The 72,089-nt window shown below is 38.0% G+C and overlaps 2 protein-coding genes across 2 annotated transcripts; both read right to left on the bottom strand.

The window, feature by feature from the left end:
- Positions 1–7,788: 7,788 nt before the first annotated feature.
- LOC110888686 lies at positions 7,789–8,598 on the bottom strand. Its single transcript, XM_022136202.1, has one exon. It carries the CDS (start codon positions 8,596–8,598, stop codon positions 7,789–7,791), a length of 810 nt encoding a protein of 269 aa, XP_021991894.1.
- A 15,131-nt stretch (positions 8,599–23,729) lies between these two features.
- Positions 23,730–25,042, bottom strand: LOC110888679 (protein FAR1-RELATED SEQUENCE 5-like). The gene is made up of 3 exons (XM_022136194.1): positions 24,868–25,042; positions 24,264–24,492; positions 23,730–24,177 (listed from the first exon to the last, which is right to left on the bottom strand). Exons 1-3 carry the CDS (start codon positions 25,040–25,042, stop codon positions 23,730–23,732), a joined length of 852 nt encoding a protein of 283 aa, XP_021991886.1.
- Between the last annotated feature and the right edge of the window lie 47,047 nt (positions 25,043–72,089).

Here is a 72,089-nt window from a genome sequence, read left to right on the forward strand (position 1 = left end):
ATAAAAACCTACCCCTGATCGAATTCTCCTACAATAATAGCTACCACACCAGCATAAAGGCTGCGCCTTTTGAGGCATTATATGGTAGGAAATGTAGATCGCCTGTTTGTTGGGCGGAAGTAGGAGAGGTCCAATTATCGGGACCAGAGATTGTTTTCCAGACTACGGACAAGATTGTCCAGATCCGGGAACGTCTCAAGGCTGCCCGCGATAGGCAGAAGAGCTACGCTGATCCAAAGCGTAAGGATTTTCACTTCGAAGTGGGTGAAAAGGTATTACTTAAGGTATCACCCTGGAAGGGGGTGATGCGCTTCGGCAAGAAAGCCAAACTGAGTCCGAGATACATAGGACCATTTGAGGTCATTGAACGGGTCGGATCAGTTGCCTATAAACTGAACTTGCCTGAAGAGCTCAATGGAATTCACAATGTGTTCCACGTCTGCAATCTCAAAAAGTGCTTCGCCGACGAATCGTTGGTGATTCCACACACAGATGTGCATATAGATGAGAGCTTAAAGTTCATAGAAAAACCTTTGTCGATTGAAGATCGACAGGTGAAGAAGCTTCGCAGAAAGCACGTACCGATTGTAAAAGTCAAATGGGATGCTCGTAGAGGTCCTGAATATACGTGGGAAGTCGAAGCTACAATGAAAGAAAAGTACCCCTATTTATTTGAGTAAATCTCGGGTCGAGATTTATTTTAAGGGGGTGAGGATGTAACACCTCGAATTTTTGTGTCCAATGATGTGTTAACACGTGTCATTTGTTTACACGTGGCATCTATAATAAATAAAGGACTAATTTTGACAAACCTTGAAAGTATATAAATTCGAGGGTTATAAATGTCAATAAGGGTAATATACTGTATAGTAACCCTAAATAAATGCTTGTACCTTCAAACAAATAAATCATAAATCGTACGGAAGCGAAACGCGAAAGAAAGTGAGAGATTACGAACTACAGGGGTTAACTGTGTCAACATGTTTAATATTACCTCTGAGTGACCCTTTAACGTTCCCAAGGCTTCGTAACAGTATTATACGCTCACTAGAATATACTGTAAAAATTCCGCGGAGTTCCGTCTTAAAACGAAAGAGTTATACTCAAATTCGTATGAGAAGGGTTAAAAGCGTCAACAGTGAAAGTTAAGGCTTTCCAAATAATTTATAAATAAACCGGGGACTTAATAGCGCGGGTAATTAACACGAGGCCCCTAACGGTAAATAACCGAGGGCCAAACCGCAAAGTTACCCCTTCAAACCCGAAAGGTCAGGTAAATCATTACGAAAGATTTCGTTATTAATTACCAGATTCTGTAATCATGACAAAAGATTTAAAATTTCTGAAATCTTAACCCCACGCGGCCCGCATTGTATGTTGGGTTAAGTTGAGGCGGGCCGCGAGCCTCCTCAATTACGCGTCTGATCTTTTAATCCCAGGCGGCCCGCATTGTAAACGCATGGAACCTCCATGCGGGCCGCATTGGACGCCCAGATGCAGAAAATTGGTGTTTTCTTGACTTTTGAGCATTGTGAACGATCAACCTCCAATAAATGAGGCATGAGTGCCCCCTACTCGACCCATACACCTCTGGGACACCTACCCATCATCTCTGGACTATTGTGGTGGTTGTAATGATCATAGAGGCTTGGCATTTGCTATAAATAGCCACACTTTTGCACATAACATTCACACAACTAAAACATACACCTCTGGTCATTCTAAGGAGCTCCCAAGCACTTTTCTCTGCTCCATAAGCAAGAACACAACTTCTGTAAGTGATCTAACCCTTTGTGGTTTCACATTTCCTTAGTAAATGGCTAAGAACCAAACCGTCGTAACTACGGTTTGACTTTACAATAAATCAGTAATGGTTCAGTCTTATGACGAATCAAAAGTGGTTATGAGTTGGTATTTATATGGGTAATAAACCTCTAAAATGGTTCCCCTTGATCACCACTCTAACTATGTCAAATATCGAGTCAAACGTGCGGTTAAAAAGTCAACAGAAAGCTATTTTAGCGATTTATGCATAATCTGTAATGTATATGTTATGGAACCTGTTTTGATAATCATAAAACATGATAATAAGTAAATAAACTTGTTTGCGCTCGTTTGAATCGATCATTTGCTATATGGAACCGGTTCGGAGCCGAATGTCGCAAAAGTTTGACTTTTGCTTTGACTTCAGTTCTGACCCGTTTTAGTGAGGTATAAATATACCTTAGGACTCTCTTAGGACCAGGTCACATGTTGGTATAAACCTCTGTGGTCGGTTCATGAGTTATCCGAGTCTTTTACGTATTTCCGTCATTCGCCTAAAAGTTGACCGTAACGGCCTTTTAAAATTAAAACGAGTATTTCGGACACGTGAACGGACCAAAACCTTGCTTATTAAATTATAAGCATGTCCTTAAAGTTTCGCGTCAATCCGAGGTCTAGAATGAGAGTTATGCTAAAAAGCGCAACTAAAGTAAACTTTAGTAATTAACGGCGCAATTAGCATAACACCTATCTAAACCAAGATTTCGTCACCAAAACTTTTACCCACTGTATTAAAATAATATTTTGGGAATTTTAAAGATTTTTAATAATTTTTACCTTGCTCATAACCTGCGGTTATGGCTACGGTTCGGTAAATACCGAATATGCCCTTTTCGGCCAAAATATGAGTTCTACAAGGTCTTTTGACCCGATTCCAGTTGCTACTCGTTTTAAATAATAAATAAAGTATTTTAAGCTTTATAAGCTGTTCGGGAAACTCAGATTTCCTGTAGAACTCGAAAAGCCCTTTTAAAGTCTTTAAAATGACCGAAAAGCCCCTACGGGGCATAATATAAACTTAAACTCGTTACGGGCATCACGGAAGGTATCCTACTGATACCACAACCCATTTAAGGCATATTGACTTAGGAAATAAGCGTACGACTCTCATAGTTAACCGTTTCGCATATTGCGCGCACGGTTCGGCTTATGAAACTAGTTTTCATAATTTAGCCGATACGGGTCAAATAATATCATTTGAACCCCAAAATCCAGAGTGTGAACCATTAACCCATATAAAACAAGTCTCTGAACTTGTTGGGTCAGAATCACACTCCATTCCCGGTTTTCGCCTCTTCGCGCGATTAAACCATATCTATATATATCGGAACCAACCGGTCTAGGCTACGGCCATTATAACGACCCGTTAGGATTCTAAGAGGTTAATTAAAACCTTCGTTCCAGATTAGGAGCCCCAGTAAAAGCTATCGGTGATTTAATCCAATTAAGGAAATATACTTGCAAAGGTAAATACTTTAACTTATTTCCCCTATATGGGCTTGGGTTACGGTATACTAATACCGCTTGATTGAGCATTATATAATTCCATCGCTTAGGTGGTTAATTGATTAAATATGATCGGCTCATTTAAACAGTTTTGTTGCTTATAAGCCTTTGGGGGGTTTAATGACCGTTGTCCCGGATATCCTTGGCATCATTTTACGAAATGGCCACGACCATCGACATCCCGGTGTAGGCGTACACCCGGTATAAAGTGTCGACATTTAAATTAAAAGACGTAGCCGTTGGTTTTTATACTACGGTTTTACGCAAACGTGGTGTGTCTATAAATCTTTAACCCGGCACGACCCGGGCTACTGAACGCATAAAAGAACATGTAAAACGTTCACAAGATTTTATTATAATTTACCGAAGTTATAAAAGAGTTTGTGCCTTGTGCATTCAAATCAATTTTAATAAACATTTTCAAATGTGTCAGTTGAATGTATTTACCAGTGTAAACTGACGTATTTTCCCCAAAAAGATTAAGTGCAGGTACCTAAACGTAAATTGGCTGGTATTAGCTCCCTAGCGTCGGGATAAGTCTCGCAAGCTTGATTGCAGTATCTGATGGAACAATACTTTATGATTATTTACGATCCACTGTGGATATATTAAACCCCTGTAATACATTTTGATATTACAATCAGAGGTTGAAATTTATATATTTATCTTATGCTTCCGCTGTGCATTATATAATTGTGTGGTTTGACTATATTGTTGCCAACATCGTCACGGTAATCCCCCACCGGGCCCACCGGTGAGACCCGTGGAAATCGGGGTGTGACATGAAGAAAAGATGTTGGAATATTTTTTTTCTAAGGCTTTCGCGTCATTATCGGCTGAATTTTTGTGATAAACTATTGTTGTTAATGATTCGTGTGGAAAGCTCAATTTTTATAGCAAATGATTTGTCGACGATTTGTCAACAAAGGAACGACAAGATTCCCCACAAGCTATTCACGTGTGACTAGTAAACATTATGCACTATAGGTACTCCCATCGCCACTATGTTTTCGCATTCTTCACCATCGAAATAAATTTCACTATGTCGTGGAATGAGTTTGCATGGTTTCACCATGCCATGGAGCTGATGAAATACAAATTCCACTATTCCTCAGTTTTTATGGATGGGTGGACTCAAAATTAAAATCTTTTGATGCGTGTATAGCCTAAAAAATAATACATCAACTTATGATTTCCAAACCCATTATGGAGATTTAATGTACTTATCATCAAGCATTTTAATGTACTTATCATCAAGCATTTTTACTAATGTTAAAATGGCTAGTTATGACCTAATATAACTTTCAGTAACCTAAATACAACTAATAGAATTAACCTAAAGTTTATAAACTTAACTTAATATAGATACTAAAATATAAACATCTATATACTAATCAAACAACTTCTCTTTACTACTAAAACAAGCAAAGACTGAAAACAAAAAACAACTAAACAACTTCATCATCTAACATCAATCTAGTGTATAAATATAAATGCTAGTAAAATATATATACAAATAATTCAACAAAACAATCAAACATTATTTAATAAAATCCAACATACAACTATATATAAGCATTAGTTAGAGACATACAAAATCTAAAAATATCTAACAAGATCCAACATAACAATAAGAAAGGGTTGCACTTGTCCATATTGTAATCATGAATGATTAAACTAGCACAACATACCAACATTATCTAAGAAGAGGCTCTTGCATTATCTTTTCAAATTGTAACCATGATTAACTAAAGTAAAACAACATGCCAACATTATCTAAAAAGAGGCTCTTACATTATCTTTTCAAATTGTAACCATGATTAACTAAAGTAAAACAACATGCCAACATTATCTAAAAAGAGGCTCTTACATTATCCCACAAATAGATCGAATATTATCTAACACGTTGTATTATACATTTATATTTTGAAATTGAACATGTTTATGCATATAAAAAAGTAGATAACATACCATAAACGGTGCTCCATGTGCTCTCTATATTCTTCTTCCTATTACCTCTTTAATTCTCTGGTAAACTTAGGAAATTCTACTTTTTCACATTAGAAGGAAGAAAACTGAGGATAACATACCATAGATATGGACATGAAGCGGTTGCTACGAAAGTTACAAATTAAGGTTTTGAATCGGATAATAGAACTCAGTTGTTAACCAAAAAACCGGCCTCTACACGCCCAATGGGTGACTAAAACTATAACTAATAGACATCATATATACATTGTAGGAGTTAAGGAGCAGGAGGGTTTGTTTCCTAGTGAGATTAGAAGGCCGGTGTTAGGTGTGAAACTACACGGGGACACCGTTAGTCGGGATGCAGGGTTCATTAGTAGTTTGGCCGTGAAAAAGGGCATCTCATGCAGTAGATTTGATGAGCTATCTTCCACATCTACGGGACCCTCAATGCGAACTCCTCTTGCTGCGCTCTTGGATGGGTGTTGCTAAGTTGTTGTTCGGCTTCAGGATGTGCTAGCCTACCCTTGTTGGGGATGCTGTGTCGGTTTTTGACAAAGGCCTTTGGAGAGCGATCAAGGATATTGTAATCTACGGGGGTCCTTTTTTGGGATCTGCAATGGAAGCTGGCATCTCTTTCAACTCGTTTTGGGGGTTTGGGTTTATGTTCGGCTGAGGATGTATCTACATACGTTTTCGTGGCCTCGAGGGCGCAATCTTGGAGTTTGCAGGACCACATTCTCCGGGAGTGTGGTATTGTCGGGTTAGATTCTGATTATGTGTATGCATTAGATTTCATGCACATGTCCATTTCTCATTTTGATCTTGGCGGTTTCTCTAATAATGGCACCGCCCTCTAAAGCCCAGGATATTTAGGGGAGGGGGGAGGCTCTCTAGTAAAACTGTCCAGAGTTTGGCAAAGAAGTTTGGTTTATCCCCTCGTTAGAAATTCGTGTTTGATTGTCTTCGGGTTCCTCATGCTCAAGATTTTCTAACAGTCATACTCATTGAAGGATTGGGCCAAAACATGTCGACTGTGGAGCACCGGGCAATTCTTAAGTACCGGCTAATGGTGCCTCTATTCCCGATTGATGAGCCCTACCTAGTTTGTTGCAAGGTTTGTCTAGATACTTTTGGTGAGCATGCAGTCCATTGGAATAAGTTACCTTGGTTTAAATACAAGCATGATTTGGTTAGGAATATTCTTTGTGATGTTCTAAAGTGGGCGTGATTTTGGCTAAAAAGGAGGCTCCGGTGAACTTTCTGACGAATTCGCTTGATGGAGGGTCTACACTTCGGCCAACTGATATTCTTATGTTTGGGTCGATAGGGAGAAAACACGCTTGTGTGGACCTTACATGGGTGTCCCCTGTTGTTGGGCTTAGGGATAGTTGGTTTGTTGTTTGCCAGGCAGTGTTGTAGGCGGAATCAAGCAAAGTCGCTAAACACGAGAAAGCTTGTTTAGAGAATCAACACGTATCCCATTTGCTTTTGATATATTTGATTCTCTGGCCCTAGAGGTTGTGGAATTCCTCAACAGGGTCTAACGGGTCGTGAACAATAATTGCTCAACCCTTAAGAGGCGTTTCATCTTTAGTACGATCGGTTTTGCAATTCAAAAGGGGGTTTGCGGCGCAGCTTGTTGCCCGTTTACCTACCGATCGTGTGTAATTTGCTGTTTTGGGCTTTAATAAAATTTTAAACTTTAATTAAAAAATTGTAGGAATATCTCTCTTATTGGGTAGCACTGGAATTAGGGCTGGTATATCGTGTTAGACATGACCTGTTAAGACACGAACACAAAATAGGTAAACACGAACACAACATGAAATCTTATCGTGTCAAGTTTTTTTTCAAACACGAACCTGATAATAAACAGGTTACGAGAACACAACCTGTTAAGACACGAAAAAATTTACAAATGTATCATACGACTTGTTAAGACTTAAGCATGAACTGTTAAGACATGAACACGACCTGTTATGAAATGAACTCGCCCTGGAGGGGTGGTGTGTGGAGTCTAGGGCTGGCATATTGTGTCAGACACGATCTGTTATGGTACGAACATATGTTGGCTTTTATGGCACGAACACGATAAGACACGAACATGAAATTGGTAAACACGAACACGACACGAAAACTAACAGGTCTTATGTGTCAACCTGTTTAAGACACGAACTTGTTAAGGTCGTGTTGTTTTGTGTTGTTTTTTAGTGTTCGTGTCTGAAATTGCCAGCCCTAATTGAAATTGGTACATACATAAAACTGAGGGCAATATTGATTGATAAAACTCATATATTACACTCATGAGCTACATTTGTACATAAATATTAAGCTAGCTAATAACAAAACTTAACTACCACAACCAACCTCAACCATCCCAATCAAAACTTTCTATAGATGAAATGCTTTGGTGATTTGTAGCATACTTTATATACATTCTGATGCACTTAATACATATTTAAAGACTAGTATCTTTTGCATGCATACTTATTGATTGAAGGACAATCCTCCAAGAATACCATGCTTGTATGGCAAGTAAGTTTTCTTCCTCATCTCATTCGAATTCGCACGGTTCAAGTTGTAATGAAGCTCATGAGCCGATACCCGTCCCCTTCTTTTCGAAACCGATCCAGACTCACACGTGTTTCGCGTCTCCTGGTCATTTCTCCGGTTAATGGTAAAGTATTTCTTCAAAGGGTATTTGTCCATTGCCCTTCCTTCCGAAGCACTTCTGAACAAAAACAAATCCTTAAAACTCCATCTTTTCGACCCGTTATCAGCCAAACACGAAGGAGTTGCCATCGGTTTTGTCCTCGGAGTCATTGGTTGTTGTTCCCGACGATAATCTGAAGCCCCTAATGGCGACAAAGATCTTGTCCTTCTACTTCTAGATGAAGGTAACCTAGAAGAAGAAAACCCTCTCTCTCTTCCTCTTTCACAGATACGTCTGTCGCTGAAAGCCCTCTCCTGTGACACAGGACCAACGGTCTTGATCACGCCACCTTGGAACAAATCTTCAGCCGGAACCGAATCACTTACAAAACCACAACTCACATCAAAAGAAAAATCATCTTCAGATAAAATGTCAGGTGTTTTCGGGACACCAGGCTTTTCCTCCCATGCGAACGGAACGGTAGCAAGGGAATCGCTTCGGTTAGCTTCCACAGCAATCAAGAGCTCATCAAAGCCACAATACACTTCTCCCAGTCTATTGGGGCTTGATGGAGCACTAGGGTAATGTAAACCGCGGTGGGATGACGAAATAAACCCAAAATCGACAGCCGGAGCGACGTCCATGATGGTTTGTATGTGAAGAAAGGGAGTTGAATGATTGGGATGGTGTGGTCTGTTGGTTATAAGTGTTGCAGGAGTTGAGGTGTGGAAGGAGGGAAGAAGGTGCATGGAGCCAAATAAAGTTGACTGTAAAATTAAATGTACGTCTTTTAAAATAAGAAAAAAATATAAAATTAAATGTAAGTCTTTTAAAATAAGAAAAAAAATATAAAAAAATGAAGAGATAACGGGAAGTCTAGGTTGACGTCTTGTTGGTTAGTTACATGGGCCTTCGACACCGTTTCGTATGTTGTCGTTTGTTCCACGTAGGTAAGTTCAACAAACTAATGAGTGTCGGATTTATGGAGTAATAAAAAATATGGACCAAGGTTTAGATTATCATTTAACACATGACTAAAATTGAGAAAATGTGTATTATGTTTTATTCTGTAATATGTGAATATGTGATATGACGAAAATAACCTTGAGGAAAATAATCATCTTAGAGGTTTACTGTGTACTTCAGGATAACCTCTCTTATATCTTTTTTTTTTTTCTTTGATGTATTTAATAGATTTAAAAGGTAAACTACATAACATATATGTAATAGATTTAAAAGGGATATTTACATCTCATAACAATTTACTTTTTTCAAACCTATAATGTTTAGAAGACTTGACATTACCAATGTTAGACGGATTAGGACATCTGTGTCGATATAGACAACGACCAGATAGATATACGTCTGTGTTGGAGGGCTGGCGTTGCTCTTAACGTCCGAGTGAGCAAAATGAGAGATGGTGGGCCGCCTTAGTGCAACAAATATACATGTGTAAATATTAAACATTTAAATTATAATAATATACGTGGTACAACCACTGTTGCAGAAATCGGCCTAGGCGGCCGATTAATCGGCGCCTAGGCGCTAGGCGGTCACTTACTGCCTAATTTTGAGCTAGGCGGTCAATTAATCGGTCCTGGTCAAAAATCGGTCAAAATCGGTCCTAGGCGGTCAAAATCGGTCCTAGGCAGTCAAAAATCGGTCCTAGGCGGTCAAAAATCGGATTAATCGGACAATATTAGTCGGTCAAAATCGATCCTAGGCGGTCCTAGGCGGTCAAAATTGGTTAAAATCGGTCAAAATCGAACCATACTATCTGAAACTTGAAGTATTTATGTGAATTTTGAAGTATTATTTTTATATTATTGGGTATATATATATATATAATTTTGAAAAAATACATACAAAAATCCCATTCCGATTAATCCCGATTAATCCCGGTTAATCCCAATTAATCCCTAGGCTCTACCTCACCGCCCGACTAGCGCCTAGCGCCTTCTACAACATTGGGTACAACTAGAATTTGATGTCCTTCAAACTCCTTGGGGGAAGCATACGAGGTCCAATAAGAATTTGGGGCATGCAAGTGATAAATGATATAAGGGGGTATGGACGTCAATCACTCACCACACACTTATCACTCACAACATCCAATCAAGTTTCGCCATGTCATCATACATTATTCCATCACTAGTGATGGATTTTAGTGTAAATGCCCATCACTCACCACACCCAACAATTTCTCTCACAACCCAACAATTTCTCTCACATCTTCACACGTGATAGTGGCCACGCGTTGTCGGATTCACGCGTGAAAACAACCACCGGCGGCGGTGTTCCACGGTGATCCACGTGTGGTGGATGGCTGACAACGGGACGGCCCGTCCCCCTAATGTAATAATGTACATGCATACATTTATATGGCATAATATGATTGGACACATGAAGGACATGCAATAACTTAGTGCTCTCATGAGAGTAGAACCACCAAGTTACGATTCGACCTGATCTAATGCATAATATATTGTCTTTTAGTTATATTTATGTTTTATAATAGTTTAATTATAAGTTTATGTAATTTCTAATTTGCAGTTATGTTTATTTTAAATTTAGAATACTAATTTTTAATAGCCTAAAGTCAAACTTTTATAGTGCGATTACCAAAAGCATAAAGTTTAGTAGTTTAACTGATTACTTTAGTAATTTAACTGATTACTCGGTCATTAGGATTACTGAGTCGCGTTTTCATGGTATTTTATGATGTATTCGGTGTTTTTTAAATGAAATTTGAGCTGTGGTCCCCCTTTGATAGATTGACCCTCATTTTGTTTGAATTACACGTTGTAAGTATGGTTGCAAAAATCAAGTCTAGACTCCAATTAGTTGTTGATTAATCGCTCATCAAAAGTTACTTGAGTATATTTCATCTATTCAGCCAATTAATCGCTAGGCGTTTAACAACGATTAAATTCGGTCCTAACCAGCCTAAAATTGATGGCGGTCTTGTAAAAGTTACATATAAAATTCCGGAAATTACTCTTATCAACTTTAAAATATGAATCGAAGAAAGTGTTCAAACAAGTCTACTTATAAAAGTTACATATAAAAATTTGTAGATATACAAATTAAATTGAACATTATAGATAAAATCCCAATTTGATTAATCTCAATTAATCCCTAGTCGGTATCCCACCGGTCTACTAGCGCCTGGCAATTCTTACAACATTGCTTGTAAAAAGTCCGCATTTTTGCTATTATCCAATAATAATATATGGTACCAATTTTGGAAACGCCCTGAAATATGAAACATGACACGTGCATAGTCAGGTTTTATGCTATCATATCTAGCAAGTTAGATAAACTGGTTGGGTTCGAGTTGACATGTTTAACCTACTTATTTAAACAAGTCGCCCTTCCAACTTGTTTAATCCACTAACCCATTTATCACCCTTTTAACCCATCTTTTACAACAAATCAACCTGATTAACTTATCTAAAAAAAACTTGATTACTACCTGACAACCCGTTTGACACATTTACATATACAGGTTTTATTGATCATGTTCGAGTTACATGATATTTAAATAGATACAGGTCATGTTTGATGTTTTTACTGCATTTTTTTATTAACTAGGTTTAAAGAAGTTCGCCGCAACTTATTTAGTTTATGTTTACATGTGTTTTAAAATCACTACGAGCGTGTTGCGAACAGAACTGCTAACAAGAATAAAAAGAAAATATAGAAAAAAACACTAAAAGATAACCGAAAGAAAATCAACCAAAAAAGTTGTATGACAACGATGTTGTTCGTATGAAACCTGTGATCAGAGATGAGAAAATTGTTCTGGGTACTGATACCAAATTTGCCGAACCGAAAGATCTTAAGTACCAATTCGGTACCACTTTTGGCGTTCCTGGTATTGGTTCACTATCGTTTTTTACCTTCATATACCAGTACCGTAACTGGTATTTTCGTTATCAGTACCGATTCTGTATCGGTTGGCACCTAGTTCATCCCTACCCCTGAAACTAAAAAAGAAAAAAATTAAAAGTTGAAGAAATCAACAAAAAAAGTTGTACGATACCGTTGTTCGTACGGTAACCGTGATCAGGGATGAGCAAACGGTACCGGGGAGCCGCACTGAATTTCTCGAACCAAAAGATTTCCAATATCAATTCGGCACCAACTTTTGGCGTTTTCTGTGTTAGTGTCGGTTTTACCTTTATGTACTGATAATAAACAGGACCATAGCGATATTTTCGATACCAATTGTCACTGAAGGGGTAAGGTCCCAAAAAACCTCACAAAAGAGATATGGGACCATACCACCAACCGGTCTCTCAACCCTTTTAACCTTGCGCGGCCGCGCATTGGTCTTACAGAAGGAAGAAAGAAACTAACAAGCGATAGCCACGCGCCCAAAGGGAAGCTTAAACCCTTGCGCCACTAGCCTTTTAACAAAAGGCTAAAAACCCCGAGATCAATATGTCCGCCCAAATATCCAAACTTGGATATTATTTTACCCAGACTTGGGATCTATTCAGCTGTGGGCACACCGTAAGGTGTCACACTAGATTACAGCAGTAACCTTCTAGAAGAAATACGATCGTGCACCACCCAGACGGTTGTAACCGTCTGGACACGTGTCATCATCACAAACATTCCTGAAATCACCACGATAGCATGTAATTGGAGAATGATCTCCACTCAAACCACTTTCCACGTGGCAATTCCCCAACCGTAGATCAAGTCGTGATCCGTGTGCACTCACGTCGGATCAAAGCAACTTAACGAAGAGTAAAAAGACTTAACGGAAGGAAAGATAACCGCTACGGTGTTAGCATCTTCCGTTATCTTTTCAATAACAGATTTTCCCTCCCAAACTCTCGGCTATAAATAGGAGAATTCTTCAGGTAAAAAGGCAGATTCAATTTCACTACTAAACACCTTTATCTTCTCCATACAAATACTTATTCTCACACCGGAGTCGGGTCAAGGAGAGAACCCTCTTCTCCCCTTGACGAGGCTAACGGTGCTTTGTTTTGCAGAATCACCGGAGAAGGAACTCGGCAATCACTGAACCAATAGAGAGAGAACTAACCTTTTATGCGGATTCAAACCCCCTAGATATCTCGGTTCCGACCATTTATCTAGTGTTTCTTCATTGGTGCCCACCGTTTTCTCAGTTTTTCTAGTTCCTATCTCGTTTCGGTTCAGTTCATCTCATTTTTCTGTTTTTCCATATGGCAGAAAATTCATCTTCTCACCGACGATCTGGTCCTCGACCAAATGTCGGAAACAATTTACCAGTCGAAGGGATGGTGGAAGAGGCCTCAGATGATAATGAGGTTCAATCTAATGGAGTAAATAACCCTGTTACTCCAGGAATATTTCCCATAAATCCCGCCCAATCAATCCTACCACCGGGGGAAACTCCGATATCATGGTATGTCCGGTCACAAGGAGCATTAAATGCAGTGTATACACAATTGTGTGCTCAAACCGCTCCCGTAACACAATCACGAAGACCGGGATCTAGAGCTCATGCTTCTCAACGAGAAGAATCGACGAATGATGGAACGAACAGCTATCAGAGACAACACCATGAGTCACAGCCTCGTCAAAGGCAATCAGTCCATGATAGGTTGGGCTCCCCTTGGGATGCTCACACCGATGAATCTGACCAAACGTATCGTTTGAGCGCAAACACCAGCGTATTCAACAGGCTGCACCCAAACTCTAACAAATCCAGGCCTCGAGCGGTGTACAACCCTGAGGCAGAACATAATTACGACTTAGTTTACCGTCCTGCAGAAGCAGCGGAAAACTCGAAGTTTATACTGGAAATAGCTCTGGCTCCGTTAGAAAGGGCAAAATTACCATCTAACGTCGGCAAATTCAATGGGTTAACTGATCCCGACGATCATTTGAGGGTCTTCACCAGCGCAGCATTGGTCGGCGGTTGGACTCTTCCGCTTTGGTGTCATTTGTGTGTTCAAACATTAACGGGGCCAGCGCGAATCTGGTTTGATAATCTACCAACGGGGCAGATCGAGTCATGGAAAGACCTGCGCCAAAAATTCTTAACACACTTCAGCCAGCAAAGGCGCTCCATGCGGGATACATCTGATGTCATGAACATATGGCGTCGAGATGATGAGAATTTGGAAGATTTTATAACCAGGTATAATAAGGAAGTATTGGAGATCGGTGGTGTCCACGAACAGCTAATCCGCGCTCAGTTTAAGTACGCGGTTAGATGCGACGATATGGTCAAAGTGCTGTCTGGAACAGAAGGCCTCCCCAAGAGTTGGGAAAAGATAATGGCGGCGGCCAAGGTTTACGCACAAACAGAGAAAAACCTTACTACAAACAGACCACCACCACCACACAGCAGGCCCACAGATTTAAGTGCAACGGGCGAACGAAGATTCAAGAAATCATGGCGCGAGTCATCTGGAAGCCGCTCCTCTGAAGATGCTCGCACAACAATTAACAAACTCTCTGCTCAGAGAGATAACAAGCATGAAAACAGGGAGAGGCAGTGGACCCCACTGACAAAGACCCCGGCGGAAGTCCTGAGTACCGAGGATTATCAGTTTAAACCGCCAATTCCGATGAAGAGTAAACGTGGTCAGGACCTAGCGCAGTATTGCGAATATCATAAGGATACGGGACACACCACAAACAATTGCATTTCCTTGCGCACCGAGATAGAGAAAGCCCTCAAAAATGGGGAGTTTACGCATCTACTCCAGAATATGCGCAAGGAGATAAAGCAAATCACCCGGGGAGAAGAAACCTCCAACAAACGGGCCAAGACCTAAGAGACTCTGCAGAATTCCCCGCAGGAAAAAACGTCAAAGATGACAAAACTAAGTTAAGTTCCATCTAATTATTAAGACTTTGTAAGGCCTCTGCGCGTTATCCATGAATAAAAATTACAAAGTTTCTATCATTTGTATTTACAAAATACATGCAATTTCTTTTTAGTAAGCTCGAAAACATTATGGTAGTATAAAATAAGCTCCATTCGCGGTCGGTGATTACTTCACAAACGACCATAAACTCCACGCATGAGCTTCATACCAACTTCATTCGCCTTACTTAAGTAAAAACAATTGTACTCATGCAAAAAATTGTAAAGGCATTCAAACAAATAGAAACATATTACTTTCAGCGTACAAATACGCCCTAACAAGATTCAAACACGGCAGTGTTTCGAATTTTTACGCAAACAGCGCAACAAAAACAAGGATATACATCCCACAAAAAGAAAAGGGGGAAAAACACAAGTTGTTCAGAAACAAATTTCACCCTACTCTAAAATCTCTTCCTCATCAGGAAAGATTTTTTTAAGCTGCGATACCGGATCGTCCGAATGTAGCGCTACATCTATCAATTCCATAACTGGGAGTTGTAAGTTATTAAACTCCGCCTTCATAGAAGAAAGCGCGGCCGCAGTATTTACACCAAAAGTAGCAGACTTGCTATCATCCCAAGTAACTTTCAGCGCACTCGTTACATGATGGGAGCATTCTGCATAACCTTGCGCATAACCATCCCGCCGCGCAGCAACCACTAAATCCGCAACAGTCTTGTCCAGCTCTTTAGAGTTTAACACAGATTCAGCAACCTATGAAACCAATCAGTAGCGGTTAACACAAAAGAAAAGAGAGAAAAAAGTCAAAGTGCATATATAAGGTAGGAGCTTACACAGGAAATCCCACGATCCTTCAACCAGGTCATGTCATTCCTTAAGGGCTCAAGCTCGCTCTCTGCCGAAACCCGCGCCGTCTCTGAATTTTCCAGTTTTTCTTCGGTCGCAGTCAAACGGCGGGAGGACTCAGCATGTTCAGAACGCGCAAGCTCCAGGTCCTTTTTCAGTTGTTCCTGGTCAGAAACCAAAGCAGTAAGTTCCTCTAGTTCCTTATCCCCAATGGCAAGAGAGCTTAAAGCTTGCACCTCCCGTTGCTCGCTACGTTCCCTATGAGCACGAGCTTCTACCAACAAAGCTTCCAAGTCAGCTTTCTCTTTCTGCAATCTCTCAACGTCCGCATCTTGGCTCTTCAGCTTTTCAACATCAGCTTTGAGGTTATTTATAATAATGCGGAGATTTGCCTTCTCTGCATTATCCTTTTCACAAATCTTCCTCCAGTTTTTTCGCTCTTTAGAAAGAAGAGCAGCTTCAGCTTCAGCCTTTCTTTTCCAACCAGCAACAGACCACTCCTCAGTCTTCCGCTCAGCCTCAAACTTGGCTTGATCATCTTTTAGTTTCGCCATCAATTGGGCCAGACGTCTCTCATCATTGGAGAATTTCTTCTGAGCCGCCGTGAAAGATTTCTGCTCCTTATGCATATGATACCACTCCCGAACAATACGATGGGTGGTAGAAACATGAGAGGCGGTCTCAGCAACGTAAGACTGATAGGCTTGATCGCAAGATCGGCTTTCTTGAAACTTGACCTCCCCAGGCGGAATTATCCCCTGCAGCCAATCTTGGCACACGTGCCAGTCCGCAAAATTATCTCCTTTCTTCAAATTCCAGACAGGAGCATGAGGATCAGCAGCATCCTTCTCCGAATAGCTCCGATAATAATAATCTCCCAAAGTTTCCTCTGGACGGATAGGAGATTGCTTACTAACACTGGCCGATGAGTCTTGTTCTTCAACTGTTGTCTTCTCAATATGCTCCGGTGTAGTATCCGAAGGAGCAGGAGTAGGAATTTTTTCAGTGGACCCTCTCCCTTGGTCTTGAGTAACCACCTCAGGAGCCGAAGGTTTCTCCGTATCATCCACCGTGCCTAGGCCAGCATCAGCAGGCCTCTCAATTTCAACGGGCTTCTCTGCATCGTCATCAGCATCTTCTGCAGCGTTTGATTGAACAGTTGCAGAAGCATGCGGAGGAGTAGGAGGAAGTTCTTCATGTGTCACAGCTTGAACATCGATGAGGGTTGGAGCAACAGGAGTTACTGTAAGAACAAAAATCCATAAAAATTTAACCCATAAAAAGGAAACAAGAGAAGATGCTGCTTACCAGGAACAGATTCCGTAACAAAAGCATCAAGATTCCCCCTTCGAGTAATCTTCTTTCTTTGAATCTTTTTAGGAGGTTGATCCTCCGCGTTAGTATCAGTTTGTTTTCTCTTGCTTGCTCCTCTCTGCACCAAATGCTCAGGACTAGATTCCAAGTCAATTGGATCATCTGGGTTGGATGGAGGAATATCAGCAGAATCTTTCGGCTCTGGTTTCGGTCGCTGAATAGTAACTGCAGGCGTAAGACCCTCCAAAGTATCAGAAACCACCACATAATCACACTTGTCAGAAGAATGGCGCATACCTTTCTTCTCAACATTTTTAACTTTGAAAGATTGAGTCTTTCCTGCATCACCTTTCTTGGGCGCAACATTACTAACCGTAGCGCGCTTTTTCCTCTCAGGGCCTATGCCCAAGTTTGAAAACTCACCTATAAAGCGCAAAGAACAATTAAGGCGCGAGTAAAAATTAAGACGGACAGTATACACAATCTTACCTGCGCCAGCAGCAGGAGGATCATACAAATCCGCGTCCCGCGGAAGGGAAAAATTCCTTGCAATACGATCATACCAAAATTCTTCATCAGGATTTTTCTTAATGGTACCCATTCTCCCCCCTTCTCTTTTGTAGGCAACAAGATACAGTGAAACAACTGCAAGAGAAAGGAGATAGACTCAAAAAAAAAAAAAAAAAAAAAAGAGGGAGGAAAAGAAAAAACCATACCGTGGCCCCCCTCTGTGTATACAGGCTTGTCGTCTCGATCCATCTTCCAGTTTAAACTCATCCCAGCCCCGACAAGGGCTTTCTCCGGCAAAGCAATATTAGCTATTTCCTTCAGATCCTGATACCAAGTTTCCTCAGAAGGGATCCGGAGTGTTTCAATAGGAACATCTTCTTTCCCCCTCAACACCATCCTCACTGGAATCACTCCGGCCTTGATAAAGAAGAATTTCTGTTTCCAATCATGGAAAGATTTCGGAGGATTGAGCAAAATCTTCTTCGCAGCAGCTCTCTGAACAAAAGAGTAAAACCCCTGGGTACAATGCATTTGATGAAATACCCTAAATCGAGGAACGGTCGGCTCAATATTCATAGTCCGACACACAAACTCAAAGTGTCGAACCCTAACCATACCAATAGGATGCAGTTGAGAAAGATGAATATTATAAAATGTAAGGATGTCAAGAAGAAACGTCGTTACGGGCAAACGGAAGTTGCCGTCACAGAAAAATCCCAAAAAAGGGTAATATACCCAGACGGAGCATCTGCCGCCGTCTGCCCTTCTTCAGGGTACAGAGCACCCCAACTTTCCGGTAACTTAAGATTCCTAATCAAACCGTCAAAAGACCCCCTCGGCCACTTCAATGGTGGAAGTTCAGTAGACATCTCTTCAGCAAGACCCTCTTGATGTTCTCCGATCGACATAAACAGAGGAAGGACAGATTTTTTCAAGAAAAAAGAAAAAGAGAAGAAAGGTAGGGGAAAAGTTTCAACGAAACAATGATGGCAATAGGAGGTTACCCAAACGTTATATACTCATCGCAATAAATAGCATCGGGAACCGTCACAGCAATTTTTCCGGATATCACAGTCCCTCAGAAGAGCAGAAAAAGTACACACGCGTCTGCACACGCGCGTGAAAGACACGGACAACAGCATATACCTGACAATGTCAGCTTAATCTGCAGCCCTAGCTGTACCATCCTATAAAGACAAAGGATTTTCAAAATCCTCAAAATAAAATAGAGCCTTCTCATAGAAGATTACTCACTCAAAAACATCTCTCTCTCCTAAGTCCAGTGCTCCACTTATTTGCATAAGTACAACACTAGACTGAGGGGACTTGAAGGGGTAAGGTCCCAAAAAACCTCACAAAAGAGATATGGGACCATACCACCAACCGGTCTCTCAACCCTTTTAACCTTGCGCGGCCGCGCATTGCTCTTACAGAAGGAAGAAAGAAACTAACAAGCGATAGCCACGCGCCCAAAGGGAAGCTTAAACCCTTGCGCCACTAGCCTTTTAACAAAAGGCTAAAAACCCCGAGATCAATATGTCCGCCCAAATATCCAAACTTGGATATTATTTTACCCAGACTTGGGATCTATTCAGCTGTGGGCACACCGTAAGGTGTCACACTAGATTACAGCAGTAACCTTCTAGAAGAAATACGATCGTGCACCACCCAGACGGTTGTAACCGTCTGGACACGTGTCATCATCACAAACATTCCTGAAATCACCACGATAGCATGTAATTGGAGAATGATCTCCACTCAAACCACTTTCCACGTGGCAATTCCCCAACCGTAGATAAAGTCGTGATCCGTGTGCACTCACGTCGGATCAAAGCAACTTAACGAAGAGTAAAAAGACTTAACGGAAGGAAAGATAACCGCTACGGTGTTAGCATCTTCCGTTATCTTTTCAATAACAGATTTTCCCTCCCAAACTCTCGGCTATAAATAGGAGAATTCTTCAGGTAAAAAGGCAGATTCAATTTCATTACTAAACACCTTTATCTTCTCCATACAAATACTTATTCTCACACCGGAGTCGGGTCAAGGAGAGAACCCTCTTATCCCCTTGACGAGGCTAACGGTGCTTTGTTTTGCAGAATCACCGGAGAAGGAACTCGGCAATCACTGAACCAATAGAGAGAGAACTAACCTTTTATGCGGATTCAAACCCCCTAGATATCTTGGTTCCGACCATTTATCTAGTGTTTCTTCAGTCACCAAACTTATCCCAACCCCTAATATTAAGAAAAGGATTAAAGTTAAAAAGTAAATAAATAATAATTATTATAGTACTAAAATAATACAAGTATTAAGAAAATTATATATTATTATAATATTAAAATCACTATTCATTTCAATCCGTTTATTAATATATAGTAAACTAAAGTAATAATATATAGTAATATATAATAATAATATATGGAGTAGGATCAAATAAAAAGTTTATTTTACCTAAGGCTAGAGGGTATGGTGATGGTCCATCATTGGAGGATGATCCGCCACGTAGGCGCCACGTCATAGTCCTTCCAAGGATGGATCATCCTCCAAAACTAGGGGGCATGGGAGGATGGTCCTAGTCATAGTCCTCCCCACCACTTTTATGTTTTTTTTAATCTTCTACTTTTTTTTAATCTTCTACTTATTTTTTAACATTTAACAAATAAACTAATAAAAAATTATCATTAATATTAAAAGACATTACATAATCATAAAAAAAATAAACTTGAAAAAATAAACTTAAAAACATTATAACTTAAATTTAAATAGAAAATTTGAAAGGCCCAGGAACCATTGTTGTAAAAAAAATAAACTTAAAAAACATTGTTGAATCCACAGGGACCATTGTTGTAAATAAGCAAACCTGGAACACCTTATCACTTTGAAAGGCCGTTGTCCTCTCCGACGAAGCAGGCAAGATTCCGGCGAACCTGGTATTTTTATTTTTTTATTTTTTTTATCTAACGGTTAGATTTAGGAGGGGTCCACAGTTTTGGTTCGTTGCCAACGTCCAGGAAGCGACGTTGAGGACGGGGACGGGGAGGGGCGGGTTGGTGTTGTTGCCGTCGCCGGACCGAGACGGTAGGGGGACGACCCCCATACCGTGTAGCCTAAGTAGGATGAGAATGAATCTTAACCATTCATTTTTCAAATCAATAGTTAAGATGAAAGTATAGGAGAAATGAGGAGTGCAAGGGTATCTTGGGAAAATCCTATTTATGGACTTTCTCTATCCACATGCAAGACACATGCATATTTCACCCCCATATTCTAAACGTTCATAACTTTTTTATACGGCATTATTTTTTCATAAAAATTTCACCGTAAAATCGAGCATCTTTTTATCTTTAATTTGAGTACCATATTGCTATATAAAATATGAAGACTAAAAAACCCACTAAAATGTGTTGTATTTCTATGTTGTATAACATTTTTTATAGTGGATTTTTTTACTATATTTTTGTGCTGAATTTTTTTGTCTTAATTTTTTTTCTCAATTTTTTGTGCTGGATTTTTTTATACTACATTTTTTTGCTGAATTTTTTTCGTGCTATATTTTTTTGTACTAGAATTTCTGTGCTATATTTTTTTGGACTAGATTTTTTGTGCTAGATTTTTTTTACTACATTTTTTTATTTTATTTTTAAAAAACAAAAGGGGTGCCACATGTCATTTTCACTCCTATTTAAAACAACCAAAATGTCATTCATTCTTACTTATTAGAAGTGTCACATGTTATCATCACAATCCTTTTTAACCTACTTTGACAAAATCCACTTTTTAGTGGTACCTTCTCGATAATATATAGTGCCGGCCAAAAAAATAATAACATTATGTTTAGATTGGCCAATTGAACCGTTAATCTGACAGAATTTATCATCTAAATGCACATTGCCCCGTTAAGTGAGCATTTAATTCGTTATGCCTTTGGTCATCCACTACCTCTAGGAAGTAGGTATTCATGGAATCATGGCGTTGACGGGAGTTGACATCATGGCATTTTCAATACAAAAAGTCCACTTTCTGGCCCACTAGAGGAGCCCATATTAGTTGTCAACTTTCGAATCTTTTAAAACATTGATTTCGGGCCATATTTGGTGGTTGATACCAAACCCAAGTGGGCCACTCGGTTCCCATGGACCCATGCATGTGTTATGTCTCTTTGACTCGCTTTTCTTAACCAAACTTTTAAACCAAAAAATGAACTTTTAACCAGAATCACATTTAAATAGTGGCGAACCTTGAGATTTTCCGACAGGAGTTGAAAACATATATATCAATAAATTTCTATAGAACCGGGGTTCAAAAACGTATATACCAAAAAATTTATATACGAAAACTACATACTCTCCACTATTGAGCGAATAACTGGGGGGGGGGGGGGGGCTCCCACTCTACTTAAGTTGCGCCCCTGCATTTAAAATTGGACATTTCAGAAATTATTACTATATGATAATAGAAGAACTGAATGAACAGTTATTGAGGGTATTATGGGGATTTTACATTTTGACCCTTTACATCTACTTGGACTCCGCCGCTCCAACTTCAAATAAATCCAGATTAGAGAGATGGATAGAGAGAGAATGCACCTATAGCACGGTAGAGAGAGAGAGAGGAGCGGCGGAGATGGAGGAACCGACCATCGTCTCTCGTCGGCCACCCTTTTGGCCTTCGGTCAGACTAGTGGTGGGTTGTGGTGGTTAAGACGCGTGAATCGATGGCAGAAGGCGGTGGTAGACGAGGTTGGCAGTGATGCTGTGGTGGTTTTGACGTGGGTAACGATTGTAGAAGGCAGTGAGGGATACGCATTCCATAGTCATAGTTTGCTGGAGATAATGTTATCGGTCGTCGATGAATTTAGCTAAAAAAGTTAAAAAGAAATAACTAAGAATATTTAGGGATTTAGGCACATCTTTAAACCTGAGATATAGATTAATTGATTTTGTATGGTAATAAAGTTTAAGTGTGTTAAAACTAAATTCTAATGAAAACTATAAAATAACGATAAGAAGTGAAAAGAATCTAATAAAAATCAAATGGTCATCTAAAAATGGAATTAATTCATTAAATAACAGCCAAATGAGTACTAGATCAATTGATTTGTGAGAAGGTAATCTCATATGATCTTTCAATGTAGAGGTCATGAGTTAAAGTCGTATTTGATTTAATCTGGGCTAGGGGTTTTACCATAGTGGGCCTTTGGGCGATAAATTTTCTCTGAAATAGTGGGCGGGCCTAGTCATCAGCGTTGTCTGTGTACATATGTCGTGTGAATTAACTATATTAATTTAATAATATTAAGCACACTTAAGTGTGTTAACTTAATAACTTTCAAGCATGATTATCTAGTTTTAAATTTATAAAAATGATTATTATTTAAACTAAATACACATAACGGGCAGAGAACCCATCGCGTATAGTATAGCTTTAAATAAGAACCAAGTATCGTCTAAGGAATACACTTCCCCTACTTAACCGTTTATTACTATTATGACCATCCTTATTTGTAGTTAATTTAGTAGACTAAAACGATAATATAGGACTCTTGGATAAGTCTTTCTTAATTAATATAGTTTATTTTATACAATGAGGAAAATGTTTAAGTCTTCCATTTTATCTTTTATATAGTTTTGCAGTGGCTTCATTGGTCCGGTCGCCAACATACCTCAATCTTGATACAACATATCGATAGACCGATTTGGAAATATGTCCATAATGAACCTTCCCTATCCTTTCGACTAGTAAACGATATACCACAACAAGATTAGTTCAAAGCCATCTTGTTTATGTTATCTTTTTATAACTTAATTAAATAGTGCTTTATTTCAATCTTAACAAATGGAATCACGTTTAGGGATCTTTTAAATTACCAAAGCGATTTAGACATCAAATTAATTAATCTACCGAATAAGCAAATTAGGTCCCATTTCGCTGGTTATCTTCTATTCCACTGGATTGCCTTATTCCCCCATTAATTTATTATCTTAACTTTTACCCCCCTCAATAGGATCTTTAGTACATTATCAGAAGCCTTCCCAAAGGATATCGATGTAATATCAGAAATTGAAAAATAATTCAAGATTTAGTAACGTGCGAAGTAGACAGTGTAACATGCGAAATAGACATTATAAACATGCGAAATACACATTATAACATGCGATATATTCAACACATAAATTTCAATGTATATTAACATGCGATATTGCCAATTTACAAAATCATATAACATGCGAAAATATTAAAAAAACATTAATGTAACACTTACTTGTTTGTTTTGAAAGTAGCATCAAACGATATCACATCCTCGAACTCCATAAAGTTACGCTTGCATATCCCATCGACCCAGAACAAACCAGTTAACCGTTTGTTCTCATCAACAGAATATTCAAACGAAAAATCAATTAAATATTCTTTTTTGTCAGTTAACCTATTGATCACCATGTCAGTGTCATATTCTCCTATATAACTATTAATTCGAGTTTTAAAGTTTTTGCAATCATCGACCGTGGCGCCAACATTCTCGAAACCACCGTATCGTTTCCTCATTATATGAAAAGCTTTGACAGGGCCAAGGTTTAGAGTACCTAGTTCCCGTATCACTTCCTCCTGGACTTTTGACAATTGCATGTAAGCTGGCAGCATATGAATATCGTGTGGACATACAAACTTATGATTATGGCCATCAACAAATTTCTTGACTGTATATGATCTACCATCCACCGAACAAATCGTAAGTTGAGCTTTGCACCCAGTTCTAATGATCCCTCTGTTCCTTGACTTGAGTGACTTTTTTACTTCGAATAAGCATCGTCAATAAACAATGGCTTATGTCCCTCTTTAGAACAAACAAAATACTTAGTTTTGGTTATACCACCACTGTGTACTTCACCACCTTTGCGAGTAGAAAAACCATCTAACGTAGCATATGTTTGGTAAAACACGTATGCTTGTTCGAGAGAACTAAATTGCATTCCAACCACACGTGTAGCTGATGCTTCAACCTCCGGAATATAAAGCCTTTTATCTACATAATAAAATAAAAAAGAGATAACACATGCGATTTATCGGACTCATAACATGCGATATATTGAAAACTCCAAAATCTCATCATAAGAACGTGTGAATTGTTGGACTCATAACATGCGAAATTGACCATTTTGATAATATGTTTTACACATGCGATTTATGATATCATGACATGCAAAATCAGTATTTAGAATTAACATCACATGATAATTGTCAGACTCATAACATGCGAACTTAAACACTTTGCTTTCATATCAATTATCCTCTAATAAACATTCAAAACCTTCCAATCAGTTAAAATCATACAAAATCATTAAAACGTTACACAAAAACATCTGTGAACAATTTAAACATCTGAATTAACAAAAATTACCATTCAAAAACTCATTTACACCACTTGTATTTGCATTTGCATTTGCAGAATTAGGATTTCTAACTTCATCAATCGTAACTCTCTGATAAGCAGATAATTGAACCTGATCACCGACCAATCGAGCGTCTTCAAACTCAACATCTGTGTTTCGTCCGGTACTGCTCTGTGGATCCATTGAAAACAACAATCGATTCAAACCCTAACGTTGAAAAACGAAACTGCAATGTATTGTTTGAGAATTATGAAAATATAAAACTGATACGAATCATAATTACCGGGATAGTGGTGTAACGAACTTCTCGCTGATTGAATGAATAGACTAATTTTCCCTCAGCTGAGATTGAATGAATTGTCCGATTTAACCTTATGAAAGAAAAATGAATCACGACACGTGTATGGCCATGGATATAGCGTACGTAATGTACAATAAGGGTATTTGTATCCTACACTTCCTCTCTCTCTCTCTCTCTCTCTCTATATATATATATATATATATATATATATATATATATATATATATATATAGGGACCGCTAAAATGAAAACCACCTCCAGTTGTAAAAACCACGAGAACCACTTTCTGGCTATTAGATCAAGATGATGGATGGATGGATGAGATTAAAAGTAGTTAAAATTAATATTAAAAACTTTTTGTCTTATTATGTTTTTAATATTTTATTCTTAAAGGGTATATAAGTAAAATTGTCTTTTTTGTCTTTTTATATATATTAATTTTAAATCACCTTTTTTGTCCTATTCATTAATTACTTTTTTTACTTGATTATTTTTTATTTATAAACAGATTTTTTTGTTAAACAATTTTTTGAAATCAAATTTTTATTATAATTTTTTTTTAAGATTTGTTTAAAAAAATCGTTTTGAAGAGCCGTTTTTTTACGCCCGGCTTTTTCAGGCGTCGTTTTTTTAAACGTGTCACACCCCCAAATTCCACCTGCGGAGTATCATCCGCTTGAGGGCGTGACTGACCAAGATCCAGCCACCAATTATACTGAATTAATAACCAAAGTAATACTTACTAACCATACGATTGGCAAGCATCATGTTCAGAGCTTAAAGTTTTAAGTTCAAACAATAGCAAGTAGCGGAAGCATAAGTAAAACAGTTTTAAACAAGATTCATAGTTCATGTTTATTTAACACCCAACACAGGGGTAGACGAACACTACACATCCCCAAGCAGCAAGCTCCTCAGTCACTGGTTACCTGCAAAGCATGCAGTAAGGTGTCAACAATAATGTTGAGCGAGTTCACTAGTTGTCCAGTTTTAATTACCAAAAACTTGTTTCACCAGTTAATTTATCCGTTTATACATGCCATGGGGAGCTACCCCAAAAGTTAGCGACTAAACTGTTTTTCCAATACCGAACACTAGGTAACCGTTTGCGTTTCCGCAGGATGCCCCGATGTCAATGTTCTATCAGCATTGACGGATGCCTGAGTACATTAGTTCACGACCGATCACATACACGGGCACGGTGTGAGGCTGGTAAAACCTAAATAGCGCTATCAACTAATAACCCGTTCGCCTGGCCACGGCGACTAATCGGTATTATGTAGTAGGGACTTGAGTGATAGAGTTTCGTTTAGTGCCGTTTGTTGCATTCCGTATAAACAGTAATTAACTAAGGGTTCCCAATAACAAGGGAAGAAAAGTAAGTTGTATCCCTCATAAGGGGATAGTGTTGTTTTTAGTTCCGTTTCCCAAACCACCGGGAACGCATGCTTTAAGTTGTGAACTCACCTTGGGTTGCTCGGTAGATTAATTACCCGGGTCAATCACGTTGGTCACCACGTCCTAGCATGGTTACCAAATATAGGTCAAGTTGGGGTACAAGTAATCACGTATAGCAAACACGTATAGACACACTTAGCATGCATACATTCAAACAGTTGGGTTATTGGGCCTGCCCCAACATTTTCACAAACAAACAGTAACAGAAACACATGCAGCCCAGTCAACAGATAGCCCAACAAGTTGTGGCCCAATAACACGTAGGCAGCCCAGTCGAGACAAGGGTGGTCTCGACTCAAGAATACACGGTCTCGAGTCGCAACCGGGAGATCTCGAAGAATCACGTTTTAGTCTCGAGTGTGCTGCTTGCGAGTCGTAATCTCAGGAGTCTCGAGCCCAGTCTCGAGTCGAGATCATGTCGTCTCAAGTCGAGACTTAGTCGGTCTCGAGTCCCTGAAGCCCGTCTCGGTTCATCATGTCTTGGTCTCGAGTCGCAACCAAGGGTTCCGACTCGCAACCATGATTACGTGCACAGAAATCTTCTAGAACCTGTCAACATGTACTATCCAATAGAATTTTGTTTTCATGTAATTTTGTACTAACCAACCATATTGCACTAACATGTTTCTTTGTCTAATTACCAAGCAAAACTGATCAAAACAAGCATCTTTGAATGTTCATATCATATTCATCTAGTTCATCATTATAGGGTTTTCAACCTTTAACAAAACCTCCTATGTTGCATCGAATTATTGAAACAATGATCACCAACCGGAAATGCATTCAAGATCACGTATTTTGAATCACATATTCATTCAAACTCATGTATATTGCAAGGCATTTATTCATTTCTACATTTACAAGTCAAGCTAGTATGATAACCATCAACATCTTATGCATCAAAACCTTATTCATCACATAAGCATCATTTAGTAACAAGTAACCATTTTCTTTATCAAACAATCACTTTCATCATCAATCAACAATAATAACATCAACTATACAAGAAAAGGCATATTTGACATGCATATGATTTAACAAGCAAACATATACAACATTATCATCTCTATAATGCAAGGAATCACTAACCGGTTAGATTTCAAGGTGTGAGAATATGATGAATAAGCTTCAAGTTAGGATCCGGAGCTAGAACCGAGAGTCCTTGGTTGAATCCGAGAGGGAGAAGGAGATGAGAGGAGGTTTGTGATGATGATCTAGGGTTTTAGGGTTTTAGTGAAGGAGAGAGTGAGTGAGATGAGGGAGAGTGTAGGGGAAGTGTGGTAAAGGTGGATGATGGGTTTTATATCTCATGGTGTGCACTAATGGGCTTTCGGGTGGACCAAAGGGGGGTTGCGGCCCAACCGATGTGGGTTACTCGAGACCGGGTTCTCGAGTCGGGTCTTACGGTTTCGGCTCACTAGTAATATACACACATCTATATATAACGTACATACATACAACACATAATAACAGAAAATCCATAGTTTCTCATTTAATAATATACGTACACGAAATGTTGAATCAAGAAGGTTGCTCGGGAAACCCGAAGTGTCACATTATCTCCAAGTTTTAAGAACTTTCGTCCCGAAAGTTAAGGCAGTCACTGTCAAGCTAGTATGAGTGAGAATGTTTCAACGGGGTGTCACATCATCCCCCCGTTAGTTTAGAATTTCGTCCCGAAATTCGGTTGTAGCTTCAGTGCTGGGGTTTTCGTTAGGGAACAACTGGGGATACTTGTGCTTCATCTGGTCTTCCCGCTCCCAGGTAAACTCTGGGCCACGTCGCGAGTTCCAACGGACTCGTACGAGAGGTATCTGGCTACGTTTGAGGGTTTTGATCTCTCGATCCGTGATCTCAATCGGTTCCTCAGTAAAGTGTAGCTGTTCGTCGATAGTGAGTTCCTTGAAAGGAATTACAAGCGTTTCGTCTGACAAGCACTTCTTCAGATTAGATATGTGAAATACGTTGTGTACCGCACTCAGTTCTTCAGGCAGATTCAATCTATAAGCCTCCTTACCGATTTTCTCGGTAATTTCAAACGGCCCGATATATCGCGGATTAAGCTTGCCCCGCTTACCAAAGCGAACTACACCCTTCCAGGGTGAGACTTTAAGTAGAACCCGGTCACCGACCTGGAATTCTAGTGGTTTCCTACGCTTATCAGCGTAGTCTTTCTGACGGTCACGAGCTGCCGCCATGCGTTGTCTGATCTGGGCAATCTTTTCCGTTGTATCTACCACCATCTCTGGGCCCGTGATTTGACTATCACCGACTTCCGCCCAACAAAGAGGTGACCGGCATTTACGACCGTACAATGCCTCAAAAGGTGCTGCCTGAATGCTAGTGTGGTAGTTGTTATTGTAGGAGAATTCCACTAGCGGTAGATGCTTCTCCCAATTCTTGCCAAAATCGATCACACATGCTCTAAGCATGTCTTCTAGGGTTTGGATGGTGCGTTCGGACTGTCCATCCGTTTGCGGGTGATAAGCGGTGCTCATATCTAGACGTGAGCCAAAGGATTTGTGCATAGCTTGCCACAATTCCGAAGTAAAACGAGCGTCTCGGTCGGAAATAATGGAGGTTGGCACCCCGTGCCTTGAAACTACTTCCTTTAAGTAAACCTCCGCCAAAGTAGAAAACTTGTCTGTTTCCTTAATAGCCAAAAAGTGTGCGGACTTGGTCAATCGATCTACTATTACCCAAATAGTGTCATTTCCGCGTTGAGACCTAGGTAGCCCTGTAACAAAATCCATGGAAATTTGCTCCCATTTCCATTTTGGGATTTCTGGTTGTTGGAGTAGGCCTGCTGGCTTCTGGTACTCTGTCTTGACTCTTGCGCAAGTCAAACATTTGCTGACATATGTTGCTATGTGGGCCTTCATGCCAGGCCACCAATATGTAGTCCTTAAGTCGTGGTACATCTTATCCGAGCCAGGATGTACTGAGTAACGGGACTTATGGGCTTCGTCCATCACAAGTTCACGTAAACCTCCATAGAGTGGGACCCAAATGCGCCCTGTTACATAGTAAGCGCCGTCTTCCTTCTGTTCTAGTCGCTGTCTCGATCCTCGCAGGGACTCAGCCCTGATGTTTTCCGGTTTCAATGCTTCAACCTGGGCGTTCCGAATCTGAGTAGGGAGGCTAGACTGGATAGTAAGTTGTAGCGCTCGAACGCGCTTTGGGGTAGTGTCCTTTCGGCTAAGGGCATCTGCCACGACATTGGCCTTGCCCGGATGGTACTTGATGGCGCATTCGTAGTCATTCAAGAGTTCGACCCATCGACGTTGTCGCATGTTTAATTCCTTTTGCCTAAAGATATGCTCGAGACTCCTGTGATCGGTGTAAATAGTGCACTTGGTACCGTACAGGTAGTGTCTCCATATCTTAAGAGCAAAAATCACTGCTCCCAGTTCCAAATCATGCGTAGTGTAGTTTCTTTCACGCGTCTTAAGTTGTCGAGAAGCGTAGGCAATAACTTTCTCGCGTTGCATCAACACGCAACCGAGCCCATGGATAGACGCATCGCAGTAAACCATAAAGTCGTCAGTGCCTTCAGGCAACGAGAGAATAGGAGCACTACAGAGGTTATCCTTTAGCCTTTGAAAGGCCGACTCCTGAGCTTCATTCCACTTGTAAGCAATGCCTTTCTGAGTGAGAGTCGTGAGGGGTTGAGCAATCTTTGAGAATCCTTTGATGAATCTGCGGTAGTATCCTGCTAATCCCATGAATTGGCGAACTTCGGTTGGCGTCTTGGGTGTAGGCCAATTCTTTATCGAGTCGATCTTAGCGGGGTCGACGTGAATCCCGTCCTTATTGACCACATGCCCAAGGAAATGAACCTCTCGAAGCCAAAAGTCACACTTCAAGAATTTGGCGTACAATTGCTCATTGCGTAAGAGTTCGAGGATAAGGCGTAGGTGTCGTTCATGCTCTTCTTGACTTTTCGAGTAGATCAGGATGTCGTCGATAAACACAATCACGAATTTGTCGAGGTAAGGCTTACACACTCGGTTCATGAGATCCATAAAAACCGCAGGCGCGTTAGTCATTCCGAAAGGCATGACGAGGAACTCGTAATGACCGTAAAGAGTTCTGAACGCAGTCTTGGATATGTCTTCATTACGAACTCTCAGCTGATGATAGCCTGATCGCAGGTCAATCTTAGAATAGTAGCTCGATCCTTGCAACTGATCGAACAGGTCGTCGATGCGCGGGAGAGGGTAACGATTCTTGATGGTAACCTTGTTTAGCTCACGATAGTCGATGCACATTCGGAATGTGCCATCCTTCTTCTTAACAAAGAGTACTGGTGCTCCCCAGGGTGATGAACTAGGACGGATAAATCCTTTATCCAATAGTTCCTGTAATTGCGTAGAGAGTTCTGTAACAACCCTCACAAAAAATTAATATTTAGTATGATAATTATGCAATAAGGAAACCCTAATTAAGTTTAGTATGATTAATTAATCAGTTAATCAATATTAATTAAGCTAACAAGATTAATTAAGCTAAGTAAGGTCTATTAAAAATAGATATATATGAGGTCGTATAAGAACGTTTAATATTAATAATAAAATATATTATTTTTTTTCCTTACTCCGTTTTTAATGAAACTTAGGTTAAAACGTAGATAAAAATATGCTCGTTCTAAAGACATATTCGTCGTTTTATAAAACGTTATATTTTAAAAGTTATACAAGAAAAACGAGTTAAGCAGCTGAAATAAAATAACTAAGCTAGCTAGCTAGCACGTCAAGCTAGCTAGCAAGCACGTCACTTGAATCCCACAACAGAAAAGGAATTGAGCTGCCTGCTTGCTTGCTATAAATAAGAAGCTTAGGATTCATTTTTCTTTGCTCATTTCTCTTCTTCTTCTCTCTATACGTTGGTGTTCTAACCAATAATCACTCGATCGCTATTACGATTCAGTTTCCGAGCGATCAATATATCCAAAGAATGTTTAAGTGCCGCCCACATTGGGTTATGCTTTGTCGTTGTCGATAATTCGATAATGAGTTGAAGCATTGTACTTTGTCGTTGTCGATAATTCGATAATGAGTTGAAGTACTATACTTTGTCGTTTGTCGTTAATACGATAAATGAGTTGAAGTATTGCACTTTGTCATTCATTGTGAGAATTTGATCTCGTGAATTATCGTAAAAGCTGTATTGATCATTAACCCGGTTTTTATGAAATTCGTTAAGGTTCGAATCTCATGACTACCGTTAAGGTTTGATTTGGGTTTTACACCAATACGTATTCTATTCTGTTAAACTACCAAAAACACTCCCAACTACACCCTTACAATCAAACAAACTATTAAATCATCAGAAGATCCAGAATAATAAAGTACATGCTTAATTATCGGGAAAAGTAGAATCAAGAAGTTTGTTAACTCAATCCTGCATGCTGAATTGTGAGTTATTCTTCTTTTTATAAATTCTTTTCTCACAGTTTGTGAGCTGTTAACTATTTACAATACTCCAAATTATTTTCAGAATTATAACTTACAGTGATTAAGTTTATGTGAATCACCAAATTACAGCCGGTATGTGGGGTATTGTGCACATTACTTGATAATCTTCACCATTGGGGCAGCCATTGGGTGATATGACCATAATCACAGACACCATTGGACGTATGGGCCAATGGGTCGAGTGGTAAAGTACTGTGGGTAGTTGGTTGATATCAGAAACATTGTAAAAGATCTTACCACTGTGAATTATAACAAATGTGTCCTTTTCAGTAAAATGAATAATTCACTCAGTATTTCCCGCTGACAAAATCTTTTTAAAACGCGTTTCAGGTAATTACAATAGATTGAAGTAAGGATTGGATCCGACACTGAAGGACTTCAAGAAGTGGCTTATTTGCAAATTAAGAAATATTGTTTTTATTAAAAGCTACCTTTGTAAAACATAGAATTTATTCCATCCATTTAAATAAAATCCGGTGTTTCTAAACTCTGATATTTTTCCTAACTCACGGTCCTGATGAAATTTCCGCTGCAATGTTTTTAAAATAATCACTGGTACCACTGGACTGCTCACGGCACCGATTCCGGCTAGATGGGGTCGGGGGTCGTGACAGAAGGTGGTATCAGAGCTAAGCCACTGCTTTAAGCCTATAAGTGTTGTGATAACAATACTTAAGCTTAAATATAAGAGTTAGGAAATTGCTATTAACTTAACTGGTAGCACATCTGATAGTATTTAGACTTGAACATAAGAAAAGATGCCTTAGTATAAGCTAAGCCACTTGTTTACGCAAATAGGTGTTATAATAATACCTAAGCTTAAACGGAAAGTTAGAAACTTAATATTATTTGATAGCACTCTGAATGATATTTAGACTCGAACTTAAGAATTTTGTCTTAATATAAGCTTCAAGATAAAATTACTTATATGAGTATAAATAAGTATAATTGGTATTCAATAAGAATAACGACTAGCAGACAATAGCATTTAATTGCTATTTATTCTTGTTTATTGGTATTACTTGGTCAAGAATAAAAATATATTATGGAAATATAAATTTCCTTGATTCTGGATTAAAGCCCTAATAAAAAGAGGCACTTTTTGAAAAAGATACTATTTATGGGAAATAGGAAATTTTCTCCGGCAAAACTGGGTATAGAGTAGCAGACTCTCCAGCTTGTCCGGATATACTGAAATTACCGCTCCGGCGTGAACCGGATAAGACGGGATAAATGGTATGTCAAACCAGTAACAAGATTTCCCTAAATAGTATCATGACCAAATATCTAACTGGTTTTTTTTGGGAATATGAATCTATTATATACATTTAACCCTATGAAAGGTACGTATATTACAACATATGAAATATATAATATAGATATGTATATCTATAAGGAATTCCAAAAGTCAATTAAGAATAAAGCACAAGCATATGTATATAGATTTCTTTATCAGGAATCTTTCGCATATATCTTTAATTTTGATATCAAACATTCTTTCGTTTGATCATCTACCTCGTAACTCGTGCAACAAAATAATACTGGAAACCCATTAAGTTGGGACACCATCAAAAATATAAGAATTTCCAATACGTTACCATAAACTACTAACGCCAGTAAGAAGCTGGTAAAGTTGTGCTAATGCACAAGAAAACACATGAAACTTAAATTATACATCCACAGATGTCGAAGTTTATCACACACGACTTCCAAAGGCAAGATCTTTGAAAAATATAAATTAGGCACGATGATACCTACACTAATTCCATCAGTAAAAGAACTCCTAAATCAAAAATCGGCACTTTGCCACATGATCTTACAAACGATCAAAATGTCGCTGAGATACGTTGGAACAATATTTCACAAACATCGGTGCATAGTCTAACCTGAGTCATAATTATTAGCACTACAAAAGAAGTCATATATTTTTGCAAATCCCTGATTTCATTTCACTTCATTCGACATTCTCTGATAATGTTATTTAACAAATAGTTATCACACGAAATTTCAGATAAGAAGTTCTTATATTTCTTTCGTTGCAATTCTAACTTCTGTCTATAATAAGTTGACTTTCGTGTTCTTTTAATGGTCATCATACCATAAAGAATTCTTTCATAATAGCAAATATTGATCCATTTCGTTTCTTGTGTAAATCCACACGATACACATGCACTATTTGTTGCGCATGTGGTTCATTTGAGTTATAAGACCCTAGGAAGGCATCCTTTCAATTTGTTGTTTTATCAAAAGTTCAAATATCGTTCCGCTATACTTGATCTTTGCATTGTAAACCGCGTTTTTACAAAGCAATGACTCTTTAATATCGAATCAATGAATTTATTGAAAAACTCGATTTTCTTTTGAAAGGGAAACATGGTTTCTTTGTGATCATGTTTGAACTTTCTTATTAAAACTCGCTTTATCCAAACCCAGTTAACTTGCTCGCAATACGTACTCAATTCAAAGTCCCATATGATGGATTGAAACCATCATATTCAAAATAATCCTAACAAGCACTTCAATTCTCTTAAAACCATAATATGCTTGTTTAGTCTTCTAATTCATCAAATCATCTCTTTGATCACGATCACTTTGTGATGACATTTTCACAAAATTAAAGATTACGCTAATCTAAGATTTAATTATTTATTTATATTGAATCCGCTTTATTGATTTATTTTATAAAAGCAATCTTAACACAATTATGTGCTATAATAATGCTCCACCATTTCATTCCGTAGTCCTTACAACCAATCGAGCCTTTCGTGATATTTTTACCTTTCATTAATCGAAAAACATTGTATAAACTTAATTGATTACATATAGAAACTTACAATATAGTATTTCTGTAATTAAAAAAAAATTTTGTTAAAACCATTAAGGTAAAGAAATTATATTTTTACGTATAAAATTTTGTTTAAAGTATATTCTCATTTAAGTTTATGCATTTATTATTGGTAATTAATATTAGTTTTATTATTAGTAATAATATATTAATAATAATAGTATTAGTATTATTTTCAGATACTAAAGTTATTATCAGGGGCATGTATTGAATAGCCTAGCCTTAGTTAGGCATGGACTGGCCACCTATGCTTAAACAAGGCAACACTAACCAATATCCGCCGTGATAACGACTAGTTAGTTAAGTCATCATACTTATTTAGTAAATTTTAATTATATATAAAGATATTTTACTTTGTACTAAAAAGAGAAGACATATTTTTATAAAACAATACCAGAATTAGAGGGACGAATAAAATTATACAAATAATTATGTATCACATATTTTGTACTATAACACTCTAGCAAGAAAATAACCATATAAGAATAATATAGTAGTCAGCGACTACACTTGGATAGAAGAACATTGTAATACATAAAGAATAGTCACCACAACATTTGTAACTACATTTTACAACGCTATATGGTTTCAAAATAAAAATAAGTAATCACATAGAATTGACCCAGTGTTATATAAAATATTTTACAAATACTTTTACCCCTTTTATTCACAACTTTCATTTAAAAGTTATAAATAATAGTGATTCTTTTACAAAATCATAATACTAAAATATTTTGTAAATGTAATAACTTCACTATAGTATTTTGTAATCTATATTACATAATAAATATAAGTTATTTTACATAGTATAATAAATACTAAAATAATATTTATTTGAAAGTAGTAACCATTTACATATAGTAAAAAATGCGAAACAAATAATATATATTACATTGGCTTTACAAAATATAATATAATGGTTAATCATGTCAAAACAACTTATTTTTATTATATTTCCATCTCTAGGACATAGCATGAAAAATATAGTCACTAATAGTAGGTACTATCACATTATTTCACCATTTAAAACAATTTGGAACTCTAATACACTAACTCTATTGTCCTTTGGTGTATCTTTGCAATTCACTCATCTCAACACATAGAATTTCTCATATCATAATTTACTGTTTGACAAATCATTTTTATGCTTTTATTTCCTTTTGAACCCGTCAATTCTAAGTCTTCCTTAGGTACCAATCAAGGTAAGTTTTCTTCTGACAAAGAATTTTACTAATTCCAAAAAGTTCTTCACATTCATTTTAAGAATCTACAGATCATATATCTTTTGGCTTGAACCCAATCACCTTGAAAAACTATACCATTTCATCTCATTCGTTTGAACATCTCATCTTTTGAAATATCTAGATTCGCTTCCTTGAAACTCACAATTTCGAAAACGGTGAATTTATTCGGTCATCATTATTGAATTCTTTCAAATCATTACAAACACCTTGTAGCATCCGAATAGAGCTGTAGCCTGTGTTAAACCCTATTCATGAGTCATTCGTTTGATTTGTCATATTCTTGGTACAATTATGTACTCAGATTACAATACACTAAATCCTGTTATCTATTACCATTTAAGTAAACAATATTGATTTTCGGATAATCATTAACAAATCATTTTTATTTTTTTAAATGTCCATACCCCTCAAAATATCTTTTGATTCCATTCAACGCTACATTATTCCTCTTAATTAAAAGAAGAAACATAACCCCAAGAAAATATCATAGTTCAAATCTCGAGGACGAGATTTTTATTAAGGTGGGGAGGATGTAACAACCCTCACAAAAAATTAATATTTAGTATGATAATTATGCAATAAGGAAACCCTAATTAAGTTTAGTATGATTAATTAATCAGTTAATCAATATTAATTAAGCTAACAAGATTAATTAAGCTAAGTAAGGTCTATTAAAAATAGATATATATGAGGTCGTATAAGAACGTTTAATATTAATAATAAAATATATTATTTTTTTTTTCCTTACTCCGTTTTTAATGAAACTTAGGTTAAAACGTAGATAAAAATATGCTCGTTCTAAAGACATATTCGTCGTTTTATAAAACGTTATATTTTAAAAGTTATACAAGAAAAACGAGTTAAGCAGCTGAAATAAAATAACTAAGCTAGCTAGCTAGCACGTCAAGCTAGCTAGCAAGCACGTCACTTGAATCCTACATCGAACAGAAAAGGAATTGAGCTGCCTGCTTGCTTGCTATAAATAAGAAGCTTAGGATTCATTTTTCTTTGCTCATTTCTCTTCTTCTTCTCTCTATACGTTGGTGTTCTAACCAATAATCACTCGATCGCTATTACGATTCAGTTTCCGAGCGATCAATATATCCAAAGAATGTTTAAGTGCCGCCCACATTGGGTTATGCTTTGTCGTTGTCGATAATTCGATAATGAGTTGAAGCATTGTACTTTGTCGTTGTCGATAATTCGATAATGAGTTGAAGTACTATACTTTGTCGTTTGTCGTTAATACGATAAATGAGTTGAAGTATTGCACTTTGTCATTCATTGTGAGAATTTGATCTCGTGAATTATCGTAAAAGCTGTATTGATCATTAACCCGGTTTTTATGAAATTCGTTAAGGTTCGAATCTCATGACTACCGTTAAGGTTTGATTTGGGTTTTACACCAATACGTATTCTATTCTGTTAAACTACCAAAAACACTCCCAACTACACCCTTACAATCAAACAAACTATTAAATCATCAGAAGATCCAGAATAATAAAGTACATGCTTAATTATCGGGAAAAGTAGAATCAAGAAGTTTGTTAACTCAATCCTGCATGCTGAATTGTGAGTTATTCTTCTTTTTATAAATTCTTTTCTCACAGTTTGTGAGCTGTTAACTATTTACAATACTCCAAATTATTTTCAGAATTATAACTTACAGTGATTAAGTTTATGTGAATCACCAAATTACAGCCGGTATGTGGGGTATTGTGCACATTACTTGATAATCTTCACCATTGGGGCAGCCATTGGGTGATATGACCATAATCACAGACACCATTGGACGTATGGGCCAATGGGTCGAGTGGTAAAGTACTGTGGGTAGTTGGTTGATATCAGAAACATTGTAAAAGATCTTACCACTGTGAATTATAACAAATGTGTCCTTTTCAGTAAAATGAATAATTCACTCAGTATTTCCCGCTGACAAAATCTTTTTAAAACGCGTTTCAGGTAATTACAATAGATTGAAGTAAGGATTGGATCCGACACTGAAGGACTTCAAGAAGTGGCTTATTTGCAAATTAAGAAATATTGTTTTTATTAAAAGCTACCTTTGTAAAACATAGAATTTATTCCATCCATTTAAATAAAATCCGGTGTTTCTAAACTCTGATATTTTTCCTAACTCACGGTCCTGATGAAATTTCCGCTGCAATGTTTTTAAAATAATCACTGGTACCACTGGACTGCTCACGGCACCGATTCCGGCTAGATGGGGTCGGGGGTCGTGACAAGTTCCTTCAGTTCTGCAGGGGCTAGTCGATAAGGCGCACGAGCTATAGGTGCTGCTCTGGGAGCTAGCTCGATTTGGAATTCGACCTGACGGTGGGGAGGGAGTCCAGGTAGTTCCTCGGGAAATACCTCGGGGTAGTCACGTACTACCGGAAAATCTTCAATCCTCTTTTCCTTTTCGTGGGTGTCGGTGACAAGTGCTAGGATAGCGGTGTGCCCTTTTTGTAAACACTTCTGGGCTTTTAGAAGCGAGATAATGCCTGAGACTTCTCCGCCTTTGTTACCTTGAACGATGAGGGGTTTGCCAGAACGGTGAGGAATACGAACCGCTTTCTCTTGACAGAGGATCTCAGCGCGATGTTTGGATAACCAATCCATGCCGATGACGACGTCGAAGCTTCCAAGTTTGACAGGGAAAAGATCGATACTAAACGTTTGACCAGACAGTTCTAGTTTGCAGTCGTGGATCACGTGCGAGGCCTCGATGTTCCTACCATTGGCTATCTCGACGACGTGCTTAGAACTTAATAATGCAGGTGGGTGCTTAAGCTTCTTACTAATACGTAGGGATACATAACTAGCATCGGCTCCGGAATCAAATAATACAGAAACATAACGATCATCAAGTAGGAACTTACCTGCCACGACGTTGGGGTCGTTCCTTGCTTCTCCAGCTCCAATCACAAAGCTCTTCCCCTTGCACCATTCCCAGCATTGTTGTTTTGTTCATTGTTCCCAGCTCCCTGGTTGTTGTTGCGATTCTGATTCAGTTCAGGGCAATCCTTCCGCATGTGCCCTATTGCCCCACATTTAAAACATCCGTGGTTGTTTCCCTGCTGCTGTTGCTGTTGGGGTTGTTGCTGATTCTGCCTTGCTGGGAACTGACTTCTACAATCCTTGGCTTCATGCCCCATCTTGTTGCATCGCTGGCACTGACCTTTGTTACATGCCCCATTGTGGTGCCTGTTACACTTGTTGCACTTAGGGTAGCTTCCCCGGTAGCCACCCTGTTGCTGAGGGCCCTTGTTGTTCTCAGTTTTCCTTTGCTGGGCTGGGGCCTGAGTAGAGTTAGCATCCTTGCCCTGATTTCCATCCCACTTTCTTTTGCCATCACTAGAAGTTCCTTCCGCAACACTGATCCTTTTGGGCAACTTACCCTCTTCCACAGCCTGGTTGGTGAGTTTGTGGGCAAGACGAACCACAGGCTGTATGGTAGTGAGGTTGGCCGAGGTCACATGGCTCCTGATTTCTGGGACTAAGCCTTTGATGTACAATTCGATCCTTCGATACATGGGTCGGGACATGTTTGGGCAGAGTGCAGCATAGTCGTTGGACAGCTTGGTGTAGGTCTCAATCTCTGACCCAACCATCTTGAGACCATAGTACTCGTCCTCGAGTTTGTGGATGTCATCCCTGTGACAGTACTCTTCCTTGATCATATCCTTGAAATCTTCCCATGCAGTAGCATTAGCAGTCTCCAAACCAAGCATTTGAATTTGCGCCTTCCACCACGAAAGCGCGCTTCCCTCAAAGGTACCAGTAGCAAACTTTACCCAATTAGCTAGGGGACATTCGCAGACAGCAAAGACAACTTCCACCTTCTCGATCCAGTGCAGAAGCCCTATGGCACCCTCAGTGCCACTGAAAGGAAGAGGTTTGCAATCCATGAAGGTCTTGAAAGTACAAACACGTGGTTGCACAGGTGCATGCTGACCTCCAGGGTGAGCTGCGAAAGCTGCAGCCACCGTGTTGATCAGGTTAGTGAACTGAGCCTGAGTCATGTTGACGTTCCCTCGTCCGCGTCCACTCATTGTCTTCATAGCCAGAAAACATAGTATGAGTGTGATGTCGTAACATAGCGAGAATGAGATAGAAGAGGGGAGGCGTATCTATCTAATTAGGCAAACTAGTACGTATAGTAGAGCAGAAAGCATAAGACAAACAAGCAAGTAAACATGGGTCCGAGCTATGAGGTCAGATAAGTCGAGCCTTGCACTTGGAGTGTAGTGTCGTCACGAGTCACGGGTTATAGTCTGGTTTTTCTCAAAAAGATTTTTTTCCCCTTTTTAAAACCAAGTTCACTATAACCAATGGCTCTGATACCAATCTGTCACACCCCCAAATTCCACCTGCGGAGTATCATCCGCTTGAGGGCGTGACTGACCAGGATCCAGCCACCAATTATACTGAATTAATAACCAAAGTAATACTTACTAACCATACGATTGGCAAGTATCATGTTCAGAGCTTAAAGTTTTAAGTTCAAATAATAGCAAGTAGCGGAAGCATAAGTAAAACAGTTTTAAACAAGATTCATAGTTCATGTTTATTTAACACCCAACACAGGGGTAGACGAATACTACACATCCCCAAGCAGCAAGCTCCTCAGTCACTGGTTACCTGCAAAGCATGCAGTAAGGTGTCAACAATAATGTTGAGCGAGTTCACTAGTTGTCCAGTTTTAATTACCAAAAACTTGTTTCACCAGTTAATTTATCCGTTTATACATGCCATGGGGAGCTACCCCAAAAGTTAGCGACTAAACTGTTTTTCCAATACCGAACACTAGGTAACCGTTTGCGTTTCCGCAGGATGCCCCGATGTCAATGTTCTATCAGCATTGACGGATGCCTGAGTACATTAGTTCACGACCGATCCCATACACGGGCACGGTATGAGGCTGGTAAAACCTAAATAGCGCTATCAACTAATAACCCGTTCGCCTGGCCCCGACGACTAATCGGTATTATGTAGTAGGGACTTGAGTGATAGAGTTTCGTTTAGTGCCGTTTGTTGCATTCCGTATAAACAGTAATTAACTAAGGGTTCCCAATAACAATGGAAGAAAAGTAAGTTGTATCCCTCATAAGGGGATAGTGTTGTTTTTAGTTCCGTTTCCCAAACCACCGGGAACGCATGCTTTAAGTTGTGAACTCACCTTGGGTTGCTCGGTAGATTAATTACTCGGGTCAATCACGTTGGTCACCACGTCCTAGCATGGTTACCAAATATAGGTCAAGTTGGGGTACAAGTAATCATGTATAGCAAACACGTATAGACACACTTAGCATGCATACATTCAGACAGTTGGGTTATTGGGCCTGCCCCAACATTTTCACAAACAAACAGTAACAGAAACACATGCAGCCCAGTCAACAGATAGCCCAACAAGTCGTGGCCCAATAACACGTAGGCAGCCCAGTCGAGACAAGGGTGGTCTCGACTCAAGAATACACGGTCTCGAGTCGCAACCGGGAGATCTCGAAGAATCACGTTTTAGTCTCGAGTGTGCTGCTTGCGAGTCGCAATCTCAGGAGTCTCAAGCCCAGTCTCGAGTCGAGATCATGTCGTCTCAAGTCGAGACGTAGTCGGTCTCGAGTCCCTGAAGCCCGTCTCGGTTCATCATGTCTTGGTCTCGTGTCGCAACCAAGGGTTCCGACTCGCAACCATGATTACGTGCACAGAAATCTTCTAGAACCTGTCAACATGTACTATCCAATAGAATTCTGTTTTCATGTAATTTTGTACTAACCAACCATATTGCACTAACATGTTTCTTTGTCTAATTACCAAGCAAAACGGATCAAAACAAGCATCTTTGAATGTTCATATCATATTCATCTAGTTCATCATTATAGGGTTTTCAACCTTTAACAAAACCTCCTATGTTGCATCGAATTATTGAAACAATGATCACCAACCGGAAATGCATTCAAGATCACGTATTTTGAATCACATATTCATTCAAACTCATGTATATTGCAAGGCATTTATTCATTTCTACATTTACAAGTCAAGCTAGTATGATAACCATCAACATCTTATGCATCAAAACCTTATTCATCACATAAGCATCATTTAGTAACAAGTAACCATTTTCTTTATCAAACAATCACTTTCATCATCAATCAACAATAATAACATCAACTATACAAGAAAAGGCATATTTGACATGCATATGATTTAACAAGCAAACATATACAACATTATCATCTCTATAATGCAAGGAATCACTAACCGGTTAGATTTCAAGGTGTGAGAATATGATGAATAAGCTTCAAGTTAGGATCCGGAGCTAGAACCGAGAGTCCTTGGTTGAATCCGAGAGGGAGAAGGAGATGAGAGGAGGTTTGTGATGATGATCTAGGGTTTTAGGGTTTTAGTGAAGGAGAGAGTGAGTGAGATGAGGGAGAGTGTAGGGGAAGTGTGGTAAAGGTGGATGATGGGTTTTATATCTCATGGTGTGCACTAATGGGCTTTCGGGTGGACCAAAGGGGGGTTGCGGCCCAACCGATGTGGGTTACTCGAGACCGGGTGGTCTCGAGTCGGGTCTTACGGTTTCGGCTCACTAGTAATATACACACATCTATATATAACGTACATACATACAACACATAATAACAGAAAATCCATAGTTTCTCATTTAATAATATACGTACACGAAATGTTGAATCAAGAAGGTTGCTCGGGAAACCCGAAGTGTCACAAAACGCGCCGTCATTTACTTTTAAAAACTTTACGTTTAGCGTTAAAAAATTTACGTTTTCCATTTTACGTTAAAAAATTACGTTTTCCGTTTTTTCACCCGGCTTTCTCACGCATCGTTTTTTAACGGGTCGTTTTTGCACGCATCGTTTTTAACGGGGTCGTTTTTTAACGCGCCGTTTTTACGCCGGGCCTTTTCAAGCGTCGTTTTTACGCTGGGCTTTTTCAAGCGTCGTTTTTTTAACGATACGTTTTTTACGCGCCGTTTTTTCAAACGTTGTTTTTTTTACGCGCCGTTTTTTACACACTTTTTTAACGCGCCGTTTTTTACACATTTTACGTTACTCTTTTTAAACTTTTTACGTTTTAAGTTTTACGTTAAACTTTTACGTTTTACGTTTTACGTAAAAAAATTACGTTTTTATGTTTTACATAAAACTTTTTACATATTACGTTTTACGTAAAACTTTTCATTCGTACTTTCATTTCATTCATACTTTTATTTTATAATATATCTCATATTCACATACATAAAAATACATAGAGTTGATTCACTACTACAGCACTCTTCATTTGCGATCATCAAAACTGTGGCGAGTGTGTAACTAGGCCATGTGCAACTGGTTTAGGATCATTTTGTTTGTTTGATCATAAAAAGAACTTAGTGTAACGAATCTAATTTGCAATCATTTTTTGCAACACAATCGGCTTTCCATCAATTTTAGAGAAAAAAAATCTCCAACTTGCCACACAAACAGTCTCTAAAACAAGTGATCTACCCATATAAGTGGAGACAATTCAATTTGTATTTTTCCATGTAAAATTGTAAAAAAAAAGTCATTTATTTGTTATATACATGACGTTTCACCTGCCTTGTTATATATGAGGTTTTCTTATATACCAACAATGTTTGTATTTGCATGTGAACGTATTTAAAAAAAAAAAAAAACATAGACAAAACACTTTTGTGCATGAAGGATCTTTTATTTAAATGATGAAAGTAACGAGTGGTTAAATCATTAGAGGATTTTAAGAGAGAGAGAGAGAGAGAGATGAGAGATGGGGTGAAAAGAAGTTCTGCAGCTTTAAATGAAGAGAGAGAGAGAGAGTGGGATTTGACATTTAGGGTAAATGACCAATCTATCCTTTTTGTTGACAAAATATGATTGGTGCAGAGTGGTTCTCATGGTTCTTACAACTGGAGGTGGTTTTCATTTTAGCGGTCCCCTAGATAGATAGATAGATAGATAGATAGATAGATAGATAGATAATAGGGGACCGCTAAAATGAAAACCACCTCCAGTTGTAAGAACTGAGAGAACCACTTTCTAGCCTTTAGATCAAGGAGATGGATGGATGAGATTTAAAGTAACTAAAATTAATATTAAATAAATTTTGTCTTATTATGTCTTTAATATTTTAATCCAAAAGGGTAGTATAGTAAAATTACACTATTTTGTCTTTATATATATATTATATTTAATTGTCTTTTTGTCTTATTCATTAATTACTTTATATTAAAAAAACAGAATTTTATGTTAAACAATATTTCAAAATTCATATTTGTATAACAATTTTTTATTAAAATCATTTTTTTAATTCAGATTTTGTGATAATTTTTTATTAAAAGAATATTTTTATTAAAATCTCTTTTTAAATTAACATTTTTTTAACAAACCGAATTTTTTTGCGCGCCGGTTTTTGGCGTCCCGTTTTACCGTGACGTTTTTTACGTTCCGTTTTTTACGCGAATTTTATTTGTGCGCCGTTTTTTTGCGCGCCATTTTTTATGCTCCGTCTCCGCCCAAATTTTTTTCACCCCGTTTCGCCCCAATTTTTTTTACGCCCCATTTAGCCCCGTTTTTTGCGCGCCGTTTTTTTAAAGACGCCGTTTTTCTCAATCAGCGTTTTTTTTAACGCGCCGTTTTTTTCAACGTTTTTTAACGCGACGTTTTTTCAAAGCGCCGTTTTTACACCCGGCTTTTTTCACGCCTCGTTTTTTGACGCGTCGTTTTTACGCTCGGCTTTTTCACGCGTCGTTTTTAACGCGTCGTTTTTTCAACGCGCCGTTTTTTTACGTTAACGTTATTTACGTTTTACGTGCCGGCTTTTTACGCTAACGTTTTTTTACGTTTTACGCGCCGGTTTTTTACGTTAACGTTTTTTTACGTTTTACATGCCGGTTTTCTACGTTAACGTTTTTTACGTTTTTACGTTTTACGCGCCGGTTTTTAAATGACATTTACGTAAAACTTTTTACGTTTTACTAAAAAAACTTTATGTTTTACGTTTTACCTAAAACTTTTTACGTTTTACGAAAAAAAAATTACGATTTACGTTTTACGTAAAACTTTTTTACGTTTTACGTAAAACTTTTTACGTTTTACTAAAAAAACTTTATGTTTTACGTTTTACGAAAAAAATTACGTTTTACGAAAAACTTTTTACGTTTTACGTTTTACGTAAAACTTTTTACGGTTTACGGTTTACGTAAAACTTTTTACGTCTTACGAAAAAAAATTTACATTTTACGTAAAACTTTTTAAGTTTAACGTTTTACGTAAAACTTACGAAAAAATTTACGTAACACTTTTTACGCTTCACGTTTTTACGTTTTACGATAAAAAGTTTACGGTTTACGTTAGCAAGTTTACGGTTTAACTTTTTTTTTTTACAAAAATGTTTTTACACAAAACCGAACGCAACAGAAAATCGCACACTCGGGGGGTGTCTCAGATAGTTTGCTATCATCATCGACGCCTCAAAAAAAAAACCAACAAACAAAAATCAAAAGAACGAGTGGATTTTTGAAAAAAAAACGAAATTTTGGCTCAGATTTTCCGATAATCTGAGGCTGCAAAGTGGGGTTGCAGGTTCAAAAACCTACCCTCCGCCGTTCTTGCCGCGCCATCGTCATCAAAATATGCGGGTTTTTTTTCATCATCATCGCCCCAAACTAAAAACGGATCATAACCTACATAGTTCACTGTTAGAAAAAATACCAACAAAACACCAGCAAAACCCAGCAACACCCACAGATTCAAACATTCAAAAATAAGGCACCATATTCAAACGGTTTAAAGATTCAAAAAAAAAAAAAAAAACCCAAACTTTTTGAATCAAAACCCACATGCTGAACAAACCCACCAATATAATCAAAACCCACCAAATCATCAAGAATCAACAGAAACAAATCCACCAATTGAATCAAAGAACCCTACCAATTGAATCAAAGAACCCCAATCAAAACAGAAACAAATCAAACCTTTGGGCAAATCATCAAGAATCAACAAACACAGGAGGAGACCGGGACCTCCGCCGCTCACGGCGGCGCTGCCGCCGGCCCACCACCCAGCCATCGAACCGCCACAACCAGCCTTGAACCAACTAAACCGCCACCGTCGGCCCTCTTCACCCACCCACCCACCATCCCCAACGCCACCCGCCACCGCCTCCAACACCACCGCACCCACTACCACACCACCAAAAAAATCAAAACCCACCAGATTTTTACAAACCCACCAAAATCATCAAACCCACCAAAATAATCAAAACCCACCAGAAAATCAAAGGCTTAAATTCTTACCAATTTAGTAAAGAAAACCCATCATTTTTAGCTAAAACACCCAATCATCTCACCGGCATCGGCCGTCATCGATATTCGCCGGTACCCGGCTCCGATCAACTGTAAAATCGGACAAGACAAAGTGTGTTGGAGAGAGAGTGGGGTTCTGAGTGTGAGAAAGGTAGGAGGAGTTCCAGGCGGGGGGTGGGGGTGACGGCCATGAAGATGCCGGAGACGATGCCGGTGGTGTTCATAAGCTGTCGATGATGATGGTGGTGTTCATAACCCTGAAGATGATGGAGATGATGATCTTCATCTTCATCAGATGATAAAAAAAGAGAGAGAGAGTGTGTGTTTTAAAAAATGAAAATGAAGAGAGTGAGTATATTTAAAAGAGAGAGGAGAGATAAAGTCAGTAGCAATTAATGAAGAGAGATAGAGAGATTAGACATATGGGGTAAATGACCATAATACCCTTTGAGTTGTCAAATTCTGATTGGTTGAGAGTGGTTCTCATGGTTCTCATAACTGGAGGTGGTTCTTATTCTAGCGGCTCCCTATATATATATATAGGGTAATGCTAGACAAAAAACCCTAAAATTCTTAGAAAACTCTGGAAACCCAAATCTCCCCCCATTTTTACCCAACCTCCCGACATTTTTTTTTGAAAAAAATTACACATGTAATATACATGTTTTAGAGTGTTTTGGGCCAAAAAAAACAAAAAAGCGCCGAAGGGATTTAAAAAAAAAAAAAAAAACAAAATTCAGTGCCTAACATGTGTTAGACAAAAATGCTGAAAGTTGCTAATTTTTTTTTTTTAAATTATCCCTTTGGCGCTTTTTTGTTTTTTTGGCCCAAAACTCTTAAAAACATGTATATTACATGTGTTATTTTTTTCAAAAAAAAAATGTCGGGAGGTTGGGTTTTCTAGGGTTTTTTATATAGATAGGGTTTTCTATCTAGCCCTACCCTATATATATATATATAACAACCATTGATTATGATGCATGGATGACTAAGATTAATTTTAGGATATCTACTGCTTTTTCTCCCTTTCTCTCAATATTTAAATATATATGATGTATTTAAAGGGTAAAATGGGAACACTCTTACACTTATTTCTTACAAACAAACAAAAAGCCTACTTGCATGTGTCAGATTTTTTGTTTCTTTGATGTAATTCTGCTTTTTTTCATTTTTTAGATAAATCAGATCTTTTGTTTTTTTTATATACATCTATATTTGTATTACATAAAAATGTAACATACATTTTTTAATTATCAATTTATGCCACATTTGTAATAACACACTTTATTTCTGTAGCATAAAATATTACACAGAAACGTAACATATAATTTTTACATGATCAAATGCACTTTATTCTCTGTAACAGACATTATTTCTGTAACACAAAAAAATGTAACAAACATTTTTGCTTTGATTGATTGTTACATTTCTAACACAAAAAATGTAACAACACACTTTGTTTCTGTAACAATCACTTTGTTTTTACAATAATCTGGGAAAAATGTAACAACATACTTTATTTTTACAACAGTCTAAAAAAGTGTAACAATTCACTTTATTTTCAGTAACGTGCATTATTTATGTAACACGAAAAAATGTAACATGCATTTTTTCTTTGATTGTTACATTTCGTAACTATGTTCAACATCAAACATCTTTTGAATCATCTTCAACATCTGAAACATCATCTTCAAATTGTTTTGGTTGGTACAGATCTGAAACAAGTTTTACACAAAAAATTGATGCAATCAATAATAAAAACAACAAACCCATAAAACAAGAACTTAAAAACCTCCATCTTCTTGAACAAAAAAAAATTGCAGATCCACAAAACACAACAAAAATGCAGACTAAAAAAGTGTAGATTTGCAAACAAAGCTGAAAAAAACATACTTATTCACCTTCTTGAACAAGATCTGAAACAAATTTTACACAAAAAATTGATGCAATCAACAATAAAAACAACAGTCTAAAAAAGTGTAACAACACACTTTATTTTCAGTAACGTGCATTATTTATGTAACATTAAAAAATGTAACATGCATTTTTTAATTATCAATTTATGCCAGAAACACAACACACTTTATTTTCAGTAACGTACATTATTTATGTAACACGAAAAAATGTAACATGCATTTTTTAATTATCAAAAATTGCAGATCCACAAAACACAACAAAAATGCAGACTAAAAAAGTGTAGATTTGCAAACAAAGCTGAAAAAACATAACTATTCACCTTCTTGAACAAGATCTGAAACAAATTTTACACAAAAATTTATGCAATCAATAATAAAAACAACAAACCCATAAAACAAGAACTTAAAAACCTACATCTTCTTGAACAAAAAAAAATAGCAGATCCACAAACCACAACAAAAATGCAGACTAAAAAAGTGTAGATTTGCAAACAAAGCTGAAAAAAAACATACTTATTCACCTTCTTGAACAAGATTTTCGAACAAACCCCTTCAGCCTCCTCAAAAACGTAAAAAAAATGTGTAATTTCACCAGATCTTTCCCTGGTTTCGAACAAAAACTTCAGCCTTTTCTTCGATACATCTTCTTTTTGTACGATTTTCTTCAAAATAAACCAAAGAGGATCCGTATTCATGGGGTTTGAAAAGAAACATCATGGATCCAGATCTAGATCTTGACGGGTTTAAAAGAAACATGATGGATCCAGATCTAGATGACGGTCCAGATCTAGATCTAGATGGCGTCTACATGGATCTAATGCTCATCAGTTTCTCCGATTTCATTTTTGTTCTTGTTTTCTCTATATTGGAACAAGAGAGAGAGAGAGAGAGGGGGGGGGGGGGGAAAGAGTGCTAGAGAAGAGAGATGAAGGAGGAAATGAGATCTGGTGAGTTTTAGTTGTAGAGAGAGAAAATGACTGTTACATTTTCTGCCATCATGCAAAATGACGTATATACCCCTCACTTATCAATGTGGCAGATGTGACGTGGCTGAATCCTAGCCACATATGTGGGTTTCTTGGTTTTTTTCAACTAGAGTCAGTTTTCTCATTATAATTAGCCTATATATATATATATAGGCTAATTATAATGAGAAAACTGACCCTATATATATATATATATGTTCATTGGAGAACACTAAAAAGGTGGGGAACAACGGGGAACCGACTCAAACGAACTCCGATTGGACTCATTCCAGCGGCGTTGGAACCGGCTTGTCGAACCCTAACTAGGATCTCTTAACCCTAAACCCTAAATCCTAACTCCTAAACTCTAAACCCTAAAGCTAAAAATAAGGCTAAAACCTAATCTAAACCGTAAAATCTAAACTATAAACCCTAAAAGCTAAACCCTAAAGGCTAAACCTAAAGCTAAACCCTAAACCCCTAAAGCTAAACCCTAAGGCTAAACCCTAAAGCTAAACCCTAAAAGCAAACCCTAATGTATTTAGGGTTTAGGGTTAAGAGATCCTAGTTAGGGTTCAACGAGCCGGTTCCGACGCCGCTGGAATGAGTTTAATCAGAGTTCGTTTGAGTCGGTTCCCCACTGTTCTCCACTTTTTTAGTGTTCTCCAATGAGCCTCACACTATATATATATATATATATATATATATATATATATATATATATATATATATATATAGGGGGAGGATGTATAGAAAACTTATTTGTGCTAAGAAAACCTAGTAAACCTCATCCTCACCATCCATTATCTTTGATCAATGGCTCCTATTTTTTGTTGTCTTTTTTGTTTAAATTAAATATCTTTAAAGTACAAAAAATGGATCTAAGGGTATTATTGGTATAACAAAAAAATCTCTTTTTCTTCCTGACACATCCACACCCACTTTTTTCTAGAAAAACCCATCATTACTTTTCATTTCAATAATATCATTCTCTCTCTAGATCTAAGTTCTTAATTTGTGTCTTCTTCCCCATTTCTTTCACTCTCAAATAGAAATGAGAAACCAAACTAAATGAAGTTGTTCATAGGAGCAAATAAACGGCGAGTTCACGACGGCATGATGAAGGCGGGTGGCGATGAGATCGATCAGTGGTGGGTGAAGGGTAGTGGCGTAGAGATCGGGATCCAAGCTACGTTAAACCCTCGATGGTGGTTGAAGGAGGTGACAAAAGTGTTCCAGTAATGACGGTTCTACATCTGGATGCTAGTTAAACCCTAGGTTGCAGGTTTGTTGTTTAAATATTTTCCACTATTTTAGTTTGAAAAATGATTTTACACTTGATTTTTTGAAAAATCTCTTAAGTGTTTTGTTTTAAAAAAGTCATTAGAGAGAGAAACAACAATCTCTTGATTGTTTTATTTTGAAAAATCATTTCACACTTGATTTTTTTTATTAAAATGGTTGTTAATATGTTTTTGTGTGCTTAAGGTTTTCTAGTTAGTGGGTAAATGTTTGTGTAGTTTACAGGTTTTTGTTTTTGTGTTAAAATCATTTTGAGTTTTTGATATTCTAAGTTGTTTGAATACAAATCAATATCTTTTAAAATGTTGAAATGTTGTTTTAGATGTGTTGTTAGATGTCTTGTATAAACTTCACTCGAAAATCACATTTTCATTAACTTTAGAAAGTACATAATTTAATACTTGATGATCTCGTTTATTTTACAAATAAAAAGTTGTGTTTTTTTTGCTGGCATAATTAGCATGTACATATGTTGTAACAGTGTTACATATGTTATTTATAGTTACACCAGCCCTCTCTTGGACACAAAAAGGGGCTGCAGATATGTAACACATGTTTGTAACTTGTGTTACACTGGAGGGTAACACATGTACAACCACGTTACATGTGTTGGCCTTCATGATTACTAATATTTGTGTTTTTCATTTGTTATATAGCTGCAAGAGGGGCATTATTGGGACTAGAAAGAAACCTAACAAAAGTGTCTTCGATGTTGGCAAAACAAACTAAAATCTTCACTTCATGTGTGTTGGAAATTTAGTGTCATTTTTTGTGTAACTTAATTTGGACAAATTGTGTAGGTGTGATGGATATACTGTGTAGGTGTTTTTTTGTACATGAACTATGGTGGTTGACAAAAAATATGGTGCCATTTTGCTTGTACAACTTAATTTGCTCTCTCTTTTTAGTTTGATACGTGTGTTACCTGGTTTTCCAGGTAACATGTGTAACAATACTAGATCATGTGTTGTAACAATGTTACACATTACTTATAGTTACACCAGCCCTTTCTTGGACACAAAAAGGGGCTACACATATGTAACACATGTTTGTATCATGTGCTACACTAGAGGGTAACACATGTATAGCCATGTTACACATGTAACGTGGCTATACAAGTGCTAGCCTCTGGTGTAGAACATACAACTACTCTATGTAACACGTGTAACACATGTAACATCCTACGTTATCTAAAACTATGTTATAATCCTGGTATAGATCACATAACTACACTATGTAACATCCTGATATAGATCACATAACTACACTATGTAACATATGTAACTTGGTTCATACATGTATTACCTGGTTTTCCAGGTAACATGTGTAACAATACTACATCACGTGTTGTAACAATGTTACACATGTTACTTATAGTTACACCAGCCCTTTCTTGGACACAAAAAAGGGCTGCACATATGTAACACATGTTTGTAACTTGTGCTACACTAGAAGAGGTAACACATGTATAGCCACGCTACACATGTAACGTGGCTATACAAGTGCTAGCCTCTGGTGTAGAACATACAACTACTCTATGTAAGATGTGTAACACATGTAACATCCTTTGTTATCTAAAAATATGTTACAATCCTGGTATAGATTACATAACTACACTGTGTAACATCCTGGTATAGATCACATAACTACAATATGTAACATATGTAACTTGGTTGTACTTGTGTTATCCACTTTGGAGTAACACATGCAAAACATGGAAATTGATAAAAAGATAGTATCCAATCAAAACCTTCATGAACATATGAGTCCATACATTTTAATGTTTGACCTTGATTGGTATGTGGAGGTAAAGACAAGTCGCTATACTCATCACTTAATTGATCTACATGATGGTGGAAGCAATAATTACGTAGGATAAGGCTAACTGTGACAATGTATACACAGTAAAAAAAATGTAGCATAGGGGAGCCCTTGTAGTATACGACAATCATACTAGTTAAAAATAGTGAAATATGATGTGACATATGATAAACCAATATACGGTTACATATGTTGCATGTATTAGGAGTATAAAGTGTCGTACAATCCAACAATAATACATCATTTATGGAGTAAAAAAACATGAAGGTGTAAAAAGATCCTGATATGTAACTTGTGCCATAATCCCACCGTTTAAAAAAATAACTTGTGTTACGAAGGGTCAAATTTAATTTGTGTTACGTTTAACTTTCTAATATAACACATAAACAGATGGAAAAGGAAAATTTATAAGGGTGCAAACACTTCAAATGTAACTTGTGTTACGTGTAGATTCCTAATATAACACAATGAAAAAATAGTAAAACTAATGCTTCCTAATATAACACATAAACAGATGGAAAGAGGGAAATTTATAAGGGTGCAAACACTTCAAAATAACCGATTCTATTACATCGTCCAGACATGTAAAAGATCACAATTTTGTTTTACGCCTTTTTGACTGAAAAACCTGCTTGATCATTGAAAGTTTTATACATGGCAAGAAGAGGATGGTACTGCTTGGCAACAATAGGTGTCTAGGATGGAATTACTTGTCAACAATAGGTGTCCAGTATTTCATGGCTTGGTTCTTTGTGAGGTCTCATAAACGTAGTAGCGAGGGGCTGTTGTTGATCATTTGTAGAAAAGTAGACATGTTAGAGGTTAAAAAACACATTAACACGTGTATACTCAGGTTAGTCTCCAACATAAGGGTGTAACGTGTATATCATGAGTATACATATGTTACCACTTATGTAAGACATGTAACACCATGTATGTAAAAGTATGTTACATGAGTTACACAAACATGTAACATGTGTAACCTAGATATACATGTGTTATCCTCTGGTATAGAATATGCAACGACTCTATGTAACATGTGTAACCTGTATATACACGTGATATCCTATGGTATGAATATGCAACGACTCGATGTAACATGTGTAACCTGGATATACAGTAATTAGAAACTAGATTAACACAAAATGTTGGTCACATCATTCCTTTTGTCCTGGTGTGTAACATCGAAAACAAACATGACACCTAGCTGGTCGTTACATATTTAACAATGGCTTGTATCCGTAAAAAATGTAGCTGGCAGAAAATGTAACATATATAACAAAATAAAGGGACAAATAGATTGTATATATTATAAAAAAAACATTACAATCAAACTTAAACTTAATAAAAGTGTTTTATATGAATTTAAATATATAAAAATGATCCAAAAACTATCATAAGTTAACAAAAATATAGCTATGCTTCGCTTCTTGATAACCATCTTCATCTTGAGAACAAAACATCCATTCACCTATGAACAAAACAAGTACATCAGTATTAATCTCCTGTAGTTAAATATATTAATCTCTTATGTAACATGTGTACATGTGTAAAGTTTTTCTATAAAACATGTAACAACTATATGTAAGATGCGTAATGTGGCTACACATGTGTTACCTATCTAGTGTAACACACGTTACAAACATGTGTTACATATGTGCAACCCCCTCTGTGTCAAAAAAAAAAGGCTGGGGTAACTATAAGTAACATGTGTAACATTGTTACAACATATAAGTAACTTTTTATTTGTAAAATAAACGAGATATTCCGAATAAATTATGAAGTTTATAAAGGTAATGAAAATGTGTTATCCAAGTGAAGTTTATCTAAAAAAACATTTTGTCATTTAAACTCACTATTAGGTTAAGTATAAATGTGTAACACCCTGTAACAACATATATTACCTCGAAGTGTAACACATGTTACAAGATGTAGGACAAACAGTTTAGATTACAACTAGCAGAAATGTAACATACGTAGCTAATTATGCCAGCAAAAAAAACATGGCTTTTTATTTGTAAAATAAACGAGACCATAAAAAGTATTTGGTGCCTTACGTCTACTCATAAACATAATAGTGAGGCGGGTGTTGTTTATCATCTTTAGAAAGTAGACATGCAAGGATTCAAAAACCACATTAACAAGTACGTAGCTTATGTGTTAGATAAGAGGCTGTAAACACAAGTAACACCAAGATGTAACTTGTGTAACATAGGTATACATCTCTAACCCACTGGGTGTAACACATGTAACACACTGTATGCAACATGTATAACCAGGTTACACATGCGACCTATATGTTGTAACATGTGTTATACCGCAGGTAACACATGTTACACCAGAGGCTAGCATAGAAGACACATTATAATAGGCAAAACTTCTAATTTAAGCCTTCTTCAACAGGTGTAACAAACTGTTTTCATATAGGACATACAATTTAGAATGTAGCTGACAGAAATGTAACATACGTAGCTAACTATGCCAGCAAAAAAACATGACTTTTTATTTCTAAAATAAACGAGATGTAACTTATTAACACCAATGTTAATCTCCTATGAACAAAAAAAGTACATTAGTGTTAATCTCCTATAGTTAAACTTATTAACACCAATGTAACAACACTTATGTACTGCAACTTATTAAATTTCACAATGCAACCAAAAGCTAAACTTGTACTTCAAAAATAGAATAGTACTCCAATAATCTCAATCTCAAATTACCATTCATATTTTCAAAATCCACACAAAATCAAAAAGATTTTGCACCAAAATACTTGATTTTCTTACTAAATACAAAAAAAAAAAAAAAAAAAAACTTAAACAACAACTTACTTGAGAATGGTGTATATCAGATAACATGTAAAGGAAAATTAGGTAAAACCACTTATCATTTTTACTAAAAAAATTTGAAGGCATATCTATTTGATCTTCCTATTGACCATGACCAGAGAGCTTCTCCATCATCTAAATAATATATACCTGAATCTTTTTCTTCTTGAAATTGAAGTTTTCATCATCTAGAGTTTTCATCTTGCTGGGTCTCTCTGTTCTTGCTGGACCTTCATCTTGCTAGATTCTGGGACGAACATACACCTGGAATGATTTTGACCAGACCTTCATCCTGAGAAAACCCTAGCCGCCGTACCGAATCATCGATTGCCTTCGCCATACAGATTTGGAACGGACATGGATCTGTAACGATTTTGAACCGTAGCCTAAAAATCGTTGATGATCTTGGAGTTGTTGTTGACGACGAGTAACAATTAATCAACACAAAATCTTGAAAGTGAAAGAGAGGGTGGAGAATGGTGGCTTTAAATTTGAAGGTTGGTGGGTTTATTTGGGAGGTTGATGAGTTTTTCTTGCACAGATGAGAGAAGAAGAAGAAGAAGAAGAAAGAAGATAGAAGATAGAGGAGAGAGGAGAGAGTGTTAGTTGCACATAAAAAGAGAAAAACAAATAATTGTACAGCATGCACAAATGACCAAACTACCCCCTAATTAAATGGGTTTACCAAGTTTTCTAATTTAGAAGGGTTTTCCATAGATACTTACATTAATTATGTATATATATATATATATATCTATACTATATTAATAAGTATATTCAAAGGACTTCTTAAGGTCATTGAAATATCTTTAAAACACCTCTAAAGCATGATCTAGAAGTGTTTAAATCACATAAAAAATTCACTTTCCAATTATACCCTCACTGAAAAAACACGGGGTACACAAATCAGATTAGGGTTTCACATCTCCTCTCATTCTTATCCGCCGCTCTCTCTCTCCTTCTGGCGATCCAGGCGATCTAAGCGATTCAGAAGATTTCTCCCAGATCCGTTCCGATTTTGCTCTCAATAGCGGTTCTAGGGTTTTATGTAAAGAGTGAAAAACAAAGATCCAGGTATGTTTTCTTTTTACCTAATCCTTTAATTTCATGGTGGCTGATGTATCTCGGTTGTTTACCACAGCACAACCATGTCTGGTGGCGCCATATGGATGAAGAACAGAGTTCAGATCTAGCGGTGGACCAGTATTTTTCACGACTTTTTTATCCTTCACCGGTGAAATCGAGCACATCCAGAGGGTATTAGAAGGGATATACGTAGGGTGAGCAATGGGAGTTGGTAAAGGTAAAAGAGGTGTTTATTTTGTTATAAAGTTGTAATCTTATTATTTTGATCTTTGGATATTTATGTGTTTTTGTTAATTGTTGTATGCGTAGACATGGGTTAGTTTTTTCATGGCTTTTTCCGCCTCTGATATGCAGATCATTGTGTGTATTTTGATAAGATTCATGGGGTATTGATGTTTTTATAAAATGTTTTTAAATATGCATACCACAAGAATAGGCCTCTATTTTCATATGCATTTTAACATATGCAGATGAAAAAAATATATATTTCGGTAGAAGACAAATGTATTAAAAAAGCACATTGGCCATATTTTTATAACTGTGTTCATTTTTTCATTGCATTGCTCTCGATTAGTAGGCTTTTTAAAACTATAAAAGAGGCCAAGTCAATAGGGACTTCTTTAAGTTATAGAAATAGGCATATCTTTAAACTACAGAAAAAGGCATATCAGCCAAAATAACATATAATTTTTCATATAAGCAGTATTTTTCATTGCATCGGTCACAATAACATGCCTTATTTAAATTACAAAAGGAGCCATATGAAAAGGGTTAACAGTTAGATTTTTAAATTAAAGAAGTTAGTTCGTTTTTTCATCATTTTACGCTTTTTAAATGGTTAAAGGAGGCATATGAAAAGAGTAAACAATTGGTTTTTGAAGTTATTGAAATTGGTTACTTTTTTGTTTGACCCGTTCACTAAAATTGATGAGTTTGACCCGCTTATTATAAGAGATGAGTGTAATCCATTTATTAAAGTAGCCCACTCTGACCCGTTTATTTTAAATGATAACCTTGACCCATTTATTAACAATGATAAGTGTCAACGTTTATGTTAGTAGCTAATTCTGACCTGTTTACTAATTATTTTGTTGGTGCAGTGAGGGGAGGCTTGTTAACAGTAACTTTGGATTCATTTTTGAGATATCACCTGGTGGGTACATGCGAATTGAAAGTGCTCACTTCATTCTAACTTAGGATATCTATGTCACGAGATGACTCAGTTACTTGATCCATCTGCATAGGATCAAACAGATGTTATTCAATTTGTGTTGAATACATGTTAATTACATGTTTAAGTAAGCTATTTTTCTTTTTATCTGATTATTTTACCATTAAATAATGAGTTTCCTATGAGCTACAAAGTAATTGCTGATATAAGCGCAAAATAAAATTGTTTATATTTTCATTATATCCTAATTTGATAGACTATTAGTCTAATTTACAACCGTCTTTTTCCTGAGTAAGGTGATTTTAAAGTGTGAGTCAAAGTGTCGATTTGCATGGAACGTCTACTAATGAGAAATCTGCTAAACCTCCTAGGAGGTTGTCCATCCCCAGCAAGCCAATTGCCAGTCCTACCACTAAATCAGTTGGCTACATCACTCCAATATCAGAAGCCAGAGCAAAAAGGATCAGCAACATCAAGGGTAAAAGCGTCACACCAGGTTCAGATGTTTCAAGATCACTCAGTCAAAGAAAGTTCGCTGTTTTGTCTTGAGCTTCATTTTGGCTCTCTCACATTAAACTGTCTGAAGCTGCTGGAAAACATCAGTTGTTACTCGGGGTTTTCAAGCTTGCCCTCAATGTAGGGTGTGAGGTAACAAAACACTATTTTTATCAAGAAAGTTGTGTTTTTTGTTTAAAAGTGTAAAATAGTTTTATACTTGTATCAAAATTTTGTATTGTAGAATGTTTAGCTATTGAAAGATGAGCTAAAGTCTTATGCTTGTTGGCACAATCTCGGAGAATCTGCAAAAAAAGTGTTTGACAGTTGCGGTATACAAGAAAGCGTTGAACAGCCAAGTTTCCGTAACGTGTTCTCACGTGCTGCAGATCTGGTATAAGGTAATTAACCAGTTACTTCGTTTAGTGGATTTTGTTAACTATGTAATTGTAGATGTTTCTGATTATTCAATTGTAATTTCAACAGCGATCGCCTTCGTTTTATTGTATTTTTTCAAGTAGTTACCAGTTTGGCCCAAAATTTCACCAAAACCGAACGATGAACGCCATTGACGGATCAACAGTCTAAGTTGTATTCGTTCTTTTCACTTTCCTATAAAGATCGTCTTTTTCTCGATAATCTGATTATCTTTATAAAATTTTGTTTTTGTTATTTTGATTTGAGTAGTGATTTGGCACAAAATCAGCTGACCGGTGAGATACCCGGATTAATATACTGGAATGAAGTATTGCAGTATCTGTGAGTACTTGTTCACTTGAATTATTTTAGTTTTTTACGGTTTTATCTAAAGTGTTATGTAACTTTATTTTTACAGCGGCTTGCGAGGCAATTCGTTAACTGGGACTCTGTCATGACCCGCTTTTTGACCGATTATGCAGTTCCGGCTGTCTCATGTTCTTTGAGGGCCCAAAGCGTATAATAAAGTTGGGTGGGTAGCCAATTTAGCAGATTATATCATGCCCATTTCATGGATCCAATCATGGATACTAATTCTTTTTTGGGTGAATTTAAAAATTTTAAGTGTCAATATTGTATAAAAGGGCTTTTCTAGCGTTTCAAGTACGAACACTTTTACCATCATAACACTTACGATGAAGGTATCAACAAAATAACCCACAAAATGGTACAAAACATTTTTTGATGACAATGGTATCAAATCCAGCCAGTTTCACGTTTTTTTTGCATGAATCAGTATCATGATTGTACTAATGGTACGAAAACCACTTAGTTCATTCATTGGTAAGTGAAATTCGGTTGGTTTATGACCCGGCCAGATTCTCTGGCGCCTCAGGATTCGCCAAGCCGCAAAATCTTAATTTTCATAAAGTTCATGAACGGAACATTATGTGTATTTTTTAAGTGACAATATCGGCATTCCATGGCCTTCAACGTCATCTTTAACTATGGTTCAGTTAATCGGATAGAAATTCAAAATCACCGCTGATCTATCCAGAATCGATTACTTTGCTGTCAATTGAGGAAAATCAAAGACGAGCTGCACCACACAGATGGATTAGGGTCTCACAAACACACTCACACACCAATCCACCTTTCTCACTCTAAAGCTCATTTACTTGCATACAAGTCAATTTTCGCATATGTTTTTATCTCAAAACAGAAGTGATATGGCCTAAATGGACTGAATCGATATGGACACGTAAATTACAGGATTTATGTTGGGTTGTTTTATATCTATGAATCAAACAAGTGATATGGGTTTAAAGTTACTTAAAGTGAAATGGGTTTGTATTTTAATTTTGACTTTAACATGTACATAGCTTTATTTGTGTTCTCCATGATTGGTTTTGTAGGTCTTTTATTTTATCTACATATAACTAGCGTTATGGACATGCTATAAAAGATGTCACTGGACGACCTAGACCGGATTTCTTTTGGCATTGTTTTCGTGATGCAATTGACGTATATGAAGCTTACTTAAAGTTTTTAAAGTAAAAAAAATTGTAGTTAATTACTACACATTTTAGCAGCAGGCTCCCAACATTTGTGTAATGTACTGTTCCAGTGGTGCAACTATTTCTTCATAATTGACGTGAGTTGTAATATTAATTTTTGTAAATATTAAAGGATTTTACCAAAGTCTATAATCTTATTATTTTTTTTTTGGAAGAAATAATTTTTACCCAAATAAACAGAATGTGCCAATTTGTGTTTCTTTGTTAGTCTTATGCGTAGAGGTGCATAAAATAACCGTACCTGGTAAAAAAAATCAGAATTGGTTTTTCTATACCCGAAAACGAAACCGACTCTACCCGTAGGCTATAGATAGGGTATGCATTCTGAACTCAATACTCGGAACTGGTAACAATTGTACCCTATTAATACCCGAAACCGGACAAAAACTGCCGAAGGCCTCATTGTAACTGGCCGGTAATCGGCCGTCACATAATAAACACCAAACGCTATCACAAAACTAACAATCATCGCACACCGCTGATTCTCCACCGCTGAAGAAGGCCGCAGCCGACCCTCACGTTCTGCTACACTACCACCATCGTCGTCGTCGCACGCTACATCGGAAACTACATCCCCGTACATAACCCTAAACTCACCAACCTAAGTGATATGTCTCCCGCTGCATCGCACGGGTAAACGACTAGTGTATATATATATATATATATATATATATATATATATATATATATATATATATATATATATATATATATATAGGGTCAGGATCATTTCAGAACCATAAATATTTACAGAACTCGCAGAACTTCTAATAAACAATCTTTTTATTTATATATTTTTATGTTTAGGATAATTTTATCATTTATTATGTCTATTTTTACGATTACATACATGTTAAGAGTAATTTTATCATTTTTTATATGTAATTTTATAATTACACATATGTAAACTAGTTTTTTTTACATATATGTAATTAGTTATCACACATATATATAATTTTGGCAATTAAACATATGTAAATTACTTTTAACATGTATGTAATCAAAGAAATACATATAATAGATGATAAAAAGATCCTAAATACAAAAACTTATATATAAAATGATTGTTTATTAGGAGTTCTGAAAGTTCTGTAGTTATTTAGAGTTCTGAAATGAACTCAACCATATATATATATATATAAAAGTAGTTTCCATTAGACGAGTGTGTGTCGTATTGTTCAGTTTAGTTTTAAAGATGTATATTTTTGATGTTATGTTAATAGTAAAGATTTGTTGAGTCTTTTCTATGTTCTACATTGTATAGTTTGATTTTCGATTTCCGACCACTATTTTCAAAATAAATATGAGAAACATATCAAAAGGACACCATGGAGTAGTATTTCATGACAAAATCAGGTTAATCGATGTATAAACTCTTATCTTATGACGAATTCAAGAAGAAAAACAAACTATTTTTTTTTATGAGTAAGACATTTATATCATAAATAACCGAAAATGGTTAGACAAAACCAAACCAAATTCGAAAAAAAGAAGTGATAGGTATAGAAGTGGATTTTTCATCTAGTCGACCCACTAATATTAACTTTGCTACTTCTATTAGGAAAATAAAAGAATAGTGCATGATAGCTTCAAAATAACATTATCAAAATAATGTTGGACATGGAGGAGACGTAGATAAATGGAGAGAGAGGAGGTAAGAAGACTACTATAGGGTTATGTGCATAATACTTGGAATGTCAAACAACAAACGGCTGTCCACACCAAGGACCCAAGTGAGAATACTTTTAATTGCAACGTAAAGACCTTAATCTTGTTTAAAAGTACCAAAAGTAGATGGGAGTGGTTGCAACTTGTTTTGCTTAATGTTAGGTAACGATGTTACTTGTATATTTAATAATCGCACTAATATATACTTATAATAATTGATAAAACTAATAAGATAAACATAAAATATGGTCTCATTATCTAATCTTCTCTATTTGTTGGTGCAACTTTAATTACGATAGTATGGTTGTGTAGAATATGTATCGGATGGTAGCTATGTTGTTAGGAGTGTCAACGCTGATCACTTGTTAAGTTGTATAATAAAATATTATATTTTTAGAAATATTTTCAAAATTCATTAGAAATCTTTTTTATTGTATAAAAAAGTTTTAATATTGTTTATACTCCTTTCAGTATGTTCTACTTAGAAGTTAGGTAACGATGTTACTTGTAGATTTTATAATCGCACTAAGATATATTTATAACTAATAAAACTAATAAGATAACATAAAATGTTGTCTCATTATCTAACCTTCTCTATTTGTTGGTGCAACTTTAATTACGATAGCATAGTTGTGTAGAATATATATCAGAAGGTAGCTATGTTGTTAAGTTGTTTTATAATAAAATATTATATTTTCAGAAATATTTTCAAAATTCATTAGAAATATTTTTTATTGTATAAAAAGTTTTTATGTGGTTTATACTCCTTTCAATATGTTCTACTTAGAATTTAGGTAACAATGTTACTTGTAGATTTTATAATCGCACTAAGATATATTTATTGGGAAATGGACTGTATCACCCTAAACTATGCAAAATTGGCCAATACCACTTTCAACATTCAAATTGGCTCCCACCACCCTCTACTCGACAAGTTGGTGTCACTGTCACCCCTTCGTTAAAAAACACTAACTGAGTTAGTTTTTTAAGCCTTTGTGGCATGCAGATGATGACTTGGAAGCATACGTGGACAGAGCCTTGTTATATCATCTCTGTAACATCAATTTAACCCTAATTTCAAAACAAACTCATCTTCTCCCAAACTGCAGAGGAAGATCAATCGCACACAAGTAATCCCCATTGCGGTTCTTGCCCTAATTCCACCCCATCGCCGTTCTTGCCCTAATTCCACCTTGAAACATTGAGTCAACATGTCCTCGTCTTCTACCTCTGGTCTAATTCAAAAACCTAAACTCTTCAAGGTCGATTTGGATGGAAATGTGTACTGTCATCACGACATTGTTGCGGTTCTTCAAGTAGTTGGACTTAAAGTGAAAGACATGGTGAAGAATTTTACGGCTGTTCTCACTGGCTTGTAAGTTCAATTTGCAGTTCAGTTTGGTGTTTTGTAGATAGTGCATTGCAATTTCCTTATAGTTGTTGTGTTTTGTAGAGAGGGGATTGCAAATTCTTCTTGTGGAAAGAAGATGTTGATAAGATGTTCGTTGAACGTTCATACGACACCTCAACTCCAGTGACGTTTAAAGACCTGAAGATAAAGAACCTTGAATTACACAATATGTTATTAATAGAAGAGAACAAGAACTTGAAAGCAATGAGATTTGACACAAAGACGAAGTCAAAAAAACCATATGTGCTAACCTTTTTAATTGCAATTGCAATATTATTGTATATGTGGAATTAGTATTTATTGAACTGCTGTCGTATTTAGTGTTTGTAACCATTTGTGCCCACTTGTTATGAAATGGAATTTGCAACTTGACATCTAAGTTATGCTTTTGTTACTTTGACTCAACTGGACATCTAAGTTATGTACATATTTGACCATACTTGCAAGTGACTCAAACTGCATATGAAGCCAAAATGGCCAATGTTTGAACCAAAATTGACAAATTGTGTAAAGGAAAATTGGCCAAAGTTTGTACCAAAAAAGTTTGACTAATTTGCAGTGAAACTGCAACTTGGTGCAAAATTGGACAAAGTTTGAACCAAACTGCAACTTGACCAATTTGCAGTCAAACTGTAACTAGGTGCAGTATTGGCCAAAGTTTGAACCAAAGTGCAACTGCACTTGTAGAAACAGCTGAATCACCAAACTAAACTGCTGTCAAACTGTAAGTTGAATCAAAATTGGCCAAAGTCTGTACCAAATGTTAAACGCACTTGTAGAAACTGCAGAATCACCAAACCAAACTGCAGAATCACTAAACCAAACTTCAGACTGACCAAAAGATACCAAACAGAAGCATGGTCACCAATGTGTGAGTCAACCTATTAAAGTGTACACAATGACCATAATGGAATATGTACACCAGTGTGTGACTCAATCAACAACAAAAGTCAAACAACACAGAAGTCAAACAACACAGAAAAAGTCAAACAACACTGAAAAGTCATACATTGACTAATTAACTTGTCCCACATTACTAGAAGGTGTTTTAGACAGAATATTAGAGTAAATAAGTCATACATAACATTCCCACAAACACAAAAGATCACATATATTCTACATAACTTCAGCCTTCATTGTTGCCCCTCTCTTTGGTCTTTCTCTTTCCCTTTTGACTTGACTTGTTGGTTTCCTTTTGAGTAGATTTCTTGTGACACTTCGGATTTTCCCGGACAACCATTCCTGTATTCAACCTACTTGTATATATATATATGACTTATATGAAAAAGTTGTGTATTGTTTTGATGTTCTATGTGATCCTTGCATTGTGTGTATGTATGATATGTATATACATATATAGGCATGAGTGTGTATTACATATATGTGAGCCGAGACCCACAAACCCGACTCGAGACCACCCGGTCTCGAGTGAACCGTGAACAACAAAAAGGGGGCCGGTTGTTTGGTTTGGGCCGGTTAAAGCCTTGTGATCGAGAACCCAACCCGGAACACCCCTAAGCCCACTCGAGATCCTATATAAACCAACCCTCCCCTCCCTTAACCATTTTTACAAATCTCACTACACTCTCACACTCTCCTCTCATCTTTCTCACTAAACCCTACAAACACCAACACTCACCATCATCCTATTCCTACTCGGAACCAAATCGGAGACATCAAGCCCTCGGATCAAACTCAACATCGCACTAGGAAGACCACCCTTCATACCCTTCATCAACCGGTTAGTTTTATGGCTTTGTTGATTTTGAATAACTCTTGAATGCTTGATAGTGCTTGATTGTTTATGTTTGTTACTATAAAATGCTTGTTTGATGATCTAAGAGATTGCTTGAAATGGTTTTCTTTGTGTCTTAATGTAAATGATCCGGTTTTGTGTCAAAGGTTTGCTTCGGTTGTAGTAAGGATTTGGTTAGGAGGTTTTAGGCATAAATGTTTGGATGATGAATCTTGTTTGGGTGCCTTAATATCGTCCGAGATATATATAGAGGGTTTATGCATGATTTTGGGTTGTATGTTCATGAATTGTATGTTATCCGGTTGGTTATGATTATTGGTTAAAAACTCAGAATAGTTGTTGTAAAATTACATGTTTCGGATATATGAATGTTGGCTGAATATGAAGAACATGTTTGATGATCATAAAAATAGTTCAAATATGCTGATTTTGATCCATTTTGTCTTGTAAACAGACAAGAAAACATGTTTATGCAATATTAATGGATAGTACATATTTGTTTCATGAAAATGCATTTCTATTGGTTCGTACAAGGTGACAGGTTCTAGAAGGCCTTCATGTGCACGTAATCATCGGTTGCGAGTCGGAACCTTTGGTTGCTACTCGAGACCACAGCAGGACTTGTCGAGACCTCCCGGTTGCGAGTCGTAATCAACGCGTATCGAGTCCGGTTGCGAGTCGGAACTGCTGGTTGCGAGTCGTAATCTCTAGTTGCGACTCGTAATCAAAACGTGACGAACCGAGACATCGGTTGCGAGTCGCAACCTTGGTTGCGAGTCACCTTTGTCTCGACTGGGCTGTTATTGGGCCAAAGAGCTTGTTGGATTATCTGTTAACTGGACTGCTTATGTATCTGTTACTGTTTAGGCCCAATACCCCAACTGTTTGTGTATTGCATGTTATACGTGTTTGCTATGTATTGCCATACGTGTTCGCTGTGTGTTTACTTGTACCCGACTTGACCCATATTTGGTAACCATGCTAGGACGTGGTGACCAACATACTTAACCAAGTAACGTATCATACCGAGCAACCCAAGGTGAGTTCACAACTTAAAAGCATGCGTCCCGGTGGTTTGGGACACGAGACTAAGACAACCCTATCCCCTTGTAAAGGGGATACCGTCTACATTCCTTCCCTAGTTACTGGGAACAAACTTACTTTATCTTCCCTTGTTTTGGGAAACCTTTTTAGTTAATTACTGTTTATACGGAATGCAACCAACGGCACTAAACGCAACTCTATCACTCAAGTCCCTACTACATAATACCGATTAGTCGCCGGGGCCAGGCGAACGGGTTATTAGTTGATAGCGCTATTTAGGTCTTACCAGCCTCACACCGTGCCATGGTATGGGATCGGTCGTGAACTAATGTACTCAGGCATCCGTCAATGATGATAGAACATTGACATCGGGGCATCCTGCGGAAACGCAAACGGTTACCTAGTGTTCGGTATTGGAAAAACAGTTTAGTCGCTAACTTTTGGGGTAGCTCCCCATGGCATGTATAAACGGATAAATTAACTGGTGAAACAAGTTTTTGGTAATTAAAACTGGACAACTAGTGAACTCACTCAGCATTATTGTTGACCCCTTACTGCATGCTTTGCAGGTGGCCAGTGACTGGAGCAGCTGCTTGGGATGTGTAGTGGTCGTCTGCCCGTGTGTTGGGCATTTATCATGCTTACCTTATGAACATTGTTTAAGAACTGTTTACTTATGCTTCCGCTACTTATTACTGTTTAAACTTGAAACCTTAAACTCTGGACCTGATATTTGCTAATCTTATGGTTAGTAAGTATTACTTTTTATTATCAGTTTAATCATTCAGTATGATTGGTGGCTGGATCCTGGTCGGTCACGCCCTCAAAGCGGGTGTCATCCGCGGGTGGATTTTGGGGGTGTGACAGATTGGTATCAGAGCCATTGGTTATAGTGAACTTGGTTTTAAAAAGGGGAAAAATCTTTTTGAGAAAAACCAGACTATAACCCGTGACTCGTGACGACACTACACTCCAAGTGCAAGGCTCGACTTATCTGACCTCATAGCTCGGACCCCTATTTACTCGCTTAATTGTCTTATGCTTTTTGCTTTACTATACATACTAGTTTGCCTGATTAGATAGATACGCCTTCTCTTTTCTATCTCTTTCTCGCTATGTTACGACACCACACTCATACTATGTTTTCTGGTTATGAAGACAATGAGTGGACGCGGACGGGGAAACGTCAACATGACACAGGCTCAGTTCACTAACCTGCTCAACACTGTGGCTGCAGCTTTCGCAGCTCACCCTATAGGTAAGCTCGTTGTTTTAGGGTGTTTAGATCCTACCGCCACATCGTCTTTTCGCCTCTAAACCTATTTCGCTTCACTCCTCACAACAGGTCAGCCTGCACCCGTGCAACCACGTGTTTGTACCTTCAAGACCTTCATGGATTGCAAGCCTCTTCCATTCAGTGGCACTGAGGGTGCCATAGGTCTCCTACACTGGATCGAGAAGGTCGAAGCTGTCTTCGCTGTCTGCGAGTGTCCCCCTGCTAATTGGGTGAAGTTTGCTACTGGTACTCTTGAGGGAAGCGCACTTTCATGGTGGAAGGCGCAAATTCAAATGCTTGCTTTGGAGACTGCTAACGCTACTGCATGGGAAGATTTCAAAGATATGATCAAGGAAGAGTACTGTCACATGGATGACATCCACAAACTCGAGGACGAGTACTATGAACTCAAGATGGTTGGGTCAGAGATTGAGACCTACACCAAGCTGTCCAACGACTACGCTGCTCTTTGTCCAAACTTGTCCCGACCCATGTACCGAAGGATCGAACTGTACATCAAGGGCTTAGTCCCAGAGATCAGGAGCCACGTAACCTCGGCCAACCTCACTGCCATACAGCCCGTAGTTCGTCTTGCTCACAAACTCACCAACCAGGCTGTGGAGGAGGGCCGGTTGCCCAAGAGGATCAGTGCTGCGGAAGAAAGTTCTAGTGATGGTAAACGAAAGTGGAATGGAAATCAGGGCAAGGATGCCAACTCTACTCAGGCCCCAGCTCAGCAAAGGAAAACTGACAACAACAAGGGCACTCAGCAACAGGGTGGCTACCGGGGAAGCTACCCTAAGTGCAACAAATGTAACAGGCACCACAATGGGGCATGCAACAAGGGACAGTGTCAGCGATGCCACAAGATGGGGCACGAAGCCAAGGATTGCAGAAGTCAGTTCCCAGCAAGGCAGAACCAGCAACAGCCCCAACAGCAACAGCAGCAGGGAAACAACAGAGCATGTTTTAAATGTGGGGCAACAGGGCACATGCGAAAGGATTGCCCTGAACTGAATCAGAATCGCAACAACAACCAGGGGGCTGGGAACAATGAGCAAAACAACAATGCTGGGAATGCAAGGGGAAGAGCTTTCGTGATTGGAGCTGGAGAAGCAAGGAACGATCCCAACGTAGTGGCGGGTAAGTTCCTACTTGATGATCGTTATGTTTCTGTGCTATTTGATTCCGGTGCCGATGCCAGTTATGTATCCCTTCGCATTAGTAAGAAATTTAAGCACTCGCCCGCATTATTAAGTTCTAAGCACGTCGTCGAGATAGCTAATGGTAGAAACATCGAGGCCACGCACTTGATCCACGACTACACCCTAGAATTGTCTGGTCACACGTTTAGTATCGATCTTTTCCCTGTTAAACTTGGAAGCTTCGATGTCGTCATTGGTATGGATTGGTTATCCAAACATCGCGCTGAGATCCTCTGTCAAGAGAAAGCAGTTCGTATACCTCGCCGTTCTGGCCGACCCCTCATCGTCAAAGGCAACAAAGGTGGAGAAGTCACCGGCATTATCTCGCTTTTAAAAGCCCAGAAGTGTTTGCAGAAAGGGCACACCGCTATCCTCGCACTTGTCACCGACACTCACGAAAAGGAAAAGAGGATTGAAGATTTTCCTGTAGTACGTGATTATCCCGAGGTATTCCCTGAGGAACTACCTGGACTCCCTCCCCACCGTCAGGTCGAATTCCAAATCGAGCTAGCTCCCAGAGCAGCACCTATAGCTCGTGCACCATATCGTTTAGCCCCTGCAGAACTGAAGGAACTCTCTACGCAACTGCAGGAACTTTTGGATAAAGGATTTATCCGTCCTAGTTCATCACCCTGGGGAGCACCAGTACTCTTTGTCAAAAAGAAGGATGGCACATTCCGAATGTGCATCGACTATCGTGAGTTGAACAAGGTTACCATCAAGAATCGTTACCCTCTCCCGCGCATCGACGACCTATTCGATCAGCTGCAAGGATCGAGCTACTATTCTAAGATTGACCTGCGATCAGGCTATCATCAGCTGAGAGTTCGTAATGAAGATATTTCCAAGACTGCATTCAGGACTCGTTACGGTCATTACGAGTTTCTCGTTATGCCTTTCGGGATGACTAACGCACCGGCAATGTTCATGGATCTCATGAACCGCGTATGTAAGCCTTACCTCGACAAATTCGTGATTGTGTTTATCGATGACATCCTGATTTATTCGAAAAGTCAAGAGGAGCATGAACGACACCTTCGCCTTATTCTGGAGCTCCTTCGCAACGAGCAACTGTACGCCAAATTCTCTAAATGTGACTTCTGGCTTCGAGAAGTCCATTTCCTCGGCCATGTAGTTAACAAGGACGGGATTCATGTTGACCCAGCCAAGATCGAATCGATAAAGAACTGGCCTACGCCTAAGACTCCCACTGAAGTTCGTCAATTCTTGGGCTTGGCAGGCTACTACCGCAGATTCATTCAGGGATTCTCAAAGATTGCACAACCCCTCACGACACTCACTCAGAAAGGCGTCGCCTACAAGTGGAATGCAGCACAGGAATCTGCTTTTCAGAGGCTTAAGGATAACCTCTGTAGCGCCCCTATTCTCTCGTTGCCTGAAGGCACTGACGATTTTGTGGTTTACTGTGATGCGTCCATTCATGGACTCGGTTGCGTGTTAATGCAACGCGAGAAAGTTATTGCCTACGCCTCACGACAACTTAAGACGCATGAAAGGAACTACACTACGCATGACTTGGAACTGGGAGCAGTGGTTTTTGCTCTTAAGATATGGAGACATTACCTGTACGGTACCAAGTGCACTATTTACACCGATCACAGGAGTCTCGAGCATATATTTAGGCAGAAGGAATTGAACATGAGACAACGTCGATGGGTCGAACTCTTGAATGACTACGAATGCGCCATCAAGTATCATCCGGGCAAGGCCAATGTTGTGGCAGACGCCCTCAGCCGAAAGGACACTATACCAAAGCGCGTGCGAGCATTGCAACTTACCATCCAGTCTAACCTCCCTACCCAGATCCGAATTGCTCAAGTCGAAGCATTGAAGCCGGAGAACATCAGGGCTGAGTCTCTGCGAGGATCGAGACAGCAACTAGAACAGAAAGAAGATGGTGCTTACTATGTAACAGGACGCATCTGGGTTCCACTCTATGGAGATTTACGTGAACTCGTGATGGATGAAGCCCATAAATCCCGCTATTCCGTACATCCTGGTTCGGACAAGATGTACCACGACTTGAAGACTACGTATTGGTGGCCTGGTATGAAGACCCACATAGCAACATACGTCAGCAAATGTTTGACTTGCGCAAGAGTCAAGACAGAATACCAGAAGCCAGCAGGTCTACTTCAACAACCAGAAATCCCGAAATGGAAATGGGAACAGATTTCCATGGATTTCGTTACAGGGCTACCTAGGTCTCAACGCGGAAATGACACTATTTGGGTAATAGTAGACCGATTGACCAAGTCCGCGCACTTTCTGGCTATTAAGGAAACGGACAAGTTTTCTACCTTGGCGGAGATTTACTTAAAGGAAGTAGTTTCGAGGCACGGAGTGCCAACCTCAATTATTTCCGACCGAGACGCTCGTTTTACTTCGGAATTGTGGCAAGCTATGCACAAATCCTTTGGCTCACGTCTGGATATGAGCACCGCTTATCACCCGCAAACGGATGGACAGTCCGAACGCACCATCCAGACTCTAGAAGACATGCTTAGGGCGTGTGTGATCGATTTTGGCAAGAACTGGGAGAAGCATCTACCGCTGATAGAGTTCTCCTACAACAACAGCTACCACACTAGTATTCAGGCAGCACCTTTTGAGGCATTGTACGGTCGTAAATGCCGGTCACCTCTCTGTTGGGCGGAAATCGGTGATAGTCAAATCACGGGCCCAGAGATGGTGGTGGATACAACGGAAAAGATTGCCCAGATCAGACAACGCATGGCGGCAGCTCGTGACCGTCAGAAGAGTTACGCGGATAAGCGTAGGAAACCCTTGGAATTCCAGGTCGGTGACCGGGTTCTACTTAAAGTCTCACCCTGGAAGGGTGTGGTTCGCTTTGGAAAACGGGGCAAGCTTAATCCGCGATATATCGGACCATTCGAAATTACCGAGAAGATCGGTAAGGTTGCTTATAGATTGAACCTGCCTGAGGAACTGAGTGCGGTACACAACGTTTTTCACGTATCTAACCTGAAGAAGTGTTTGTCGGATGAAACACTTGTGATTCCTTTTAAGGAATTGACTATTGACGAACAGCTACACTTTACTGAGGAACCGATTGAGATCACGGATCGAGAGATCAAAATCCTCAAACGTAGCCAGATACCCCTTGTACGAGTCCGTTGGAACTCGCGACGTGGCCCAGAGTATACCTGGGAGCGGGAAGACCAGATGAAGCACAAGTATCCCCAGTTGTTCCCAAACGAAAACCCCAGCACTGAAGCTACAACCGAATTTCGGGACGAAATTCCAAACTAACGGGGGATGATGTGACACCCCGTTGAAACGCTTTCACTTACGCTAGCTTGACAGTGGCTGCCTTAACTTTCGGGACGAAAGTTCTTAAAACTTGGGGATAATGTGACACTTCGGATTTTCCCGGACAACCATTCCTATATTCAACCTACTTGTATATATATATATGACTTATATGAAAAAGTTGTGTATTGTTTTGATGTTCTATGTGATCCTTGCATTGTGTGTATGTATGATATGTATATACATATATAGGCATGAGTGTGTATTACATATATGTGAGCCGAGACCCACAAACCCGACTCGAGACCACCCGGTCTCGAGTGAACCGTGAACAACAAAAAGGGGGCCG

This window comes from Helianthus annuus, chromosome 2 (assembly GCF_002127325.2).
Source record: "Helianthus annuus cultivar XRQ/B chromosome 2, HanXRQr2.0-SUNRISE, whole genome shotgun sequence".
Taxonomy (NCBI): Eukaryota; Viridiplantae; Streptophyta; class Magnoliopsida; order Asterales; family Asteraceae; genus Helianthus; species Helianthus annuus.

Bases quoted from the DNA above. Each gene is read 5' to 3' on its own strand.
- LOC110888686 (XM_022136202.1), bottom strand. From the start codon at position 8,598: ATGGACGTCGCTCCGGCTGTCGATTTTGGGTTTATTTCGTCATCCCAC.
- LOC110888679 (XM_022136194.1), bottom strand. From the start codon at position 25,042: ATGGATCCACAGAGCAGTACCGGACGAAACACAGATGTTGAGTTTGAA. The intron at 24,493-24,867 runs GTAATTTTTGTT...TTTATTATGTAG, and splicing joins TGTAAATGAGTTTTTGAATG to ATAAAAGGCTTTATATTCCG. The intron at 24,178-24,263 runs GTAAAAAAGTCA...GGTGGATGGTAG, and splicing joins ATTGACGATGCTTATTCGAA to ATCATATACAGTCAAGAAAT.